This window comes from Phaseolus vulgaris, chromosome 10 (genome assembly GCF_000499845.2).
Source record: "Phaseolus vulgaris cultivar G19833 chromosome 10, P. vulgaris v2.0, whole genome shotgun sequence".
NCBI lineage: Eukaryota > Viridiplantae > Streptophyta > Magnoliopsida > Fabales > Fabaceae > Phaseolus > Phaseolus vulgaris.
This window is the reverse complement of record NC_023750.2, coordinates 10,707,086-10,779,174: the sequence shown is the minus strand read 5'-3', so window position 1 is coordinate 10,779,174 and position 72,089 is coordinate 10,707,086. Positions and strand designations below refer to the sequence as shown.

At 35.8% G+C, this 72,089-nt stretch overlaps 3 protein-coding genes and 2 pseudogenes across 12 annotated transcripts in view; 3 read left to right on the top strand and 2 right to left on the bottom strand.

Moving 5' to 3' along the window:
• Nucleotides 1–22,078: 22,078 nt before the first annotated feature.
• LOC137818208 (uncharacterized) lies at nucleotides 22,079–32,501 on the bottom strand. 10 transcript variants are annotated; one of them, XM_068621494.1, is made up of 5 exons: nucleotides 32,313–32,491; nucleotides 31,905–32,181; nucleotides 30,976–31,045; nucleotides 30,798–30,885; nucleotides 22,079–22,392 (listed from the first exon to the last, which is right to left on the bottom strand). In XM_068621494.1, exons 2-4 carry the CDS (start codon nucleotides 32,085–32,087, stop codon nucleotides 30,836–30,838), a joined length of 303 nt encoding a protein of 100 aa, XP_068477595.1. In that variant the 5' UTR covers nucleotides 32,088–32,181; nucleotides 32,313–32,491; the 3' UTR covers nucleotides 22,079–22,392; nucleotides 30,798–30,835. The 10 variants fall into 10 exon arrangements, with proteins under 10 accessions (XP_068477595.1, XP_068477590.1, XP_068477585.1 ...); XM_068621489.1 differs by having other exon boundaries at nucleotides 31,905–32,221; nucleotides 32,313–32,486; XM_068621484.1 differs by lacking the exon at nucleotides 22,079–22,392 and adding an exon at nucleotides 25,244–25,500 and having other exon boundaries at nucleotides 31,905–32,221; nucleotides 32,313–32,501.
• An 11,285-nt stretch (nucleotides 32,502–43,786) lies between these two features.
• LOC137814360 (uncharacterized mitochondrial protein AtMg00810-like) lies at nucleotides 43,787–45,043 on the top strand. The gene is made up of 2 exons (XM_068617059.1): nucleotides 43,787–43,963; nucleotides 44,513–45,043. The coding sequence occupies exons 1-2, from the start codon at nucleotides 43,787–43,789 to the stop codon at nucleotides 45,041–45,043; spliced, it is 708 nt and encodes a 235-aa protein (XP_068473160.1).
• Nucleotides 45,044–48,048: 3,005 nt separating this feature from the next.
• On the top strand, nucleotides 48,049–48,747 carry LOC137818207 (alpha-L-fucosidase 2-like; annotated as a pseudogene).
• A 733-nt stretch (nucleotides 48,748–49,480) lies between these two features.
• LOC137814351 (alpha-L-fucosidase 2-like) lies at nucleotides 49,481–58,134 on the top strand (annotated as a pseudogene).
• A 7,453-nt stretch (nucleotides 58,135–65,587) lies between these two features.
• Nucleotides 65,588–72,089, bottom strand: part of LOC137812779 (protein SCAR2-like) — a 7,868-nt gene continuing 1,366 nt past the window's right edge. The window contains exons 2-9 of the mRNA XM_068614979.1: nucleotides 71,864–72,027; nucleotides 71,581–71,704; nucleotides 71,371–71,500; nucleotides 71,004–71,065; nucleotides 66,660–70,914; nucleotides 66,486–66,572; nucleotides 66,292–66,396; nucleotides 65,588–66,184 (exon numbers count right to left, since the gene is read on the bottom strand). Coding sequence (XP_068471080.1) covers nucleotides 66,134–66,184; nucleotides 66,292–66,396; nucleotides 66,486–66,572; nucleotides 66,660–70,914; nucleotides 71,004–71,065; nucleotides 71,371–71,500; nucleotides 71,581–71,704; nucleotides 71,864–72,027 — 4,978 coding nt within the window. The 3' untranslated portion in view covers nucleotides 65,588–66,133. The remainder of the gene's footprint in view (nucleotides 66,185–66,291; nucleotides 66,397–66,485; nucleotides 66,573–66,659; nucleotides 70,915–71,003; nucleotides 71,066–71,370; nucleotides 71,501–71,580; nucleotides 71,705–71,863; nucleotides 72,028–72,089) is intronic.

Sequence of the window (72,089 nt, the reverse complement as noted above, 5' to 3'; positions counted from 1 at the left end):
GATAATATGAACTAATTATTATAAGAAGAAAGCTCAACATAGGCAAATCAATTATTATTATATATATATATGTGGAGCTTGTACGTATAAGATGATGGTACTCAATTCTTTCATAAGAAGAGTTTTAAAGTGACTAATTGTAAAAAACCACAAAAAGTTAATTATAATTTGCTACAAAAGTTTGTAAGTAGCCAAAGTACCCACAAATTATCTATGCAAAAAAAATAGTCATAGGTAAATTGGATGTAGGTAATTGTTTCCTACAACTTTTCAAAATTCATGGAAAAATTACGATGGTACGTATTCATACAAATTATTTGTATTTAAGATAATTACATATAATTAAATCCATAAATAAACGTATGTATGAATATATTTGTAGATAAATAAATACAAATAAATTCGTAATAAGCACACATAAATATATTTGTTGATAGTTTAATACAGATAAATCAGTAATTCCACACGGAAAAATCTATAAGTAATTATATGCAAATAAATTTAGAGTATAGATAATTCCATAAGTAATTTGCGAGATAGATTTGTATGTAATTTTATTGGGATAAATTTGTATATGAAACTATGTGTAATACTTAAAGACTTTTTAGTAATCTTTCTAGGATCCTTTTCACTACACCTAAATCCTTCATGAAAAAAAAACTTCATCAATCCTTCTATTAAGAGTCACTATTTTACTATATTTTTTTCAATATAATCTAAAGTAATTATATAGGAATAAATTTACATAACAAATAATTGCATAGGTAATTACGTACGAGATAAATTTGTATGTAAATTCATTGGGATAAATTTGTATGAAACTATGTGTAATACCTAAACAATTTTTAGTAATCTTTATTCCTAGGATCCTTTTCACTACACCTAAATCCTTCATGAAAAACCTAAATCCTTCATGAAAAAAAACTTGCTCAATCCTTCAATCCTTCTATTAAAAGCCACTATTTTACTATATTCTTTTCAATAATCAACACATCATTAACAATATAATATAAGAATTATCAACTCACCACTTTTATATCTTTTCACGAATACATAATGGTATGCAAAACTCTTCTTGAATTTTTGTTAGGTCATAAATAGATGTAACTTATCTTTGAGTTTTTTTTTAAGATGGTAAAGGTTTTTCTAAAAGCAACACACTAATTGTTCATTATCCAGTTCTTCAAAACCTTATAATTGTTCCATATATATTTCTTTCTCTTGTTATCCATGTATCAAAATAGTGCTAACATCAAGTTGCTCAATCTCCATATCTAGTTTAACAATTAGGCAAAGAATTGTTCTAATAGATGTCATCTTCGACTAATGAACAAATTTCTTCAAAATTCATGTTTTTCTTGTATTTTGAACATGATAATTCGTTTTTATATATGGGTTTATATTTAGTCTTTAACTTCACCCCACTATTTTTTTGCAATGCCTTTTTCCTTTTGGCAGTTCTACCAGATCATAGGTTAGTTCTCCTTGAAAGATTTAATTTCTTCATTCATGGCACGACATGCAATTATTCTTCTTTATCATTCATATTAATGGCTTTTTCAAAGCTTTGACATTCCTCCTTCTGAATTAGGTTAAACATATTCAATCGAGAAGTACCTTCTTAATGATTGTCAAAATCTTATGAATAGTCATACTTGAGATTCTTATTTAATTTGAACATTTTTTACCACTTGATCTTTGTCTATCCTGATCAAGAAGTTAATTGTTCTCTTTAGATTTCAACATTTGATCAAGTTATTTTGTTTTATCAAATTTTATCATTTTTATTTGTTGTGCAATTTAAAAAAAATTCATTGAATTAATAAAATTTGATCATCAAACCACTTTAAAATTGTTTCTTATACTTCTTGATAAGTTGAATTATTCTTTATCAAAAACATATTTTTACTTAAAAAAATTCTTTTACTTATCATATCCCATAATTTAGTAATTAGCTGGTTTTATCATACAATTAAAATTGAACTTAATTCACTAAAAATAAAACTCTTTTAGGGACCACCAAAATCGATCATTAAAACTATAAAACCGGTCGTTAAATGAATTTGCGATCAAAATAGCGATCGATTGTAAGTGACAACAAAACCCTTGTCACAAATTTGCGACCAATTTTTTTTGTCACTATTCAATCACGAAAAAGTTTGGTCATTAAAACCAAAGGTGACCAAACTAGTGACCAAAAACAAATGGAAAAATGGGTCTCTAATTCGGTCGCTGAAGTCATAGAAAATAACAATCAGCGTGTTTGGTCGCTAAAATGATTACGTAGGTAACAAAATTTCGGTGGCTAACTTCCCATGACAATTGTCATTGCAAAACATATTTTGGTCACTAATTTTGATTTTCGTGAAGAGTAGCAACTAAACCAATTTCGTTCGCCAATTTTTTGCTTTTGATATTTTAGCCACCAAGTTGATTTCAGTCACTAGGTTTGGTTTCAAAACTTTAAGGACCAATATTTCGGTCGTTAATTTTATTTGTATTATTATTACACTTTTTCTAAAAAATTATCTGTTTATAAACAATTTTGTAAATCTACTTTCAAATACTCAAAAACAATTTTGTAAATCTACTTACAAATACTCAAAAATCAATAAAACTAAATAAAATTATACTCTAATATGTAGAAGATCCTAGTACACAAAGTAAAGATAAATCATTTTACAAAATTCAAATTCAAATTCAAAGTATTCATAAAGAGTTTCAAATCTATTACAGAATTGAGCATACAAATAATATTCTCTTCTACATCATATATCATATGGTCTTCATAATAACCACTTATACTTGTGATAAGGACAAAATGGAAGAAAATATCAATGTGTCCTAACCTCACAAAAAAAGTTTGCACGGTACTGTGTAGCCCGAACTATATTTTCTGTGAGGGGCTTTCAAAGATGTTGCCCATTCAAAGACATTTTTCTGCAATAGTTTTTGGTAAAACATGCAATATAATTAAAATATAAAACTTGTTAAATTATGAAAGTGAGAATTACTAGTAAAAAAATATAAAATATAGTGTTTATCTTTTACAACAAATTTATAAATTACCTCTGGTTGCTATAGATTAACAGTCACAGATAGTTCTTACCATGTGCTTGTGGAAACAAAAACCTAAAATCATAATTAATGATAATGTTAGAAATTTTAACCAAAAGGTATGACAAGTTAGAATACGAAGAAAAATAGGTTTCATATGAAGAGGAGAAGACACAAAACAACGTACTAATATTACATCACTGAAGTTAAAAATATATAATAAAATCATAAGGAATTATTAAGAGTGTGTAGGAAACAAGAAAAAAAAAACTCACTATATATGATAATTGAAGCCTCAAACTATATAAGTAATTGACAACAGAAACTCACTTTATGATTATGTAGGACAAGACATTCTGTCCTTAGCAGTGCCAACAAATCTGGATAAAATCTATAAAAGAAAAAAAAATATGTTAAACTCAAAATGAAATATTAAATCAATGAATTTATTGAAAAAAATTATTTGTAATATATGAACTTAAATATTAAAAAGTTTATAGCAATTCATATACTGTTCTTTCAATGTTTTTTCAGATATTGAACTTTCTTTTTATAAAAAAAAATATTAATAAATAAAAAGGTATTTGAATATCCCAAATTATATATAAATAGTCAATTGTATATAAATAAGAGCATAAAAATGTCCATCCTAAATAATTACAAACTCATAAACTTCCCACTAACATTTTATAGGAAGTGGTCTCCAGCATCATTTTTCTCTAAAGCTTTCTAAATAAAATAAATTCCATAAAAAATTTAAATTATAAAAACACATAAATGAATATGAATTTCATTGATAAACAATTTTTTTTCTTCAAAATTCTATGGAACAAACACGTATTGTGAAGAGATAAATGTGTAGAATGAATTAGTAAATTCAGAATATAACAATTAATAAAATATTAATAAAGCACATACTAACATAAAGGCATTTTCTAATTAATCAATATTTAATAAGTATTATTAAAAAAAAAGTTATCACAATTCTAATTATTATGGTGTTCTCTACTCTAATCAAATTTATTAGAATTATAGGCTTTAAACAAGAGGGGTGAACGGTTTATAAAAGATTTTCGCGGTTTATAAAAGATTTTTGCAAATATTGAAGGTAGATTGAAAGACAATAAAGAAACAATCAATTAGAAATCAGTTTAGCTAATTAGAAAACTGTTTTTAATTTGATTGCAAAAAATCAACCGGTTGTTTTTGTTAAACAATCAGTTGTTTATATAGCAATGTTGAAAACCAAAGCAAAAGAAAATTTAAAGAGTGTAAGAATAGAGAGATTAACACAACATGTTTAAACTGGTTCACTCTTTACCAAGAGCTACATCCAGTCTCAGTAACCACTGAGAATTCACTAAGTAATAAAACCTTAATTAAAAACAACACACCAAAGTGGTGATCTTGAACCCTTCAAGAACACACACCACCTTTGGCAAATACCACACGGTTTTCAGAACAACCTCTGAAACTGCACAACACCAATTCATACAAAATTACAGTGATCAAGAAAGAAATGAATGGAATACACCTGGATACAATCAAAGATTAAAGCACAGTGAATACAAGAGAATCCTATTCCACACTTGAGAATGATCCAAAGCTCTTTGAAATATTGAAAAACTTATTTGAATGATTTCTCTTAGTTGATTTTCAACCAGGGGTGTAAATCAACTTATTTAAACTCCAATCAGTTGGTCAAAGCATTTAATACAAGAGTCCAAATCAGTTTAAATCATTTAAAATTGATTAAAGCAACTTAACAACATTTTGTTAAGGTGATAGAGATCAAATAAGAGAGGATTTTACTAATGGAGGAAGAGGCCATCCACCCAAACATTTAAAGTTCTTCCTTCTAGTCTTCTAAAAAATTAAGAAGAATTAAAACAAAGAGAGGACCAAGCCTAAAGCCAAAAGAAGACTACAAACTTTCAAGAATAGGCTTCAATTAATATCTCTCTTTGTAGTTTCTTTTGTATAAAATTTAAAAATACATAGAATAGTGTTTAGGAAGTTGCTAAGAGGGAAACCTAAAGATACCTCTTGTGTAAAGCATATTTAGATATTAGCTTTAGGAAAAGTCTAGAAGGTAGCCCTTCATTCTCCACTTTAGGCGCTAGAAGTGGAAGAGTTGCAAGGCAACCTTGGATAGCTTCCTTTGTAAGCTTCTTGTAAACTCATGACCGGTCTTTCTCCTATAAAAGGAGGGTTTGAGTCCTTCAAATACAGATTTGATATTTTGAGTACAGAAATTCTCCCAAATTGGTGAGTGATTGAGAGACTTGTGTCTTCTCTTATTCTAGTCTTATCTTGAGTGCACTCTTGGAACCTCAAGTGGCGGCATCTACACTCATCTTGAAGCTTTGCATCCTTCAAGTGGCTTGCTCCTCTCCAAGGACTCCAACCATATAAGTTCCCTTCTTCTTTCCATCTTATTCATCCATTTCCATTCCCAAATAAACTCTAAAACATGTCTTAGGTATTTCTAGTCATTTTAATCGGTTCATTTGCATCTTATCTTGTTTTTGTTCGATTCATTTGATTCCTAGGTTGTTTTAATCGGTTCATTTGCTTTCTTAGTCATTTTAATCGGTTCCTTTGTCATAAAATGAGTTTCTACATGAGTTTGGCTTGGTTGCTTGTGATTTGGTGAGTTCTTGAATGTTAAGAACATTGATCCAATTCTAGAAAAGTGCCTAATCATATTCCAACTCAAGTATAACATGTCCTTATAATATCTCTTTCATGTTATTGGAATCATATCATAAGATTTTCAGAAAATCAATCAATTGATAACACGAATCAACCGGTTGAATTGGTTTGACAACAAAGTCAAGATTTTTCAAATCCTTTTCAAAAAACAGTGTAAAACAATCGGTTAAACCACCATTTCAACAGGTTGAATTTTCACTTGTTTAGAAAACACATGTTTTCCAAAAGGATTGAAATCAAACAACCTTGGATCATTACAGAGAGTGGATTAACAAATCTAAATACACACACAACCAACAACAAGGATCTTCATGCATTTCATTTGGATTTGGAGACATCAAAGCAACTTGTTTAACAAATCCTCCTATTTGATGAAGACAATCCCTGGTTTGCTTGTGTTGTCATTTTTTAATTTGATAGATCCTGCAAAATAGAAATTGTGCACATACAAGGCATACACAACAACATGATAACCCAGGTTTGAAAAGCACCTAAGAACCATTTTTTTGCAAAAGCTTTCAAGCAAAAAACCATAAAACAATATGAAAACCAGTGTGAAAACAGTGGTGAAGTTAGGTGCATATCAGAGATATAACAACAACATAATAAACCATAGAGTTATAGCAGCAAGTACAATACCAAAAACCACATCATTCTCCCCCTATTTTTCTTCACAAATAGAATTAGAGAAGGAATAAAAACATAATTTAAGAAAGAATTTGAGAATCAAGAATACCCAACTCATTTCTTAAGAAGAAAAACATGTCTTTAGGAAGTGACTTTCTGAAGATATCTGCAAGTTGCTTTTCATTTTCAATCAACTGAATTTCACAATCCCCATTGCTCACATGGTCTCTCATAAAATGGTGGCGAATCTCAATATACTTTGTCCTTGAATGATGAATCTGAGTTTTAGTGATATTGATAGCACTTGTGTTATCACAAAGCAAAGGCACCTTGTTGACCTTCAAGCCAAAGTCTTTTAGTTGTTGTTTGATCTAGAGAATCTGAGTAAAACAACTACCAGCAACTATGTATTCAACATTTGCAGTTGAAAAGGGCCACACAAGCTTGCTTATTGCTATGCCAAGATATGAGAATTGAATCAATAAGATGACAAGTGCCATTTGTGCTTTTTCTATCTAGCTTACACCCTGTAAAATCAAAATCAAAATAACCAACCAAATGTATAGGAGAGTGAGAGGAATACCATAAACCAACAATGGTTGTTCCCTTAAGGTATTTCAAAATTCGTTTGACAGCCTTGAAGTAAGATTCTTTTGGATTTGATTGGAATCTAACATATAGGCAAACAACAAACATGATGTCTGGTCTGCTAGTAGTGAGATAGAGCAAAGAACCAATCAATTATCTAAATTTGGTTTGATCTACGGTTGTTCCAGGATAAAACGATTACACATTTTCATTTTATTGACAAAAACAAATTTGATTAAATTTCAAACAATAAAAACATAATTAAACCTACTTATTTTTATTCTAACTCTTCAAATTGTTTTAAATATTATATAACAATAACTATTTAAATCATCACCTGCGTAACACATAATTAATTTTCATTACTCTGATTTATTGTACTTTAAAAAGGGAAGCAAGAGCCAGTTGGATACTCATCCTAGCAATAAAGTGTGTATTTCAGAGATTGAAACTATTTTTCAGCACTAACAGATATGATTCAAAAGTTTAATGGGGAAATATTATAATGAATTTGAATCTCACACTTTTATCCCAAATCCACAACACATCAAGCAAGGTGTGGTAAAAAATTTCGGTCAAAAAGCCCAAGGAATGAGCTATAGTAAATTTTATACTGAGAGCAACACCATACTAAAACTATTTTTTCTGGGCCGAACAAGTCCTGACTTTTAATGTTTACAACTTTTTTCTATTTTTTTGGACATTCTGTTTTAAATGGATACGAAAAACATCTCAATAGGGTTCTGTAAAAATTTTCAATTTTTTTTACAAAAATACAAACCCATAATAAATTTTCACAACAAAGACAAAATTTTACAAACACTTAAAAAAGAAGAAACCTAAGGGATTTGAAAACCAGAATTGAAACTTAAGACATAATAGAAACCTAAATCAAATGAACTTGTTAATGATCTAATAACAAGATAAGAGACTCAAAAACATAAAAAGAATAACACAAAAAAGGCACAAAAAGACTCAAACCACATGGATATTCATTGTAAAAACAAGAAACAAAAATCAAACAAAGAACTACTTGATTTTATGACATATATGGAAACAACATGACTTTAGAAAAATAGAAATACATCATAAAAAAATGAAACCCACATAAAATGTCTTTACCAAAGGAAAAAGAAAGAAGACTGAACAAAATTCAAAAGCACACAAGATAAACTCAAAAAGAACTCTTAAACATCAATATAGATGGTTCAAGAAAGAACAAGCTATTTGAACCAATTAAACTAAAAAAAACATTTAAATGGTGGAAACATATTTAAAACTGATTCAATACATTCTAAAAAATGAGGAACAACACGAAAATGGATTAACAAAAGTTAGAACAACTTATCTCTTGAACACCAAAGCTCTTGATACCAAATGATGCAATCCTAGCTTGCATTGTTATGAGTCTTTTGTTTTTGTATTTTGGGTGCAATTTGGTGGGATTGGGTGGTTAAAATGGGTGAACGAAACTACGATGTTATGGTGTATGGAGAATGATAATGAAGCTTAAGGGAGGTTAAGCCAACTCCTAAGAAGATTCAAGCAAAACACTATTAGAAGTGCAAACTTGAGAGTGAGAATTGGAAGACAAATGAGCTAGCATCTTGGGAAGTCTTTCTTTATCAATTCTAATCTGATTTACAAGGGGGCTAACACTTGTATTTATAGTGCTATGGGCAGCCAAGGTGCAAGCTTTAACCCTAAAAACTCTTCATATGGTCTAGAGTTGTATTGGGTCCAAGGAGACCCAATTGTAACTCTAGCTGGACTCTTTCTTTTTTCTATTTACACCCTACTTTAATTGGCCCAATACATGACCCATGAAAATGGCTCAAATACAAGCCCAAAATAAAGCCTATACTACTTTTTATAATCTTTGTAAAACTAGATTAAAAAATGGAAGAGCAGACAACAATTAATTCTCTTTGATATGAGAGTCTTCTGAAATCCTTTTTCTGCTTGCAATCTTCTTAGCCAAATGTTTCGAGGCTCGGTGGGTTTTCACCAAAGTGTTAAGTGCTTTGACCTTTTTCACTTGAAGTGTTGGTACTAAGGGTAGACCTTTTTTTAGTGCAAATCTTTCTTGAGTGAACTAAAATTTTCCCTCGTTTCCTAAATAGTTGAGTGCTACAAGTGAGTGAGTGGATAAACTTGTTATTTTCACTAATTGTTTGTTTTCTTTTGTGCACAATCATGTCTCATTATTCTTCGGGGGAGTCTTCAAGGCCACAATCTCCTAAAAAAGAAAATCTTATGGGGGAGCTTGTGAATGCCAAAAGAAGCTTGGCCCACAAAGAAGAGAAAATAAGGCAACTAATGGAAAGAATGCAAAGATTAGAAGAGCCTCAAGAACGACTAGCTAGAGAAAGGAGGCGGGAACCTAGGCGCACAAGGTATCATATGCACTATGGGAGTCAAGAAGAAGAACAAGATTGAGTGCACAATTTTGAAGAAAGGTGTCATCAACACCAACCACCAAAGACATTTTTTCATTTTGTAAAGTTACCTAGTTTTAATGGGGATAGTGACCCAAATGTATATTTAGGATGGTAAGCTAAAGTAAAACAAATCTTTAATGTGTATGAGGTCAAAGAGGACCAAAAAGTTAAGTTACCTTCCCTAGAAGTTTTAGACTATGTCATGCAATGGTGACATCAAATTGTAATGGACATTGGGCTAAACAAGAGGTCATTCGTTGGTATGATTTAAAGGAATGCATCCGCGCGCAGTTTGTTCCTCCCCATTATAGGAAGAAACTCTTGTTGAAGCTCCAACGACTTCATCAAGGACCTAGGACGGTAGATGAATACTTTAAGGACTTATAAACCACTTTGTCTAAAATTAATATGCATGATAGTGAAGATTCAAAGATAGCTAGGTTTGTGAGTGGTTTGAGAAATTCAAGATATTGTAGAATTATATGAGTACTCTTCTTTAAAGAGGTTGGTTCACCTAGCCATCAAGGTGAAATCATAAATTTTGAAGAAAACAACTTGCTAAAATCTCATAATGATGGCTTCTACAAATTTTCATGGAAGGATAAAAACAAAATTTCTACAAAAACTTTTCCTTCCAATTTTCAAAAGAAACCACTTCGCACCAGAGTTTCTAAAGACAAACCTTCAATCTCAACCCCTAAGTCACCCACCAAAACCTCAAGCACAAAACGTTTTAAATGTTTAGGTTTTGGGCCCATAGCTGCCAATTGTCCAAACAAAAGAACCATAATGGTAAAAGAGGTAAATAAAGACCGAACAAAAATGAAACAAAAAACAAATATGAAAAAAATGACGAAAATAACAAAACGAGGCTCATCACCTCACCAGACGTGGTGAAAACCGTAATGTTGATCTGTCCAAAAATAAAAACTGCCAGCTCACTTCAGTACTTTCCTTCCTTCTCTTGTTTATCTATTGATAACACTAATTACATGTAACATTTGTTAGAGAAATGTGAGAATATTTTTCAAAATCCTTCTAAAGGTGTACACCTTATATGTTTTTCACACCAAATTCCTTTGATCCTACACATTCTCTACAAACATTACATGTAACTAGAACCATTCCACCCAAACTCCGAAAAATCAATGAACATAAGTTTGCTTCACAACTCACATATATAAATCAAGTGAACAAACTAACTATGTTATTTGCAGGAGTTCTAAATTCGAGGTCGAATTCTTTCCCACTTGGGGGCATGATACAAACCACAACAACTAGCAGATGACTAAAGATACATCAAAAGTTTATCCTTCTTGTCTTTCCACAAGAGAAGTTATGTAAATAAAATGGGCTCACTTTAGGGTCCAAATAGAAGAATAAGCTAGACTAGCTTCACATAGCATAAATGGAAGTGTACTTTGCAAAATGGGTTTGTGTCAAGCCCATCTTTTCAAGATAAGGCACCTAGGTTTAGGAAGGTTAACCTACCTTTTAGAAGTTGTGCCTAAGAGGCGGCTTTGACCCTAGTCAACACCCTAGGCTACTCCTCTCCCTTCCCATTCTTACACTTCACTCATCTTGCCCACCAAGGCACCCCTCCCTATAAATAGGGTGTCTTGCCTCATGTATTGACACATTGAAATTGAATGAAGTAAAGAAACTCTGCGTGAGTGTTTTGTGAGTCTTAGTACTCCTTTTATTTGGGTCTTATATTGAGTTCAGTGCACTTCAAGTGGTGGTTTTGCACCACTTATATTGGAGCCTACTACCCTCCAAGTGTCGTGACACCATCTCCATATCCATAAACTTTCTTTAATCTCTTCATCTTTTCCTTTCATTCATTTTGCTTCATTCCTTGCACCTTTTCCTTCTATCTTTATGTCTTGTTTATGTTTTTACCATTTGATCATCTTCATTCATTCATTGCTTAACTTGTTCTTTATTTCTGCATCATTGCATCATCCACACCATATATTTGTGTTTTTCTATTTGCCCTCTAGAAGTGAACCTTCACACTTACTTAACCACTTGGTTACGTTCGTGTCCAGTGGGAATCTTCTTTGGGTTCTCACCTTAAATTGTTAATCTCAAAAATCTTAAACAAAAGAGCAATCAATAAAATATGCAATCCTAAAATCAACTCACATCACATGTGGAGGGTATCTAGATAAAAATTAATTGATCACCTGAAGATTTCGAAGGAAGTCTAAAAGATGCCAGCCAAGAGAGTAGCAAGTAGAATTAGCTTTCTATAACCCACTAGATCAGAAGCATGATCTACAATTTCTCCATCATTGAGGATAACAACAAAGAAACCACTACCACAGGACCAATTTTTATCTCTTTAGAAGTTCCCATCACAACATATACAAGTGGTGGTACCACACTGGTATCTAAAATACATATTAGTAAGAAACCAAAATAAAATGTCGAACATATTAAAAAGTGGTAAAGAATAATAAGTAGGAAAATAGAAATTTACAAAAGCCCATATTGATGATCAAGAGGTGCCTGTTGAACCAAGTGGTGTTCAAGTTTTGAAGAATACAAATCCTTTGAAGGATGTTGAAGCCTTGACTGTGCTTGGTGTTGTTGTGCTGGTTTAGCTTAGTTCTGGGGTAGTTTGGATGTTGTAATCCACCCTTTGATTAAATCTAAAGCATAAGCATCTCAATCTTTGTGAAAGTAAAATGTTTTCAAACTAAGTTAAAACAACCGATTGTTTTATCGAAACAACCGATTGTTTATACTTAGGTGTTTTGAGAAAAAGATTGAAAACTGTTTTTAAAATGGTTGAACTGTTAAGAACCAAAACAACTGATTGATTCGAGGAAACAACCGATTGTTTGTTTTGGGACCATAACAAAATAACTGTTTTATCTTTGACTGAGCTTTAAATGATTTAACTGCTTACGCTCCAGTCATTCAATGCTTAGACCAATCTTTTAATGCAATTTAAGAGTTTGTTAAGATTTGATAACAAACTACATCTTTGAATATATTCAGAAAAACAGATTTGAAAATTAATCTTTGACAAGTTTTTGCTAAGAGTTTTTGAGTTTTTCAAAGAGCTGAGATTGCTAAGAGTTTGTGATTGATCAAAGTGTATGGAATAGGATTCTAATTGTATTGATTTCAGATTATCTTCTGTAACAAGTGTAATCCTTGTACTCTGTTAAATAAGTTTTGTTTCTGTGTTTGCTAAAGATTGGTTGTGTGTTCTTGAGGGGATCAAGATCAGCAATCTTAGTGTTTGTGTGTTGGCCAAGGAGAGTGTGTGTCTTGAGGTGTTCAAGGTCATTCTCTTGGTTGTTGTGTAAGTGATCAATGTGTGATTGCTTAGTGAATTTCCTCAAGGTGTCTGAGAAGACTGGATGTAGCTCTGGGTTTGGAGTGAACCAGTATAAACAACTGTGTACCATCTCTCTATCCCTATCTCTTTAAATTCAGTTTTGTTATTTGATAACTGGTATAAACAACCGATTGTTTCGGTAAAACAACCGATTGTTTTTCCAGTATTGTGCTTTTGCTTTATGTTTTGGAAAAACTGATTTCTTAATCAAAGTTTTCTTGAAGTATTTTCATTCTAAGCTTAAAAGTTTATGAAAATCTTTCTTAAACAATTCACCCCCCTCTCGTTTATGGCCATATATTCTAACAATTGGCATCAAGAGCTTGGTTCTTGAAAGTTGTTCAAGTTGATCTAAAAATCTTTTTTCTATGGCTGGAAAACTATCTTTTGAGGAGGGTGCTTCAATCTACAAACCACCTTTATTCTATGGATTGAATTATAAGTTTTGGGAAGCAAGAATGAAAATCTTTATTGAATCTATTGATCAAAGAATTTGGGATTCAATTGAGAATGGTCCTTACATTCCAAAGTTCAACAAGGATAATTCTTTCATTGCAAAAACTTTGTCTAAATGGACAAATGATGAATGTAAGATGGCTCAGCTTGATCGGTCTGCTCAAAACATTATAGCTTTTGCACTAGATACTAATGAATTTTTCAGGATATCAAAGTGCAAAACTGCTAAGGATATGTGGGATAAACTCAAGGCTGCTCATGAACCAAAGGAAGCAATGACAAGGAGTCAAGCAAGAAGGAAAAGAAGGCAAAATAAGAAAAGCCTCAATCTTTGCTTCATGGCCAGAAGGGAGGATGACTCAAGTAGTGTAAGTTCATCAAACTCTAAAAATTATGGTCAATTGCTTCAAGCCTTTCAAGAAACGCATGAAGAAGCCAACCAATTGGCTCTCTTGAACAATCGGTTAAAAGAAAAGAACAGCTGGCTTGAAAACAGAGTAAAGGCAGGCACTGGAAGAGGATTTAGAAAATTCAAAAACAGATTTTGAAAATCTGGAAATCATTTACAAAAACTCCTCTTGCAAGTGTGATACTCTAGTTTGTGAAAATTGCGAAAATCTTGAAAAGAAGGTCCACTATCTTGTTAAAACAATGGATAAGCTTTCTAAAGGCCAATCCAACTTTGAGAGTGTTCTAGCATCTCAAAACTGTGTTTTTGGAAAAGCTGGATTGGGTTTTAATCCACAAAACAAACAAGATAGATTTTCAAAATCATTTTCGAAAATGCCAGAAAAACAATCAATTGGACCATCGAAACAACCGATTGTTACATGCTTCTATTGCATGAAAAGAGGTCATTCTGTGAGGTTCTGTAAAATCATAAAAGATGCTGCTCCTAAAGGTCTTATGAAGTGGATTCCTAAGGGAAATAAAGCTTTAATTGATGAGTATAAACCAGATGGACCCACATTCATAAGGGGACCAAATCTTTGTACTTGAAAATCTCTTTTGTAGGAAATCTTGGAGGAGAGCAAGCAACTATGGTACTTGGATAGTGGATGCTCCAAGCATATGACAGGGGACAAATCAAAGTTCCTGAGTATCTCCTTCAAGCAAGAGGGACATGTCACCTATGGAGACAACAACAAAGGAAGAATTCTCGGGAGAGGATCCATAGGAGATGAGAACATCTTGGTAATCCATGATGTACTTTTTGTTGAAGGCCTAAAGCATAATCTCCTGAGCATTAGCCAAATTTGTGACAAGGAATATCAAGTGATGTTCAAGTCAAACACATGTGAAATCTGTCTACCCAACACCAAAGAGGTAATGTTGGTAGGTAAAAAAGTTAATAATGTGTATCTTCTAGATATCTCTTCACCATGTTCAATTGGATGTCTTCTATCCAAGCAAGATGAATCTTGGCTTTGGCATAGAAGAATTGCTCATATTCACATGAATCATTTGAACAAGCTAATCTCAAAGGATCTTGTGATTGGGCTGCCAAAACTCAAGTTTGAGAGGGATCACATTTGTGAAGTATGCCAAAAAGGGAAACAAGTGAAAAGTTCTTTCAAAATTAAAAATGTTGTTTCTTCTTTGAGACCTCTTGAACTTCTTCACATGGATCTCTTTGGACCCTCAAGAACTATGAGTCTTGGTGGAAATTATTATGCTCTTGTTATTGTTGATGATTTTTCTAGGTACACTTGGACTCTTTTCTTGGAATCAAAGAGTGATGCCTTTGCTGCATTCAAAAAGCTAGCAAGAAGACTACAAAACACAAAGAACAACAACATAGGTTCTATAAGGAGTGATCATGGAGGAGAATTTCAGAATGAGAAGTTTAGCAAATTCTGTGAGAAGTTGGGAATTCTGCACAATTTCTCTGCTCCAAGAACACCACAGCAAAATGGAGTGGTAGAGAGGAAGAACAGGTCTCTTGAAGAGCTAGCAAGGACAATGCTTAGTGAATCATCTCTTCCTAAGTACTTTTGGGCAGATGCAGTGAGCACCTCATGTTATGTGATGAATAGGGTACTTATAAGGCCCATTTTGAAGAAAACTCCATATGAACTCTTCAATGGAAGGAAGCCTAACATCAGTCATCTCAAAGTCTTTGGCTGCAGCTGTTTCGTTCTCAACAATAGAAAGGAAAACTTGGGAAAGTTTGATGAGAAAGCGAACCTTGGTATCTTCATAGGGTATTCACTCACAAGTCATGCATATAGAGTCTACAACAAGAGGTTGATAACTGTAGAAGAATCAGTTCACGTTGTCTTTGATGAGGTAGATCGCAGAGTCAATCAAATCCCAAAGACCAGTGCTGAGGAGGATGAAAAGAGCATCAGTTTGGAGAAGCTGGAAATCTGTGCAGAAAAACAACCGGTTGATTTGCAGAAACAACCGATTGAAATTCTGCAACAGAGTGAGCTGCCCAAGGAGTGGAAGATTCCTAGAGATCTGTCAGTGGATAACATCATAGGGCAGATAAAGGAAGGTGTCTCCACACGTAGCTCCATCTCAAACTTCTGCAGGCACACAACTTTTGTCTCTCAAATTGAACCAAAGTCAATTGAGGAAGCTCTCAAGGATGGGAAGTGGGTTGAAGCTATGCATGAAGAGCTGAATCAGTTTGCAAGGAATGAGGTATGGTTTCTTGTCCCTAAAACTAATGAAATGAATATTATTGGTTCGAAATAGGTTTTCAGGAACAAGCTAGATGAGGCTGGTGTGATCACAAGAAACAAAGCAAGGCTAGTTGCCAAAGGCTACAATCAAGAGGAGGGCATAGATTATGGTGAGACCTTTGCTCTTGTTGCTAGATTGGAGGCTGTGAGGCTGCTGCTGGCTTTTGCATGTATGAGTGGTTTTAAACTCTTCCAAATGGATGTCAAGAGTGCTTTCTTAAATGGCTACATCTATGAGGAAGTCTATGTAGATCAACCACCGGGCTTTGAAGATCATAAGTATCCCAACCATGTCTTCAAGTTGAAGAAAGCTTTGAATCAACTGAAACAAGCTCCAAGGCAGTGATATGAGAGGCTTAGCAACTTTCTTCTATCTCATGGATATGAAAGGGGAATGGTAGACAAGACTCTCTTCATCAAGAAGTCAAACACAAAAATTATTCTTGTGCAAATCTATGTTGATGATATCATCTTTGGTGCTACACAAGATAGTTTGTGTGAAGAATTTGTGGCTGCAATGAAAGGTGAGTTTGAAATGTCTATGATGGGAGAACTGTCTTTCTTTCTTGGTTTGCAGGTTAAGCAAACAAAGAATGGGATCTTCTTAAGTCAATCAAAGTATTGCAAGGAAATTCTCAAGAAATTTGAAATGGAGAGTTGCAAAGAAGCAAGCACTCCAATGCCATCAAGCTGTTACATGGATGCTGATGCTGCTGGAAAGAGTGTAGATCGAACAAAAATACAGAGGATTGATTGGATCTTTGCTTTATCTAACAGCTAGTAGGCCGGACATCATGTTTGCGGTGTGTTTATGTGCAAGATATCAAGCAAATCCTAAAGAGTCACACTTCAAAGCTGCAAAAAGAATTCTGAAATATCTCAAAGGAACATCATCTGTAGGATTATGGTATCCTTCTCACTCCCTAATTCATTTAATTGGTTATTCAGGTTCTGACTTTGCAAGTTGCAAGCTAGATAGAAAGAGCACAAGTGGCACTTGCCACCTTCTTGGCTCAAGCCTAATCTCATGGCATAGCAAGAAGCAAGCATGTGTTGCTCTCTCTACTGCTAAGGCTGAATATATAGCTGCTGGTAGCTGCTGTGCACAAATCTTGTGGCTCAAACAACAACTTACAGACTTTGGATTACAAATCAGCAAGGTTCCTTTGATGTGTGATAACACAAGTGCCATCAATCTTACCGAAATCCAGATTCAGCACTCAAGGACCAAACATATTGAGATAAGGCATCATTTCATCAGAGATCATGTACAAAATGGGAATTGTGAAGTGAAGTTTGTGGAGACCAAACTGCAGTTAGCTGACATCTTCACAAAGCCTTTACCAAAAGAGAGATTTTTCTTCTTAAGAAATGAGTTAGGTATCCTTGATCTTAATAATCTCTCCTAAATCAGTTTTTGATACATGCTAAAGTCTATTTGTGAAGACAAATAAGGGGAGAATTAATTGGTTCTTGTATATCTTTATCTGATATTGTATAAAATGTTAAAATCTCTTATATGAAAGTGTTTTCTGCTGCTGCTGATAGAAACAACCAATTGTTTCGTGTAAACAACCGATTGTTTATCATGTTTTATGCTTTGAATGAGTAATAAACTAACTTGTTGCTGTAAGAAGCTTTGGACAGTATAAATGCTATTTTTTAGCAGGAACTGCTTCAGATTCAATCAGAACGAACACAAGCACCAGGGATATGTCTTCATCAAATAGGGGGAGATTGTTGAACCAAGTGGTGTTCAAGTTTTGAAGAATCCAAATCCTTTGAAGGATGTTGAAGCCTTGGCTGTGCTTGGTGTTGTTGTGCTGGTTTAGCTTAGTTCTGGGGTAGTTTGGATGTTGTAATCCACCCTTTGATTAAATCTAAAGCATAAGCATCTCAATCTTTGTGAAAGTAAAATGTTTTCAAACTAAGTTAAAACAACTGATTGTTTTATCGAAATAACCGATTGTTTATACTTAGGTGTTTTGAGAAAAAGATTGAAAACTGTTTTTAAAATGGTTGAACTGTTAAGAACCAAAACAACCGATTGATTCGAGGAAACAACCGATTGTTTGTTTTGGGACCATAACAGAAAAACTGTTTTATCTTTGACTGAGCTTTAAATGATTTAACTGCTTACGCTCCAATCATTAAATGCTTTGACCAATCTTTTAATGCAATTTAAGAGTTTGTTAAGATTTGATAACAAACTACATCTTTGAATATATTCAGAAAAACAGATTTGAAAATTAATCTTTGACAAGTTTTTGCTAAGAGTTTTTGAGTTTTTCAAAGAGCTGAGATTGCTAAGAGTTTGTGATTGATCAAAGTGTATGGAATAGGATTCTGATTGTATTGATTTCAGATTATCTTCTGTAACAAGTGTAATCCTTGTACTCTGTTAAACAAGTTTCGTTTCTGTGTTGGTGTGTTGGCCAAGGAGAGTGTGTGTCTTGAGGTGTTCAAGGTCATTCTCTTGGTTGTTGTGTAAGTGATCAAGGTGTGATTACTTAGTGGATTTCCTCAGGGTTTCTGAAAAGACTGGATGTAGCTCTGGGTTTGGAGTGAACTAGTATAAACAACTGTGTACCATCTCTCTATCCCTATCTCTTTAAATTTAGTTTTGTTATTTGATAACTGGTATAAACAACCGATTGTTTCGGTAAAACAACCGATTGTTTTTCCAGTATTGTGCTTTTGCTTTATGTTTTGGAAAAACTGATTTCTTAATCAAGGTTTTCTTGAAGTATTTTCATTCTAAGCTTAAAAGTTTCTGAAAATCTTTCTTAAACAATTCAGCCCCCCTCTTGTTTAAGACCATATATTCTAACAGTGCCAAGGTTGCATATCCAATGCTAAATGTGGAAAATTGGAAATATCACACATGTACAAGTAGTGTTATTTGAAGCCAAGATATAAATCATTTGCAAGTTATAGTTTAGTTAGAATAACATGTGATATGTGTTCCTGGGGAATACAAAGACTAGCAATAGTGAGGATTGCAAGAAGATCTTTCCTAAACTTAGTAGCAGTGCAATTTCTTCCCCAAGCAAGAATAGCAAAAACAACCTGCATAACTGACAGACAGAGTGTGCGTTTATAGTGGGAAATGGTTTTCCTCAAAGAATTTGCAAGCACACGCCATAAACTTGGGGGCTCAGGAGCGTTAAGAACCCACTGAGACCTTACATTTTGTGCATTTTGCTCAATGTTCACTTGCATGTGTGAATCCTTTGATTTGTAGGTTTCCGAACCTTCAACAATGGAGAATACGAACCTTCAAACACATACTCACTATTCTAATTAAATCATAAAAAATAATAACAATACATCAAAATAATCTTATCGAAAACCCTCAAATTCTCGTCATGTCCCTTCACGCTTTTCCTAGAATCCAACATTACCACTCTCTTCTTCCCGATATTGATGTAGTAACACTTTTTGACAACAGAAGCTGAACCTGAAGGCTTACAACAGTGAAGCTCTTTGTGAATGCTTCTCCCCTTAACCATCTGAGTCTTCTCCTTCGATGACAGTTTCCCCCATTCTCTTGCTCCCCACACTCAGCTGAACCTGAAAAATAAAGGAAAGAAAAGTGAAAAACAAAAATTAAGAATAGGAGGAGGAGAAAGAGATGATTGCTAGATGATGATGGTGAAAATAGAAGACGGAATAGAGAGGGAAAGAAGAGAATAGGGTCGCTGGATTTTTATAGTTGGAAATGAAAACGAAAAATAATGCTACAGTTGGGAAATAACATAGGGTTAACGTTAGAGAGCACTGTTTCTCTAGGAGAAATGAAGAAAATTGAAATATTTTACTTTGCTTATTAAAAAACTGTTGATGTTTACCAGAGATTTGAAAAACCTCTACTAACGGTGTGTATTACCAGAGGTTTGGAAAACCTCTCCTATCTCTCGTCCTACTAGAGGTTATACTAACCTCCATTAATAAACCCCTATTAAAATAATTAAATTTGATAGTGCTAAAACTCCACAGTTTTGGCTTGTTTAAAGGAGAACAATCACTTTGAACCGATTAAAATTCTTAGAATTGAAACGGATAAAAGTGGATTAACTTAGTTGAACTGTGAGCTAGATTGTAATTGAGCTCGTGATACCACTTGATGGAGCTTTCTCTATACGTGATTAACTTGCACCGATTAAAATTGAAAATGATTGGCAATGGAAGGATTAATATGTAGAATGGAAGAGATGCACAGTGCAAAGCAAGGTTTTCTTCGGTTGAAGCTAGTGTGAAGAAGAGTTTCTTCTTCTAATTTCCCTAGACTAAAGCTTGAACCTTTGAGAGAGTTTAGACTAAAAAGAGGAAGTGGAATGTGTATGAGAAGCTACCCTAACCCTAGCTTGCATGGCAAGTTAGGATTAGGGTTTGAGCCTTGTCATCCAAGCTTCTACAAACCCTAGCTTTCCATGTAAGTTAGGGTTTCTATAAGTGCCCCTTATGCCTCTAACTTTCTAGGTTTAGGGTTTTCATTATATTCTAATTTGTGACCCAAAATACAAGGTCAAAGTAAATGGAAAACCCTAGTCTACTTTTTACACATTTTTGTACAAAGGTTTCAGAGCTGAAGATTTGTTACCTTGGAGCCTCTGCTCTAAACCTTCTTTTGTGGTGGTTGTCTTTATGTGTATGGTTCTCCGTCATATAAGGCCCAAAATAATTCTTAAACTACTTTGTACAATTTTTACAAAGCTAAGAAAAAGAAAAAGATTCTTCAATTGTGAATGCTCCTCCCCAAGAAGGCTTAATCTTCTTCTATCTTCTTAGTCAATGATTTTGAAGTTGAATGGTTTGCATCATACCCTCCCTCTTAAGAAGGATTTGTCCTCAAATAGGAATGATGTTTAATGATAACAACCTCTACTAGTTGATTTATTATTTTCCTTCATGGTAAATTTTATTTATTAAAATAAATTTAAGATAATGTATTTAAAGAAAAAAAAATGTAAGGAAATAAGGCCTATTATTATTTTTATACAAGTTTTGAAAAGAAAAAGTAAGGCCATTTTTAAAAATAATTTTGTTCACTTTATGTTGTTTTTTGCCCAAGCTTGGAAAAAACATCACAAAGTGTTATTTTTTAGAATTTTTAGAATAAGAGTTGACATCATGATGTAATAGGAAAAAAGATTTCAAAGTATCACAATCTTCTTTTAAGGATTCTTTCTCAGTTATGCCTGTAGGCTATGGGAAACTCCTCTTCCTTTTTGGATTTCTCTTCTTCCCCTCTCTCTTTTTCAACTACCCTTCATATTACTTTTTGTGGAAGAAATATTTATATCTATATTTGGTTTAGTCTCATGTACATATTTTTCTTTAAGAACTTCCTCACAAGGGTTATCTATAGAAGATAAAATTGTATAAATGTCTAATTCAATTCCAGACAAAGATTTTTCTTCTCTTCTCTTTCCTTTTCTATTTTTTCTTTCTCTTTGTTTCTCCTTTCTTCTTCTTGTCTTTCCTTTTCTATTTTTTCTCTCTTTTTTTCTCCTTTCTTCTTCTTCTATTTCTGTCTTTTATTTCTCTTCTTTCTTTGTTGTAAGAGTTTGTAGTTTTTCTCTAAATTTTTTTTTCTTCATCTATAAATTTTCTCCTTATTTTTACAAGGTCTTTCATTTCTTCTCTAATCTATTTGTTTATCTTATATGAAGGCGAAATAATTTCTTTATGAATCTCATGCACACCACAATGATAAAGAGAATGATCACTCATTTTTTAATAAAAGATGTAAATTTTTTTCACAAAAGTTTGAATTCAAGAAATAAGTGATAAAAGGGTTTTCATAAAAAGGTTTTCAAATTTTGGAAGTTTCTCATAAGGTCAAAAGGTCAAAGTTTTTATTAGTTTACTCCTAGGAGAGAGAGGTGACTCACTAGGACCATTTAAGAACTAAGTCTTTCCTAACCAAAGTTTCCTAGCTTTCACAAATCTTCCTTAAAGAAACTTGAAGATAATTTCCCCTAATTGTGTGTGCAAAAGTCCTAAAAACCAAACAAAATAGTCAACTAAATGTTTAGGCTCTTGAAAAGATTCAACCTAATTCTCATAGAGACCTAAAGAGAAATAACAAAGTAAAATTGCAAATGAAAGAAAGTAAAGGGAAGTGAATAAAACTAGACGAATCCTTTGTGAAAGATCAAGTGACACTTTGATCCCTTTGACACACTTCCACTACTAAACGATTTAGTTATTACAATGTTCAATTTGGGATTCCTCAAGCATTTTCCCAAAACAAAAACAAAATACACAAAATTCCATGATAAGTCTCAAAAAATATTATGCTTTTTGTTGTTCTTGGCTCTTGTAATTTGTAGTTTTTCCTCTCAAGTGTTTGGTACTCTTCTTTTGCGCTTTCAACTTGATGAATCTCTAAAGAGGAGTCTTCTTTAGCAAGCACTTGTTCTTCTCCAATAGGCTGGCTACCTAAGAAGTAGATAACCTTTCATCCAAGAATTACAAACCAATGAGTCATTCCATCTCAAGAGGTCAAGAAGTTCAAAGCAAGAAAATGCTAAAATTTAAAATGTTAAACTCAAGAGATTAGAATTGTGACAAACTACAAAGAGTGTTTTAGAAGATTCAAAATCAGGAAACTAAGGCTAAAAAACACTAGGCACACAAATGAATTCCTAGAGATGGTTCTAAAATAGAGTACAAAATAAAACAAATTCTAGAGTATTTCTAGCAACTATACTTCTCATATTTATTACAAATTTTTTACAATGAATTTGGCCACGAAATTTTTATCTTATCTTTCTAACTCAAAATAAAGATTGGTCATAATAAAATAGATTAAAAACACCACTAGACAAGTCAAAACAATTTTTAAATCGAGAGAAAACATAGACAAAGAACTTTGTTTTTCAACACATATCATCCTAGCTCTTTTATTTATCATTTTTTTCCTCTTTGAATTAGGATGCCCCTTTCATTAATATGTTGATATATTCAAATCCAAATCCGACTAAAAAATATGGCATATTTCGTATACAAAAAAATTTATAGGCCAATGCCATTAGTACTCAATTTTCAAGTGACTAGAAACCTAAAGGAGGCCACGGTTTTGAACAAAACAGGAAGACATAGTGGAAAACTAACTCTAAAAAAACTTGGTAATGATCTAATAACACGTTATAGAACTCAAATTCAGAATGTAGAAAGTACTTAAAGAACATTACAACTACAATTCTACTTAAGACATTTTATCAAACACTTGCTAGACTAGCATATGGCATTTTCACAAACACCTTCTAGACTAGCACATACTTGTGAATTTTGTGATAAATTTATGTAATACAGAAATTTTGACATAATATGTAAAGATTATAAAGTGAAAACTACTCAATTTTGAATTGATTTAACTAATAGAAATTGAAAAAAAAAATATACTATAAAAACACAACAACACACAAATAAGAACACCTAAGGCACACAAGTGATGGTTTAAGTATGAACAAATGATTTAAATCAAGGAACAAGACATATTATCAAATTTAAATAGTGAAAACAGTTCAAGACATAGATTTAAACCAAAGAACAACATGAAACAGTTTAAAAATAGTAGAAGAAGAAGAGTTACTTATCTTAACCATAGCTAAGAATACCACTTGATGCAATTCTACTTCCATTTCATGCGCCTATTTCTTCTTCATGATGTTTTAGATTTTTTTAATGCTTTTAATGGTGTTGGAGGCAGAGAAAATCATGTAGGAAATGTAGTTTATGTTATTGTGAGAGATGAAACTTTGAGTTAGAATCCCTAGAGTAAGGTTAGGACAACACTTAGGAGGAGTCTAGAATGTGTCTTAAAAAAGATTACTCTAGAAAGAACCTTGACAAGTAGAAATGCTTTAAGAATTTTGGCAGAATTCATTACTCAAATCAAGATTGAAACTACATGTACAAGAGACTCCTATTTATAGACTAAGAAACTTGCAAAAGAAGCCTCAAACCTTAATCCTAGTCCTCTCCACTAACAAGTTGACACGTGACAAAGGTAGCTTGCAATCCAAACTTCAAATCTTCTCCATTGTGATTGTGATAAGTGGCACATGGAAGGTGGCGTCACCTAGCCCTAAACAAGTAATAACTTGACACCCAAGCTAGGTTATTTAAGGTTATTTATCCTAGCTTAATGCCAACTATCTCTTCTAAAATTAGATTATTTAACCTAAACTAGTAATGATCCAAATAATATCTTACTCTATTTGACCCAAAATACAAGGTTTAAAATAACTACTAAATTATTTTCTACAATATTTACAAAGCTAAGAAGAAGAAAAAGACTCTTCAGTTATGAGTGTTCTTTTCCATAAGGCTCCATCTTCTTCTATCTTCTCACCTAATGATTTGAGGCCGGATAGTTTGTATTTCACTTGTAAAGATAAGGAAGTTTTCCGTGTATACTTTTTTTCACCATGTATAGTTTGGTCTACTTTAATAAAAATGTTTTGAACTTGATAAAAGTCAGATTATGGACACAATTCAAGTCAAAAGATGGAAAAAAAAAATGTTTAATGCTCTCTTTGTTACGTTTATTAATTTTACAGTTTACTTTATTTATATTTCCCCCTTTAGCCTTACAAAACTTCGGTATTCAACTCGTTTAATACTCGTTTCTTAATAAAATTTTAATAATACCTAATATATTGTTGCAGATGTTCATATGTAGGTTTTATATATTTCTTCAATAAAGTTTTTTAATATGAATCATACGCGGGAATAGTTACAATTGGTTAGCTAAGAAAATAATAATACATTTTGAAGGAAAGTTTCCTTGGTAATTTTAAATGACATGGTTGTTATTGCATTTACTATGCTTGTAATCTTTATATAACAATAATTGTTAACTTATTGAAGTGTCTTTGTAGATAACTCTATAATCACTTATTCTATTTGGAGTTGTGATTATCTAATCAAAGTGCTAAATAGTATTCTAATTGAATTTAGTTTTTATGTTATATATAGAAGCAAATGATATGGTTACCATTATGACTATGAAAGCTATATTTACTTTTGTTTTTATTTAATTTCAGTGTCATTGTCATGTTTTATGTCACCAAGACTAGATGAAATTATAAGACTAACAGTCCATGTATAATGAACTTTCAGACATTCAATTATAAATAAACATTTTAAACTATTATCATAATCATCTTAAAAATCAGACTCATCACATCTGATTAACTGACCATATACATAGTTATCCTAAAAAAATGCATAGAAAGCAAACTCAAATTATGAATGATTGAAACTTAACTTAAACTCAAACTCACCATAATGGAGACGTATTTTAACCTTTAAAAATAATATAATTAAGATAAACTAATTTAAGTAAATAACAAACTAATTAGGAAATTAACATGCTAGTCACGAGACCCTAAGTTTTCACATTTGTTCTTCAAACTAAGACTATGAACACCTTTTTCTTTCCCTCTAGAAAAACAAAATTAGAGTAGCAAATCATACAAAATCAAAAACTAGATGTGAAGCTGCAAGTTACATGAACATCCACCATGGCTATGCATAAGTATGGTGCCTAGCAGACCTACAAAACAAAAAAGTATAACATAATATACCAAATAGTGCAGTAACAGGTACAAGAAATAACATCATGCAGAATGGTTACGTGGCTTCATCAATTAAGTTGGTTTAGCATTTGACACTTTTGAAAGGGTGAGAATATAATAAGAACATGTTCAGTTTGAAAAAATGTTCTGTTCTTGTTTTCTTATTATACAAATAATTGCTACATTGTTTTCTCTCAGATACTTATTTTAACTAACCACCAAAAAGTTGTTTTCACCATTTCCTATGCAAACCTCAAAACAGTATCTTGAACATGTCAGGCCCAGGGAACTTTCACTTCTCATCTTTGTAAAAGCTTGGTAGTCCATGAGTAATGAAGAACATTTGCTGCAAGAGATCAACCCCTTAAATGAATTTTCGTATCTTAAAAGATATTAATCTTTGGCTTTTGATTGGAAGATATCTTGGCACTCAAAAATGATTGTGTAGCACAACGATGAAGTGGCCAACAACCACACCACTATCAGCTAATACCATTCACAGCATTATGAATCACTGTATCATGTTAAGACATACTTCCAGGTGGTAGAATTACTTTCTGCTGTTTTATTTTTCTTGCAATATGAGGGTTTAGATAAAGAAGATAAATGTTAGGTTCCGAAAAGGAAAACAAAGAATCCCTCACAAACACAGCAAAAAGAAAGAAAACTCTGTTATTCCAGTACTGTTCAGAACTCACAAAAGAATTACAAAGGAATATAGCTCCTTTCACACAGGTTTGATCCTGTCAAACTTTAACAAATGAGCTAACATCTCCCCATAGCAGGTTGGTCTTTATTTAAAGACCCCCCTAACAACTTACTAATCCCCTTATCCCTTATTTTTAAATTTCCTTCTATGATACACCCTCCAAGTACTGTCCTTATTTTCCTGCCTAACATTAAATCATTATGATTACTGTACTGGACCAGAGCGATCGGTGGTCGGACCTCGGCACCTGCCAAAGACAGGTCAGCTCGACTCTTGGGCCAAGTTGGCGAGCTATGTGATTGGGCCCTAGATTTATATTAGTCCCTTTTTTGTATAACCCTTTGTGCATAAGGCCTAGGCGGCTAGCAACGGGTAGTTTTGAACCTAGAGGTGTGCTTAGTGCGTAGGGGGTCTAGCTTAAGTAAACGTTTTCTTTTAAACCTAAGCCCATGTGTGCTAGGGCACATAGATGTTAGGTTGCATGTATTCAAAAGATAGTGTAACGTCACGCTGAGGGTGGCTACGTAAATAGATTTGACCCCTGATGTTGGTACATGAGTTGGTACCCTGGTGGTTATTTTGTTATTATTGTATGCACTCCAAGAAGGAAAGATTTTGTTCTGTTGCAACACCATGAGGGTGTGCCCTTGAGCAGAATATTTTCCTGTTGAGTATGCTTTCGGTTGAGATTATATTCTCTTGATAGAAAGTTGTTACAAGAGGTAAACTATAAAAGGGACTTGAGATCCTAGGTTAAGGGACATTGTTTCTAAGACTGAAACTTACTACTTCTTGTTTCTTATAAGCCTTGTTGATACAAACCAAGTAGCTATGAAGATGACCAAGGAAGAAAAAGACAAAACACATGGCGAGCAGTCATCTCAACAAACAATTCAAGACCCCACCAAGGATCTCATGGACCCGACCAGAGGAGATGGGCATAAATCAAAGCACCAATTGTTCTTCCTTTTGGTCTTCTTAAGAGATAGAATATGTTGTAAATAATTTTGAGCTCACTTTAAGAGTCCAAATAGCAAAGATAAGCTAGAATAAGGTGTTTATAGCATAATAGTGGGTGTAAGTATCATTTTAGCTTGTTCCTAACCATTTAGGAAGACAATTTGAACTAGTTTCTAGAAGGACAAACCTAGGATGCGGGTTTGACTTAGTCCAACCCTAAGGCTGCTCATTTTCTCCCTTTTCCCATCCTACCCCTCTTGCTTGTTTTCCAAGGCTCCTTCACCTATAAATAAGAGGCCTACCCATTGTATTTTACATGTTGAATTTGAATGAAGTAAAGAAACTCTGCACAAATTGTGTGAGCTCTTAGTGAGGCTTATGTCTTCTTAGGTTTGAGGTCTTATATCGAGTGATTGGAAAACTCTCAAGTGGCGGCCAACACACTCATCTTGGAGCACATCACCCTCCAAGTGGTGTGACATTTCTCACCCACAATCATAAGTTTTCTCATTCCATTTTATGTGTTTGTCTCCTACTTTCTCTTCTTTTTTGCTCTTGGGTTTCACTCATAATCATGAGTATGGTGCATCATTTGGGAGGTCAGGACCACCATTGATGTTACCTTGTGCCCATTTCAATTTCGCAATTGCATCTCATTTTCACCATATCTTGTTTTTTCCTTTGTGAAGTGAACCTTCACACTTAACCACTTGGTTAAGTTCATGTCCAATGGGAATCTTCCTTAGGTCCTCACCATTAATTGCTAAAATCACAATCTTAAGTAAAAGTGTCACCATAAATGAAAACATATAAAAATCAACTCACATCACTTGTACTGACTTGATCGCTTACATCACTTGTACTGACTTGATCGTCGGAGTGCAATCAACAGGTAGGGCCCCCTCTGTTTCAGCGAAGCTACGTTCCAGAGCAACAAGAGACAGATGGAGCTAGAGCTTGTGATTGAAGTCAACCGCCGAGCAGGCCAACCGGTAAGAACAATTACCTATCTATACTCTTGCTTTGCTACTTCGCCCTTTACCACCACGGATTTGTCTCAGCAAGTTAAGGTGTCAACTTATTTCGGAGTAATAAAAAATATTTTAATCACAAAGATACCATATTGTGATTCAATAGAATCCTTCCAATTTGACTAAATAAGGTTGTCTTATAACTTCAATTGGAATCTCAAATTGATAGCAAAATTCCAAACTATACTATAGACAGTTTCTATTCTTAACTTAATCTAGAATTTATTTAATGAACATAAAAAAGGCTATAACTATGCCTTTAGCAAGGTAAATGGAGCTAACTAGCAGGTTGGAAGCACATGTCTTAAAAGCAACAAGAAACAAACAAGATGTTAGGATCCCAGGAAAAAACTACCAAGAAACACACAAGACACAGGCAATTCACTAAATATTCCTCTGTTTATTGTTGTTTCATTGTTACAAAAAGAATGCCTTCAAAGGGAACAAACTCCCTTTCACACAGGATTACTCCTGTCTAGAATTCTAAAATCCAAAAAACTCCCTTTCCCAAAGCTTGTTGCCATACCTAACCCCCTAACTAACCGCTCCCTTCATGGATCCTATTTTTATTTCTCCAATGGTATACCTTCCATGTATTTTCCTTATTTTTATTCTCTGTCCTAACACAAGACACCAAAATTATATTTTCTCATCATCCCTAATTACCACAAATTAGGCAGCTAGCAATTGAAGAAAAGTTTGGGTAACAATTCAACCATTACAGTTTAGGGACATGTTCGAAACATTAAGATTTCAAGAACAAATTAAACAGAAAAAATGAAAATTTTGTTTTCCATAACCAAAATTAGATTATGCTCAAGTTAAAAAACAAAGAATTTAGAGAAACTATACGAGATAGATTCTACAAATTAGCTTATGCACAAGTTAATTTTAACTATATGAGAAACTCATTTTATTCTCTTCGTATTTTTCTCTCCTAGAAGTCTTTATGGAGAAATTTGTACACACAGACCCTAAATGAAGCATATCAAAGCAATAGATATCATGGTGAGAGGTGTATTGGAGAGTACACCCACCCACAATGCTGAGGTAGCAAATTTGTGCACATCTAATTAAAATGAATTAAAATAAGAGAAAATTGGATTTGATAACCTTTCTGTGGGTTATCTCACTTTTTAGGCTAACCTAATTGATTCAAATCAAATGGGATCACTTGCGGCAGACTATCCAAAAGTTATTATACTATCTATTTCAAAACCACAATGAAAACTATATAAAGAATATTGAGAACAGTACAATTGAATCAAAGGTTATTGAAAATTAGGTTAGCACCGTGCCTTATTAATTGCTACCATCTATCCTTTTTTCTAATTAGATCAATTTATTTAGCTCCCAATTTACAAGTATTTCACTAGATAAGGGGAAGAAAACAAGACAGAAGAGATCAAGAGAATATGTAAACCATGTTAAACTTTCATATTCAAGGATTATAGACAGTGGAGAATATAACAATACTGACATTTATAGTCCCAAAGGACTCTCTACTATATAGACAGGGATAATTTATTCAACATTGATTACATGTCAAATTACAGAAGAAACTAAATATAAAAGCGATTGCTTATGCTGCTCCACCTTTGTGTCTGAAAGCTCTATATTCTATAAATGCATACTGCTACAGATATTTAACCTTGTAGACAGTAAATATGTTTATTAGACATTTGGGGTCATATTAATTTACGAGCATTTTTTTGTGTAGCACAAATGATTGAAATTGTATCTCAAATTTTCAATATAGTAACCACACTAGTTTCTATCCGAATATAGCGGTTTTGGGTTTGGCCACTCCATGCCACTACTTGAGATAGATAACTATGAACTAATACTGACATCAAAAGTCCCAGAGGACTCTCTACCATCTAGACAAGGATAATTTATTCAACATTTATTACATTTACATGCCAAATTACAGATGAAACTAAAAATAAAAACCGTCAATTACTTTTGCTGCTCCACCTTTGCGTCTGAAAGCCCTATATTTCATAAATGTATACTGCTACAAATATTCAACCTTGTAAACAGTAAATATGTTTATTAGATATTTGAGGTAATATTTATTTACGAGCTTTTTTACCTGTAGCACAAATTATTTAAATTGTATCTAAAATTTTCAATATAGGAGCCACGCTAGTTTTCTATGTGACTAAAGTGGTTTTGGGGTTGGCCACTCCATGCCACTACTTTATATAGATATCTGTGAACTAAAGTATGACAACAAAAGAAAACTATTAAGAAAAGAGGGTGTCTTAATAGAGCCATGTTATTTACCGTATAATCACTTTAATTAGTGTATACTAGAATGATTAGTTCTGGTAAATTAAGTCTTATTCTTGGAAAGTATTTAATTAGCTGCATATATATTGAACTGTATAGCCTTGTAATTCATCTACTGTTTAGATTCTTAAGTGAAAAATTAATTTTGAATTCTTATCCAAGTAAACTCAAAATACATTGTTATCTAAGAAGGAAGAACAGGCTGATAACTTAATGAGCTCAAGCTTCAAGCTGTTATTAAAATAACCAATAAATCCATAAGAGACTGGGAGAAACTAACCTCTCACATATTTAACCACGAAGGCAAATTAAGTTTGCTTAAGAATCCTCCTTCAATTCATCGGAATCAGAGTCACTGGCATTATAACCTAGAAGGATGCATCAAAACAAGTATGCTCACACCATTATAATTTATATCACAGAAGAACAAAATGAAGCTGCAGGCAATAACAAAGTACCTGGGTGCTTATCACCTACTTTCCAAACCGAAGATCTAGTTCTTGATGCTTTGGTCAGCCAAACTCTTCCCTTAATTGCCAACAGAGGAAATCAATTAGAAACCAAAAGTCCACAGAAACCAAGTACATCCACACGTTGTTAATTAATCTATGATAAAAATTAGACCTTCCTCTTTATATTCAACTAATTGCCCATATACATTTCGTACTACAAAACGTTTACATGCTCTTTCTGTTATTTGCTAATGTTACAAAAAAAATCAAGTTGGAAATCTTTTTATAATGTCATTCTAGATGTATTTACAGAGGCATCTATCCATGTAATTACAGTTACAAACATGCATTTGGAAACAGATTCTTAATTCCTTATATAAACTATTAACAAATGTATTAAAACTAAACAAAATGACATCCTTTTTAAAGTAGTACACAACTTCCGGTTCTCTTAAGCACAATCACATAGGAGAAAAAAAAGGAATGCTTGCAACACACTCCTTCTAAAAAATATATATATTCTTAATTAAAATATATCCGGAATTACAATTTATGAACTTTCAAATTTTGTGATTTTCAATAAATTACAACCAATAACAAAGAGTGTGTTTAGAATAAGAGTTTAATTATCAGCCCACAATGTTGCCGTACATACCATAACTGAATGATAGTATATATAAAATACTTTATACTGTAAGTATATTTAAACTAAATTATTAAACAAAAAATCTGTTCAGAGATTTCGTTGCTAGAATTTCTCAAAACTAGCTAACAATAAACAGAGTTGAATTCTTTAATTACTCGTTAACTTTAGACCAACAAAATCTAACACCACCCTAAGTCCCAACAAACCCTAATCCAGTGAACCAAGGAAAGTAAACCAGTGAAACCAAGGAAAGTTCAAAGAAAAAACAGCAAGAAGAAAAACCACCCACCTTCTGAGCATCTCTGGGAACCCCATAGCCACTGTAGTACATCTGACCCACCAACACTTGCATGTTTATGTCCCCTGCCTTAGCCTCTTTCAGAGCATCTCTGAACCACCGCTTCACACAATCTGCCACCACCTCGGACAGGGGCACGCGACTACTCCTTTCCCCCCCAACGGAACTCTCCATAACCCCTTTCAACTTCAAGTACAAAACGTCGTCTCAGTGTTGAAGTTTTAGTTTTTGCTCTTCTTTTTGTGAGACCCTAAAAGAATTGGACTTTCTGGAATTAGAGTTGAAAAGCGTAAGTCTCTCGCCGTATACTGTTGGAGAAAAATCATGGGTGTATCTCAGATTGAACTAAAATACCCAAATTAACACCAGAATAGCAACATGGGGTTTCGAAGTGCATACCTTTTTTCCCCCGGGTGGTTTCGAGTTTTCTGCGATGCTACTTGATGATCATTTTTGGTTTCAATGATAAGGGTTTGTTTGAAACGAAAAAATTACAAATAAAAAAAGTACTAGAGAGAATGATCACCTATTGGAGCTCGGTGTACAGGTCTGGATAGGTGAGTTCGCTTGTTTAGCTTTTAAATTGGGTCATTTGACCTACTTATATTAGTGTTTAAGAATAATTAAAATAATACTTTTATATATTAATATAAAATTATTAGTAAAAGATATTTTTTAACCTAAGTATGTGTGTTTTAGGGCACGTAGCGGTTAAGTTACATGCACCGTAAAAATATAATGTTGCATCATGAGTAAGGGTGTCCACGTAAACAAATTTTTTTTCTGCAGTTAGTCCTTGAAAATAAGTGGTGGCCTGTTAGTTGGTGATTTTTTTGTTAGTATTTTATGCTCTGATTATAGATAAGATTATTTTCTGTGTAGAGTGAAGGTGTCCATAAACATAATGTTTTTTCTGTTACATATGCTTTCGGTTGAGATTAGATTCTAATAAGAGAAAGTTGTTACAAGAGATAAGCTATAAAAGGGGCTTGAGACTCCACGTAAAGGTACATTGTTTTTTAGACTGAAACTGGATACTTCTTTAATTTTAGTAAGTTTTTACTAACTTGATCGTCGGAGTGTGATCAACAGGTAGAGTGCCCTTTGTTTGAATGGAGCCACGTTTTGTTTCAATGGAGCCACGTTCCAATGCAAAAAGAAGATGTAGAACAAATTCCAGAGGAGACAGATCGAAGGTGGAGTTTCTCACCATAGTCAACCGGCGAGAAAGTCAACCGAGGATAACATTTGGTGCCCACCGTGGGGGCCCGATAAGACCTGATCACATCCACATTTGTGTTTGAATTTTCCAGCGATATTAGAAACACTAGGCAAGGACGCTAGGATCTGAAGGGGACGACGCCCCTACCTTGCAATAGCTCATGGACACCGTGAGAGCTTTCCAAGAAGCCAACGAGTAGTACAGGCGAGAGCAGGAGCAGATCCAACTAGAAGCTAAAGTTGAGCACGAAAGGTTAATGGCTGATGCTAAAGTTGAGCAGGAAAAGATTATTGCAGAAGATCGAGCTGAGCAAGTGCTTAGGCAAGATCAACTAATGGCAGAGATAGATGTTTCGCGAACAGTGAGGAATTGCGCAAGGCCAAAGAGGAATTGTGCAAGAGTCTACAACAACTTGATCAACGCCCCACAAGGGAGCGAGGTTTGAATGCGCCCCTGAGAGCTCGTCCCAAGCCATTCTTGCAGGCAATCATGGATGCGCTTGTGCCACCACACTACATCATGTCTAAGATCGTTTTCACGGGAGTAGAAGACCTTGAAAGCCATCTCACAGCGTTCAATGCCCAGATGATTCTTTCTAGGGGAACAGATGCTATCCATTGCAAGATGTTCATGGGTTCATTCACATGTACAACCCTACAGTAGTTTAGTGGGCTTCCTGATGCCCACATCACCTCCTTTGACCAGTTTTCTGAACGGTTTAGGGAACAATTCTCTGTCAACCAGGCCAAACCTCCGATTTTATATGACCTCTTCAGCATGAAACAAGGGCAAGGTGAGTCTTTAAAAAACTATTTAAGCAGGTTCTAGGTGTTTACAGTGAAGCTCCAGACCCACGATGAGGTCTTGATGGTCAACGCCTTTGAACAGGGAATCATGGTAGGACCATTTAGCGACTCATTGATCAAGAATCCGACAGAGACATTCTTTGAAATACAACGACAGGTTGTCGCCCATATCAACGTGGAGGAGGCAATGTCCGTGAAGCACAACATCTCCTATCAAGGGTAGACCAAGCCTAAGGAGGGTAGTCGTTCCCAACCTCAAAGGGTCAACGAAACCTCAACCGAGAAGAGAACGAACTTGAGGCGTGCGCCATACCCAACCAAGAAGAACGTGCCCAAGGCAAAGGCCCGAGAGGACTTGGCATTTCGACCCAAGTTCCGAATATCTTACAAGGAATTGCTAAGCGTACTAAGGGTCGTGGAAAAGCTAAAGTTCCCTCAAAAGTCTGACAGGAACTGGTGCCACGAAAGGAGGTCTGGTGCGAATTCGACAAGGGATTTGGGCATGATGTTGAGCGATGTATAACTCTAGGTTACCAATTGGCAGGCTTGGTGAAGGACAAATTCTTGAAGGAATACCTTGAGGAGTACTAGGAAGAGCCGAAGGGAGAGGTTGCTCCCAGGGACCAAGCACATGAGATACCGGTCCATGGGGAGTTGAACACCATCTCAGCGGGATTTTTTGGAGGAGGGAGCTCTGCTTCCAAGCATAAGCGATACGCAAGAGCAGTGATGACCGTGGACGCAAGGGGACCCAACCATCCACCAGAGCCCACCCTCTGTTTTGCGAGCTCTGACCTAGAGGACGTGGTTCCTCATGAGGATGATCCAATGGTGATATTTGTTCTCACAATTGGAAGGAAGGTACACTGAGTTCTCATTGACAAGGGGAGCTCGACTGATGTGATGTTTTGGTCAACATTCAACAATTTATAGTTATCCCCCGACCAGCTAAAGTCGTACGATGATTGCTTGTTTGGCTTTGCGGGAGATCAGGTGGAAGTGCGGGGATACATCAAGCTGAGGACGACTTTTTTTTATGGCATCTCAGCTTGGACGATTAATGTTAGGTACATTGTGGTTAATGTCTCTTAAGCTTATAATTTGCTTTTGAGGAGACCTTCCTTGAACAACTTGGGTGTGGTGTCCCTGACGAGGCACATGAAGATGAAGTTGCCTTCCCTTGAGGGAGGAGTGATCACCATCAATTCTGATCAGAAGACGGCAAGAAAATGCTACGAGAGTAGCTTGAAAATTAAAAGGAGAACGTACTTGATCACTGTTCAGGCGGGAGAGCCAGAGGAGATTGTGCAAGCTGAAGTCACCAGTGAGAGGCGACCTAGACCTGCTGGTGAGGTTCAAGAAAATGAAATAGGAGGGAATTCCAATACCCTGAGTGGTTGGCAAATGTGGTGTTAGTGCAGAAGGCTAATGGGAAGTGGAGGACGTGCATCGATTTTATCGACCTGAACAAGGCTTGGCCCAAGGATTCTTACTCGCTTCCAAGTATAGATTCCTTGGTGGACAATGCCTCAGGTTGTCGGTTGTTGAACTTCCTGGACGTGTTCTCGACATACAACCAAATTCGTATGCACATAAGAGACGAGAGCAAGATTGGCTTCATGGCCGAGTTCGCCAGCTATTGTTATAAGGTCATGCCCTTTGGCCTTAAGAATGCTGGCGCCACTTACCAGAGGTTGATGGACAGGATTCTCGCCCCAATGGTTGGGCAAACACATGCAAGCGTATGTAGACGACTTGGTCGTCACATCAAAAAAGAAAGATCAACACATTGCTGATTTGGAGGAGTTATTCACAATAATAGTTGTTCTTGTCAGTTGACCTGGTTGTCGGTTGACTTCTAAGGCAAGCGGTGGCTCTTCCTATTTCTGGTGGATTATGTGCTTCCCCTTTGATGTTGGAAGGTGGCTCCATTGAAACAGAGGGGGCCTTACCTGTTGATTGCACTCTAACGATCAAGTCAGTTCATGGCTTATAGAAACAATAAGTAAGTAAGCAGTTTCAGTCTTAGAAACGGTGTACCTTTACTAGGGATCTCAACTCCCTTTTATAGGCTGCTTTTAGGTTACCTCATTGTAACAACCCTTCCCTCACGAGAACCCTATCTCGAGTGAAAGTAGGTTTGATGGGAAGACACTCTGTTACGTTGTTACACAATCTTAGTGTAACAACTGCACATAATCTTTCTCCTTGGAGTGCACAATCTTAACAGCATGGCCGCCAGGGTACCAACTCGTGTACCAGCATCAGGGGGCCCATCTGTCACAGTAGGCATTCTAGCCTTTATGTATCATGCATGCAGCTTACCCCTGGAAACTCTAGCGCTCTTGGGCCTAGGCGTTTGTAATGAGTACTTACTTGTGCTAGACCCAAATGTACTATACGCACCACACACACTTTTGCTAATCAGGTCTTTCATATATACGAGTTTCAACACATGCATCTTTGGGGGCCAACTTACGTGGCCCACTATCTCGACCAAACCACCGAGCTGACCTTCTCCATACAGGTGCCGATGTCTGATGCCGATACAGATGTTCGATGTCTGGTCCAGTACAATAGCTAAGTACAATTTGAAGTTGAACCTAGAGAAGTGTGTGTTCGGGGTCTAAGCAGGGAAGTTCCTTAGGTTTTTGCTCACTGAAAGGGGTATAGAGGCGAACCCCGAAAAATGTGCTGCAATCATAGGGATGAGGAGCCCTGTCAGCGTGAAGGAGGTCCAACAGTTAACTGGACGTATGGTTGCCCTGTCTCGATTTTTGTCAGCTAGTAAGGATAAGGGGTATCCATATTTAAAGTGCTTGAAGAAGAATAACTAGTTCGTGTTGACTCGTGAGTGTGAAGAGGCCTTCACCAGGTTGAATGAGTACTTTCCATCCCACCTGTCATTTGTAACCCGCTGCTAGGTACTCCCATTCATTTGTATTTTGTGGTCACATATCGGGCAATCTGCTCGGTCATTGTGCAAGAACAAGATAGGGTCCAGAAGTTGGTCTACCTTGTGAGCAAGGTGTTGCAGGGGTTAGAAACGTGGTACCAAGCCATTGAGAATGCCGCTTTGGCGGTGGTATTCACAACTCGATGGCTCCGCTACTACTTCCAGAGCTTTACTGTGATAATGATGACTGATCTGCCCATTTGTAAGGTCTTTCAGAAGCCCGACAAAGCAGGTCGGATGGTCTGTTGGGAAGTTGAGTTGTCCTAGTTTGATGTGAAGTACGAATCCCAAGGGCCTATCAAGGGCCAGGTGTATGCTGACTTCATGGTAAAGCTATTATCTGAAGGTCCCCAGCCTAATCCTAATGACTTCAAGTGGGTTCTTTCAGTGGACGGATCCTCTAACCAACAAGGGAGTGAAGTTGGGGTCATTCTAGAAGTGTCGAGTGGGTTGTTAATCAAGCAAGCTTTGAGGTTCGCCTTTAAAGCCAACAACAACCAAGTTAAGTAAGAAGCCTTGATAGTTGGGATGTTGATGGCCAAGGAGTTGCGTGCTCGAAGTTTGTTGGTGAAGAGTGACTCGTTGCTGGTTATTGGGCAGGTCACGGGTGAGTACCAGGCTAAGGATCTGCAGCTAGCCTCGTACCTAAGGTATGTTATGCTTTTGAAAGCAGCTTTCTCCATGTTCGAGCTAGTGCATGTCCCAAGAGAACATAACTCCCGAGCAGACTTGCTATCCAAACTGGCAAGCTGAAGGAAGGGATGTCGGCAGAGGTCAGCCATTTAGGAGACCTTGAAGTCGCCTAGGACCACTACAGGGGGCTAACCGAGGTCAGTCGTGTGGAGATCTTAGGTGTGAGCTTTTAGCAAGGGAGGAGGCACCGATCGTTGACACATGAGACCTTGAAAGTGCCCAAGATAACCACCTATGACTTGTTGGGAAATGATTCTTTGGAGGTCCTGCAGGTCGACATTGTGGAGACCTAGAGAACTCCATACCAACGCTGCCTAGGTGATGGTTTGCTCCCTGCAGAGCCTACAGAGGCAAAGACGATTAAGAGGAATGCGGGAAAGTATATCCTTGTAGATGGCAAGTTGTTCCGTCATGGTTATACCCACCCATTCCTCACTTGTGTAAGTGGGATCAGTGTACCCGCATCATGTGGGAGCTCCACGAAGGAATTTGCGAGAGTCATGTCAGAGGAAGGGCTCTCTCGTTGAAAGTCGTTCGAGATGGGTATTATTGGCCGACTATGAAGGAGTATTGCGTGAGACATGCACAACGATGCAAGCAGTGTCAGAAACATGCTGTTTGGCATCATGCACTAGCTGAGGAGTTACGGTCAATCTATAGCCCATACCCTTTCCATACCTGGGAATAGACATCTTGGGTCCTTTCCCTTTGGCGATTCGGCAGATGAACTATCTCATAATAGCCATTGAATACTTAACGAAGTGGATCAAAGCCGAGCCAGTTGCGCAAATAACTGCTCACAAGGTGCATCATTTTGTGTGGAAGAACATTGTATGTCGTTTTGGGATTCTTATGTTAACCTTGAAGTTTTGATGTCTCCAAATCCATGAAAATTGTTGGAAGACTAGGTTGTTGCTTGTGGGCATGGGTTCTAGGTAGATTAGAATTTGTCAATCCACTCTAAGCTTAATCCAAAACTGAATCAATCAAGTTCTTGTAAAGAAATCTGTTTTTCAAAGTTAGTGAAAAACAACTTGTTGATTTGTCGTTTCGATCGGTTGTTTTACAATTGGTGGTTTTGGAAAAGATTTGAAAAAGATGAAATTGGCTGACCTCACAGTCAAAGTCAATTCAATCGATTGATTCGTACTTTCAATCAATTGTTTTTTGAAAAAAACTTAACATAATTGGTTAAATCTGTTAAATCTGTTTTTGCTTGATTCAAATCTGTTTTGGTCCTTGATTGAAAGACTAAAACGACTATTTTTTAGGCTATATAACTAGTTTTTGAATCTCTGATTAAAGAGAGAGATCATATTACAAAAGATGAAAGATTTTTCAAAGATTGCAAGATTGCTTAAAGCTTTGCATTGGTTAAGAGTGGAATAGGATCTGTTGTATTCATTGTGTATTAGGTGTAATCCTTCCTATTATTTCTTGTATTTCAATTCATATTTGTAAACTTGAAAGGTACTGGTGTCTACATTCAGAGGGTGTTCTGACTTGTAGTGTTTGTGTTTCAAATAGGGTGAGTGTTCTTGAAGGGTTCAAGATCACCTCTTTGGTGTTTGTGTTTGTGTAATTTGTGATTTATTGCCTAGTGAAATACACAAGGGTTTCTGGGGACTGGATGTAGCTCAGGTTAAGAGTGAACCAGTACAAACCTTGTGTGTTGAATCTCTCTATCCCTCACTACTATTAAAACTGTTTGATCTGTGTTTTTGCAAAGTGTTGATCAAAACAATCGGTTGATTCGTATAAACAACTGATCCGGTCGGTCATCGGTAGTCGGTGACGTCAGCAACAGATAGCCACGTGGACCGTTCCTAGTGGGACATGTGGGCCAGGGAAGCAGATGTGTCTTTGAGAAAGTCACCCAGGGGGTGATCGGTGATCAGTGGGTGGTCGGTGGCCCTAGAGGATGCGCGATCAGCGCCTAGATAAGCGCCATGAGGCATAAGGCGTGGCGCTATGATGAATCGATCGGTCGTCTGGGGTGAGCGATGGTCATCGGGTCTTCGTGTTACGCGCGGTTAAGCTGGGACTGAGGGGTGATTCCCAGCGAGAGCGCTGCGTTACGAGCCTTGTGTGGCAGAGTATCAGAGTAAGGAGAAGTTATGTGTTTTGCAGTGTTGTGCATTAGGGTGGTCTAAGAGAGCTAGTAGCCAGTCAGTGATTGGTGCTCTCCTAGCCCATGACGTGCATGGTGCAAAGCAGAGGTGATCGGTCACACAGTAGGTGATGCCTAGTGCGTGCGCTTAGCCAAGCCACACTTGGTATTCACGCTGAGGTTGCACGAGACACCTAGTGAAAGAAACGCGCTAAGTTACTTCATACACGAATAACTTAGGCGCGCAACAGAGTATATAAAGGCATTCCGCGCTCATGCAGAGGAAGGTAAGTTTCATTCTTGCGAGTTACTAGTTTACACAGAGAGAGAGTCACAGAGTGCACACGAGTCTTGCTGAGATTCTTAGTTCTTAGTTCTTTGGTTGTTTTGCAAGGCTGACTTGAGCGTCGGAGTGCAATCGGCCACTAGAGGCGCCGTTTGTTGTGTTTCGCAGGTTTTGCTTGGAGTTCTTGTGGAGTGCTTGGAGCGTTCTTGCGGAAGACAGAGTTTGACGTGGCGAATCCTTCGACGTTCGAATCACTTGCGAGATCAACAACCGATTGATTTTTTGAATCAAATTAAAAAGTTTTGAAAACCTATGTGTGAAAAAGATAAAGTTACTCAAGTTTTGATTCAATTATTTTTTACATGGCTAATAAACTATCCTTTGGGGAAGGTGCCTCAATAAATAGACCACCTCTGTTATGTGGTGAAAACTATCAACTCTAGAAGATTATAATGAAAATTGTTTTTGAATCTATAGATAGAAAAATTTGGGATGCTATCACAATGGTCCTTTTATTCCTATGTGTGGAAAAGATAAAGTTTTTTCTGAAAACCTTGGTCCAAATGGACTAAGAGTGAAAGTAAAAAGGTTCAATGTGATTGCATTGCTAAAAATGTTATTATATATGCTATTGATTCTAATGAGTTCTTAAGAGTTTCAAAGTGTATTTCAGCAAAGGACATGTGGGATACTCTTGAAAGCACTCATGAAGGTTCAAGTGGAATTGTTTGGCAAGACAATGACATGTCTTCTTCTAATTCATCTTTAAAAGTTACAAAAACCAATCTGTGTCTGATGGCAAAGGCAGAATCTACATCAAGCAGTGTAAGTACAAACTCTAATATTAATGATGAAAATTACTATAAACTTCTTCAAGCTTTTAAAGAGACTCATGAAGAAGCTTATAGATTGACCCTTTTGAACAATCAATTGAAAAGTAAAACCAATTGGTTGGAAAATAGAGTCAAAATCTTGGAAGAAGAATTAAACAATTCAAAAACAGATTTTGAAAACTTGGAAATGGTTTATCAAAATTCTTCTTGCAAGTGTGATTCTACTTCTTGTGAAAACTATAAATCTTTTCAAAAGAAAATTTTTTATCTTGTGAAAACTGTGGATAAACTTTCTAAAGGAAAATGCAACTTTGACATTGTACTTGCATCTTAAAACTGTGTCTTTGGAAAATCTGGACTTGGTTTTAATCCACAAAGGAAAAACAGTGGCTTTTCAAAACCTTTTACAACCATCACAGAAAAATAACCAATTCAAAAGTCGAAACAACCGATTGTTTCTTGTCTTTAACAATCAACTCAAATAAGCAATTCAGAAAGCAAATCAAATAGTCAAACAGAAACTGATATCAGAATTTCAATCGGTTAAAAGCACGATTTAACCGGTTGTTTATGATAGTGGAAAATATCAAACAGTTATGAAGAGAAGAGATAGAGAGATTTACACACAAGGTTTATACTAGTTCACTCAATCCCTGAGCTACATCCATTCCTCAGTCAAACCACTGAGTATTCCACTATGTAACCAATCACAAATTACAAACACAAACACCACAAAGAGGTGACTTTGAATCCCACAAAGCCACTTACCCTTTTTGCACACAGCAAACAGCTCAAGCCAGAATCACACTGACTTTACAGGATTTTACAAACAGTTTTACAGAGTTTAATATGAACAATTATAAGAAACTAAGCAAGGGTAGAAAACACTTGGAACTATAGTACACCAGAAACCCTATTGATCAGTTCTTGAATCACAGCAAAGCCCAAAGGCAATCTTGCTAAACTTGGAAAAACAACTTTTCACAAACAGTTCATAATCTCTCTTTTTGATCTCAAATATGAGTGTAAAACTTCTCTCTTTCGTTAATTTCTAAACATTTGAAAGAAGACTATTTTTATATCCCCTTGAAAAGCTACCGTTTAAGGCAAATTTAAACAAATGAAATAGTTAAAACAGATTTTCAAAAAACTGTTATGAAAACTCACATTTAATCAGTTGAAGCTGCGATTTAACTGGTTGAATGGTTTCAGCAGTTATACAACTAATTCAAAAAACACTTTCAAAACCCCTTTGCCAGCTAAGTGACAAACAACAGATTGTCTTGAAACTTTAATTGGTTGTTTTTCCCTTTGCATGGAAAACACTTAGTTCTTTAAAACAGATTTTAACAAGCTTTGTGTGAGAATCAAGACTGATCTTACAAAGATTCTAAACCCATTAACTAAACCCAAACCTAAAACACAACACAGCTTCAGGCTCCATGAGGATTTGAAACATCAAAGCTTCCCATCTTCAACAAAACAAACTAAACATTCCTTTAAACCGAAAAATATGGTTGTGGTTGATAATTTTTCCAGGTTCATATGGACACTATTTTTGGAATAAAAAAGTGATGCCTTCTCTACATTCAATAAGCTAGCTAAGAGGTTGTAGAATACATGCTGCAACAACATATTTGTTATCCGTAGTGATCATGGAGGAGAATTCCATAATGAAAAGTTTAGCTCCTTTTGTGAAAAGCTTGGTATCTTCCACAATTTCTCTGCTCCAAGAACACCTCAGCAGAATGGTGTGGTGGAAAGAAAGAATAGATCGCTTGAAGAACTGGCCAGGACAATATTGAGTGAATCATCCTTGCCAAAATACTTTTGGGCAGATGTTGTAAGTACTGCATGCTATGTGATGAACCGGGTTCTCGTTAGGCCTATCTTGAAGAAGACTCCATATGAACTTCTCAATGGAAGGAAACCCAATATAGGTCATCTAAAGGTATTTGGATCTAAGTGTTATATTCTGAATAATGGTAAAGAACATCTTAGAAAATTTGATGAAAAAGCAGACAATGGTATTTTTCTTGGTTACTCTTTATCTAGTCATGCTTATAGGGTTTATAATAAAAGACTCATGATTGTAGAGGAATCTATACATGTTGTATTTGATGAGACTAACCCTGCAGAATAATGTTCTTTGAGGAATTGTGCAGAAGAAGATGAGCAAAACATCTTTTCAAAGAATCTGGAAACCTGTCTAGAAAAACAACCAATTGATTATGCGAATCAACCGATTGATATTCTGCAACAGGAGGAGCTCCCAAAGAATGGAGGAGCTCCCAAAGAATGGAGGATTCCAAGAGACCTCTATGTGGAAAACATAATTGGGCATAGGGATGGCAAAGCAGGTCAACCCATCCCGCATAGGCCTGCCCCGCACTTGGCCCGCCCTGCGTAATGGATGTGGGTTGGATTTCCTGTCCCGCCCCGCACAAGGGCGTGGCGATGCGAAGTTGCAGCGACGACGTGGGGCAGTAGTGAAGCGACAGTAGTGGCGATGCGGAGCAGCAGAGACGCAGAGCGACAACGGCGTGGAGTGGAAGGCAGAACGGCGACGCGGAGTTGCAAATTCGATATAAATGAAGTATGGAATGACTGAGTGAAATTGCAGAAAACCTAGCGTTTTTGGTTTGGAAGGAATGAAACCCTATATTTTTGGAATAAAATTTTTGGTAATGCACTCCTCTCTCCTCCTCCATTGCCAACTCCGCACACCTTTTTTTTTTGTGGGCTAGCGAGCCAGCCTGCCCCGTCCCGCTGTTGGCCCGCACGGGCTATGGGTTATGCAGGGCGGGCTAAAGTGGGTTGGCAGGTTGAAAAGATGAGCCCGCCCCGCGTTTTTTACTAGCGGGCTACAGGTCGGCCCGCATGGCCCGCCCTGCTTTGCCATCCCTAATTGGGCAGATTCATAAAGGAGTTTCTACATGAAGAATCATAGCAAACTACTGCAGGCACATGACCTTCTTCTCTCAAGTTGAACCCAAATCAATTGATGAAGCTCTCAATGATGAGAATTGGACTGTTGTTATACATGAAGAGCTAAATCAATTCGTCAGGAATGATGTGTGGCTCCTGGTTCCAAAAACTGATCAAATGAACATCATTGGAACCAAATGGGTGTTCAGAAACAAGGTAGATGAATCAGGGGTGATAACAAGGAACAAAGCAAGACTTATTGCAAAAGGGTACAATTAGGAAGAAGGGATAGACTATGACAAGACCTTTGCACGAGTGGCCAGATTGGAAGCTGTAAGGTTGCTACTAGCTTTTGCTTGCATGAGCCGGTTCAAATTGTTCCAAATGGATGTGAAGAGTTCCTTTCTTAATGGAGTGATTAATGAAGAGGCCTTTGTCTCACAACCACCCAGGTTTGTAGATCGTCAACATCCCAAGAATGTATACAAGCTCAAAAAGGCCTTGTATGGTCTCAAGCAAGCTCCAAGGCAGTGGTATTAGAGGTTAAGTAATTTCCTCTTGTCTCATGACTATGAAAGAAGGAAGGTTGACAAAACTCTTTTTATCAAAAAATCAATTTCTGCCATTATTTTAGTCCAAATATATGTTGATGACATTATTTTTGGTGCTACTAATGATAGCTTGTGTAAAGAATTTGTGGCAGCTATGCAGAGAGAATTTGAAATGTCAATGATGGGAGAGTTGTCCTTCTTCTTGGGTCTGTAGGTCAAGCAATCAAAGGATGACATCTTTCTAAGTCAATCCAAGTATTGCAAGGAGATCCTAAAAAAGTTTGAAATGGAGCAGTGTAAAGAGGCAACTACACCAATGTCTACAAGCTGCTACATGGATGTTGATGCAGTTGGAATAGCAGTGGATCAAACCAAATATAGGGGTTTGATTGGCTCTTTGCTCTACCTTACAGCCAGTAGACCAAATATTATGTTTGTAGTGTGCCTCTGTGCTAGATTCCAGTCCAATCTGAAAGAATCATACCTTAAAGTTGCCAAAAGAATTATGAAGTATCTAAAGGGCACATCTACTGTTGGGTTATGGTATCCCTCTCATTCTCTTGTACATTTAGTTGGATACTCTGATTCGGATTTTGCAGGATGCAAACTGGACAGAAAAATCACAAGTGGAACTTGTCATCTACTTGGCTCCAACCTTATCTCTTGGCATAGCAAGAAGCAAGCATTTGTGGCACTTTCCACTGGTGAAGCAAAATACATTGCTGTAAGAAGCTGTTGTGCTTAGATTTTGTGGATTAAATAACAGCTTGAAGACTTTGGATTAAAAGTCAACAAAGTACCCTTAATCTGTAACAACATAAGTGCCATTAATCTCACAAAAAATCATGTTCAAAACTCTAGGACAAAACATATTGAGATCCGACACCATTTCATAAGAGATCATGTGAGTAATGGAGACTGTGAGGTGAAATTCATTGCAACCAAAAGGCAACTCGTAGACTTTTTCACTAAACCTTTGTCAAAGGACAAGTTCTTCTTTTCCTAAATGAGTTAGGAATTCTTGACTCACAAACTCTATTTTAATGATTTTTTTTTACCTCTTCTTTAAGTCTATTTGTGAAGACAAATAGGGGGTGAAGTTTATGGTTTGTATGGTTTGTATTGTGTGCTTAAATTCTGATTTAATTTTGTTTATATGTTGCTCACTTTGATTAAACTGCTGCATATAACTCTATTGCATAAAACTCTGATTTGCACTTTGCTTTAACTATCTTTTCACACTGATTTTGCTTATTTTCCTTATGGAAATCACTAACTGAAAAATGGTTTTGTGGTGCTAATGAAATATGGAAAGGATTACCTCTGGTACATGCAAATTTTGTGTTTTGCAAGTATTGTCAAATTCAAACAGAATATCCCAAGCTAACCAGGGATTTGTCTCAATCAAATAGGGGGAGATTGTTGAACTTGAAGCTTTGATGTCTCCAAATCCATGAAGATTTCTTAAAGACTAGGTTGTTTCTCGTGGGCATGGGTTTTAGGTAGATTAGAATATTCATTTACTTTTCTTGAGGACAAACAAGATTCCAAGTTGGGGAGAGTGATAAGTGCCTAATTTCAGTCATATTTCATATTAAAAGATAGGCACTTATGAGGATTTATTGCTAATTTACATAAAAATTAATCCCTAATTTACGAATTTATAGCTTTTTACATTTTTGTTGATCTTTATTTGAATAAGAGAATTTTATTCCCAAATTTGGTGTTGATTGCAAGTTTTTAGGGAGGATTGAATATTTGGAGTAAAGGAGAATGATTTGAGCTAAAAAGAGAAAGTTGGAAGGTCCCATAATAGAGAAAAGCGTCGAAAAAGCAAATTTCGCAACAAGAGTATCTCGCTCAAGCAAGATATTATCACTTGAGTGAGAATGCTCCAGGGGTGTTTTCGAAAATTGACGCCTTTCTCGCTTAAGCGAGATATTCTCGCTTGAGTGAGAATGCGTCAGACAGATTGGGCTTGCTTTTATGTTTTTATCACTTAGCCCATCAGTGCGACACAGGAAGTGACCTAACCCTAGAAAATTAGGTTAAATAGGGGGCTAGAGGCTCAACCCTAGTGTGCAAGATTGAGAGAAAAATACCATTAAGTGAATTGTAACCCAATTGGGAGGATGAAAGGTGCTAGAAGTATAAGTGACTAATTCTACCCTTTGGAATTGGGAGTAATCTGCTCGAACTCTTATGTATTGAGGTGATATTTAATATGATATAATATTTTGTTCTTGATTGATTATTGGTATTGTTGTTTTACTTCTAAATTTGTGTGACAAATTGAGAATCTTAAATCTGACTGGAAAGTATTTTTAGGGTTCTGACCTAAACAACAATACTAAACATATTTTGAGTGTTAGGAATAGACTTGAAATGTTAATTGTTATTAGCGTCTGAGCTTCATTCTAAGTTGTTCTTATAATTATGCGAGAGATCGATATTTAGTGAACATTATTAAGGATTTTATATGCAAGGAATCAATATAAATGACTTTTATACGGGTATAAATTTCAATCAAAGACCTTAATATTAACATGCCAATCAAAATACATGAGAGTGTGAGAGATGAAACATAATCCTATTTCACTACAAAAAAATCATGTAAAAAGTGATGGTTTTAATATGGCGGTTATTAATAACCGCCACACATTTCAGTATAATATGTCATTTGACTAACCGCCACAATTATCTTTCAAAATATGTCATTTTCAACCGTCACAATTATCCTTCAGAATAAAAACAAGTTTTTCTTCCCTCATTATTCCCAATTATTTTTTAAAATATCTTTGGTAACCAAAATTAGTTTATTTCCAATTAATTTTGAAAATCTGGTTTGACTAAACAGTCAAACCTCTCTCTCTGCCTAAACACGAATCCCTAAATGCTCCTCACGAACCCTCATAGTCAAACCCTAAACGCTCAAACGCTCCTCACGAAGCTGTCGCAAACATGTCGCCAAGCTGTACGAAACCATTTCACGATTATCCGAAATCGCCACCATCGGGGCCTCTGCGGAAGAATTTGTTCAGGTTTGTTCACATTCTTTTTGAGTTCGATTTATCCAGTGTTTTTATATTTGATTGGATTGGATTTGTATGGTTTTCTTCTATTGATTTTTTTATCTTAGAGATTTCAGTTGTGGTGAATTTCATTCTGATTTGCTGTCTTAATGGTTTGATAAATTAACTCTAGCAATTTGTAATTTGTGAATCACGACTCTTCATTGAAGAATATTATGTAGGTAGAGTTGAATCTCTTCATTTCATTTGTTTCTATTCATGAAAACAGATGCAAATTAAGCTAAAGCTAAAATATAGATGTTCACCTGTATAGCCATGGCGAAGACACCATGCATAGGAACACCTTGCCAAACATGACCGAAACAGAACCTTTTCTGAACATGACTGAAACATGACTGAGGTGGCACATTTCTGTTGAGCATTTGGAGGGTGTTGAAAGTTCATCTATTGTGGTATGTAGTATGTACTGATTCTTCCTGGGCTGAGATGTAGTTGGTCCATATTTCAGGTTATGATGTTCTCTCCACTTGCGTTGTATATATTTGAATTTGTGTTTATCCTTGAAAAAATCCTGTTACTGACTCCATGGAAAGATTGTTGGTTCTTGTAATTGAGGACAAGAATATGTAAAATGTTCCACTTAGGCACAGATACCACAACTCTTCTGCACCACATTTGATTGTTGAGATAATATTACTTTCTTCATTATTTTAATTAATTCAGTAATTCAATTGTTTTGTCTTTTTGCCCCTGTTCCTTGAGTTGGTCCAGAAGTTATTCGAAGGAGTCATATCACAGGGAGCTGGATTTGGATACTGCAAGGGCTAAAATGAAATACTCTGTGGGTGATGTAGAATTTACGAGAGAACATTTTGTTTTTAATCCAGAGCAAGTAATAATGACAAGGTTGTGTGCAAGCAAACCCGGCTCATTATCATTTACAGTGTATTTTGATAGCAAAATGCATCACGATTCAAGGGTAAATGGCCAAAATCAGATAATAATAGAAGGGAGATGTCCGGGTAGTAGGATTCGACCAAGAGTGAATTCAATTGACAATCCAAAGGGAGTTCAGTTTTCTGCAGTTTTTGATATGGAGATTGGTAACGAGGTTATACAAGTTTTGGATGATAGGAAGCTAAGAGTTGAAGGTTTAGATTGGGTTGTTTTGCTTTTGACAGCTTCTTCTTCCTTTGATGGCCCATTTACTATGCCTGAAGACTCTAAGAAGGAACCTACTTCTGAGTCCCTCAGTAAAATGAAGTCTGAAAAAAATTTCATATGCTGATCTTTATGCATGACACTTGGATGACTATCAAAATCTATTTCATCGCGTCTCATTGTAACTCTCTAAAAGCTCCAAGACTTTAGGAAAATCTGTTTTTTACAAAAGGCAATCGGTTTCCTCCCAAACAATCGTCTCATTGCAACAAGTTGGGAATGATAGATATACATTCACCAACTTGAGGGGGAGTGTTGCATAATCAGGAGAATTATGTTATAATTAAGTGCAGATTCTATTTTATATTTATTAGGACAGATTTGTTAGTGATTTGATTTTATTTGATTTGTACAGCTTTAAACACTCATTATTTCTGACTTTCATTGCCTATTATTTCTTTCTTTAATTAGGTTGTAAAACAGTCTATAAATAGAGACTGTAATCACATTTGTAAGAGATCTCAGAAATATATTTCACTTATTTCTTTCCACTTGGTATCAGAGCTCCTGATCTAGGAGACTCTGCTTCCGCAATTTATTTTTTTTTAGCCTTCATTGCTGTAATCATTTTCCTTGACAGCCTTCATTGCTGCAATTATTATTTTTTTGGACAGCCTTCATTGTTGCAACTTTCTATTTTTCCTTATCCTTTCTCCATTGACCACCACCACCACCTTGCACCACATTGACCGTTACTGCCACCGCCATTGACCACCACCGACCACCACTGCCGTTGCTCGCCGAAAACTGCACCGGTCGCCGTAACTGCCACTGCTCGCCGAAAAACGCCGCCGGAAACCGCCACCGGAAAAATTTTCCGGCGGATTTTTTTTTTATGTGTAAACAGGATCAAATTTTGCCAATCTGAAAAACTCAGTTGGTTTTGAATGGACTCCCTTAGTAAGCCATCTAGCTATTGTTCCTTTACTATGAGTGGTAAGAGTTCTAGTTTTTTATCCTTTAATGCTTCTAGTACTGAAAATATCTGGATTATAGACTCTGGTGCTACTGATCATATGACACCTCATTCCTCTTCTTTTTCATCCTACACTACTTTATCCGGTAAGCCATATATTACTGTTGCTAATGGTTCCACTACCCCCATTAATGGTCGTGGTAACATTCACCTTCAACCTTCATTTCCTTTAAAAAATGTGCTTCATGTTCCCACACTATCCAATAACCTCTTGTCTATTCAAAAGATTACCCAAGATTTAAATTGTGCAGTGGTATTTTTCCCTTCCCATTGTGTTTTTCAGGATCTTGTCACGGGAAAGACTATTGGAATTGCTAAAGAGCAGGGCGGGTTATATTATTTACAGCATGAAGAAAGTAAAAAGGGTGCTAGACTACAGGCACACACTTCTAATCTTCAACAAGGTCATGAATCTTGGTCATCCTCTCAGATATGGCTTCAACACAGACGTCTTGGTCATCCTCCATTTAGTACCCTAAAGTCCTTATTTCCTGTTTTATTTACAAAAGTGTCTGCTGAGTCATTTCATTGTGATGTTTGTCAGTTTGCTAAACACCATCGGACAACTTTTCCTCCCAATGGTAATAAAAGTTCTAAACCTTTTGATCTTATTCATTCAGATGTATGGGGACCTTCACCTATTCCTAATATCTCGGGTGCAAAATGGTTTGTTTCATTTATTGATGATTGTACTCGGGTTACTTGGTTATTCCTCATGAAAGATAAGTCTGAAGTTTTTCACTTGTTTGTAAAGTTTTACAGAATGATTCAAACACAATTTGAAAGTTCAATTAAGAGATTGCGTTCTGATAATGGAAGAGAATATGTGAACCAAAACCTTTCCAAGTTCCTTGAGGAAAATGGAGTTGTTCATGAATTAACCTGTGTGGACACTCCTCAACAAAATGGGGTTGCTGAAAGGAAAAATCGTCATCTCCTTGAGGTTACTCGAGCTTTACTTTTCCAAACATCTGTTCCTAGATCTTATTGGGGGGAAGCAGTCCTGACTGCCACTTATTTGATTAATAGATTACCCTCTCGGGTTCTAGAGGGTGTTACTCCTATTCAGGTTATGACCACATTCTATCCTTCTATTCCCATGTTGAATAGTCTTCAGAATCGTGTCTTTGGTTGTCCTGCTTTTGTCCATGTTCATAGTCCTAATCGGGGTAAGTTAGATCCTCGTGCCATCAAATGTGTCTTCATCGGTTATGCCCCCAACAAAAAGGGGTACAAATGTTATCATCCTCAAAGTCGTAAAGTTTATATTTCCAAAGATGTCACATTCCATGAAACAGAGTCTTTCTTTCCTAGTTCTCAGCTTCAGGGGGAGAGTATTCAAGAAGCTGAGGACCTTGAGTTGCCACCTTTTCCTTTGTTGCAGGATTTCGTTCTTAGGGAGGATGACAAAGACCCTGCACCAACATCATTACCAGAGAAGAATAATGAAGACAAATATTTTGGAAAACAATATCAACGAAGGCAACAAGAACCCGTCCTGGTCGAACAGCAACTTCAATTGTCTGAACCGGAGGTAAGAACTCATACCAGTGAGACTCTTGAGGACACCTTAAATACTGCTTTTGAACCTAACCTAAATGATTTACCTATTGCCTTGAGAAAAGAAAAAAGATCTTGTGCCAAATATCCTATATCCCAATTTGTGTCTACAGAAAAACTTTCTATGCAGCACCAGAGTTTTCTTTCAGCTATTGATTCTATCAAAATCCCTACATCGGTACAAGAAGCCTTAAAAGATGAGAACTGGATTCGAGCCATGAATGAAGAAATGAGCGCGTTAGAAAGGAATGAGACTTGGGAGATTGTAGAGAGACCAAAAGATAAGAAAGCAGTGGGTTGTAGGTGGATATACACAGTTAAGTATAAGTCTGATGGCACACTGGATCGGTATAAAGCAAGGTTGGTTGCAAAAGGGTACACTCAAACCTATGGGATCGATTATGAGGAGACTTTTGCTCCAGTGGCAAAAATGAATACCGTTAGAATTATTCTCTCCCTGGCAGCACACTTTGGTTGGGCAATGCATCAATTTGATGTTAAAAATGCCTTCTTGCATGGAAGCTTGGAGGAAGAAGTATACATGGAGATTCCACCTGGGTATGGTATTGTTAATGAAGGGAATAAGGCGTGCAGACTTAAGAAGGCCCTATATGGTCTTAAACAATCACCTCGTGCTTGGTTTGGAAGGTTTACTCAAGCTATGGTATCTTTGGGGTACCGACAAAGCCAAGGTGACCATACTCTGTTTATAAAACATTCTCAGAATGGTAAACTCACTCTACTTTTGGTCTATGTAGATGATATGATTATTACAGGTGATGATGAGATTGAAAAACAAAATTTGAGGGAGAGACTAGCTGCTCAATTTGAAATGAAGGATCTTGGGAAGCTGAAGTACTTCCTTGGGATAGAGGTTGCTTACTCGAGACAGGGCATCTTTATTTCTCAAAGGAAATACATCCTTGATCTTCTCAAAGAGATTGGTAAGTTGGGTTGTAAGCCCACTGGAGTGCCAATAGAGCAAAATCATAGGATTGGGAATGATGAGGAAAACCCAAAAGTGGAGAAGACACAATATCAAAGACTTGTGGAAAAACTCATTTATCTCTCACACACTAGGCCAGATATAGCCTATGCAGTTAGTGTGGTTAGTCAATTTATGCATGATCCAAGAGAAAGACACTTGCAGGCAGTAGATAAAATTATTCAGTACTTAAAAGCCTCTCCAGGAAAAGGATTGCTATTCAAAAAGGGGGAAAACTTATCCATGAAAGTATATACTGATGCTGACTATGCAGGATCGATTGTTGATAGGAGATCCACCACAGGCTACTGCATGTTCTTGGGTGGAAATCTGGTGACATGGAGGAGCAAGAAGCAAAATGTAGTTGCAAGATCAAGTGCAGAGGCAGAATTTAGAGCCATGGCTCAAGGGGTGTGTGAACTCTTATGGATGAAGATCATACTTGATGACCTAAAAATAAAATATGAAGCTCCTATGGGTTTGGCATGTGATAATAAGTCCGCTATCAGTATTGCACACAATCCGGTTCAACATGATCGAACAAAGCACGTAGAGATAGACCGACACTTTATTAAAGAGAAGTTGGATGATGGTCTTATAGCCACTGAGTACATCCCTTCAAGACTCCAATTGGCAGATATGTTTACTAAGGGACTTCCCGCAAAACAATTCGAAGATCTTACTTGCAAGTTGGGAATGATAGATATACATTCACCAACTTGAGGGGGAGTGTTGCATAATCAGGAGAATTATGTTATAATTAAGTGCAGATTCTATTTTATATTTATTAGGACAGATTTGTTAGTGATTTTATTTTATTTGATTTGTACAGCTTTAAACACTCATTATTTCTGACTTTCATTGCCTATTATTTCTTTCTTTAATTAGGTTGTAAAACAGTCTATAAATAGAGACTGTAATCACATTTGTAAGAGATCTCAGAAATATATTTCACTTATTTCTTTCCACTATCTCTCAAAAGGAAACTGACACAATTCCAACTTCAGCAAGAGTCAAATCTTTTCAAACTGACGAGGATCCTTCCTTTGTTGAGCTTTTATTTCAATATGGTCGATATCTGCTGATCTCTTGTTCACGTCCTGGAACTCAGGTGGCAAATGAGTGTCAAGAGCCCTTTCTAGCAACCTACATGAGTGTCAAGAGCCCTTATTTGATTTCATTTCGTCTTTGTCAGCCAATGGTAAAAAAACTGCAAAGGTATTTTGTTCTTTTCCCTCTTTCTTTCATATTATTCTTGGCATTATACTTAAGAAAGAGATCCATCCTTTCTGCTATCAGTAACATTTTATCCTGTATAACAAAGCAAAAAGACAAGAACATATAGTCTACCGTATTACCATTTCCACACTATGTCATGAATTTTATATGCTCTAACCTTATTGTGCTCTGATCTTTTGCATACAGGTGAACTATGAAACAAATGGTAGGGTTGCACATCAAGTTTCTGACATATGGGGTAAAACATCACCAGATAGAGGTGAGGCTGTTTGGGCTTTATGGCCTATGGGTGGAGCTTGGCTTTCTGTCCATTTATGGGAGCATTATACTTATACAATGGACAAAGTAAGTTCTGATTTTTCAGAAAATTATCTAATCCTTGATTTAAAGTATTGACTAAAAACTGATCTTGTGAAAAGAGTTGTTTAGGGGGATTAATTTTAGATAGTTATTGAAATTATTGATGATGAACTGATATACTAGTATAGCTGCATGTTTCATGCATGCAATTATCTGTGTCTATTTTCATGGCTTAAGGATGTGTTGGACCTGAAATATTGAAAGATGTTATTCATCTTCATGTTACGATATATGACCAGTTGATCTATTTTTGGTTATTATGTTTTATGAACTCAATACAGTTTCAAAATTGATATCAATCCAAATATTGCCTTGTTCATCTATGATATTTAATAATTCTAGGGAGCAACATACTCTTTTCAAATGGATTTTCAAACCACAACCAAAAACTTTAATTATAGATTTCAAGTTTCATTTAAGGATGGCACTTGTTTACAGCCATTGTTACCAAAATACCTTTGAGGTTATAAATATAGACTAGTATTAGAGTATTAGACACGCATACCAAAGGGATGGGGAATCTAATATTTTATCATGGGACATATAGTTATATTTTTATTTGTAAATGCTATATTCATACATTGTATATCTGTTTTGTGAGTATCTTGTGAGTGTATCGATTACTAGGTAAGTGATGGCTGAATTTTCTTTTTTTTTTATTAGGATTTTCTTAAAAATAAAGCATACCCTTTGTTTGGAAGAATGTACATCATTTTTGTTGGATTGGTTGATTGAAGGTCGTGGTGGATTATTACAAACTAACCCATCAACTTCACCAGAGCACATGTTCACTGTCCCAGACCGAAAGCCTGCTAGTGTGAGCTACTCATCAACCATGGACATTTCAATCATAAAATAAGTTTTCTCTATAATGATTGCTGCTTCTGAGGTGAGCATGATCTTAATATTCAAACCAATGCTAGTTTCATATTGTCCTATTTTTGTCTTGGTCACTAAATATCTGAAAAACAGGTTCTGGGAAGACAATGATGCAATCATCACCGAGTATCAGTCTAAGCTTCCTCCGACAAAAGTTTCTAGAGATGGTACGATTATGGAATGGGTAAGCAATTATATTTATGATCTGTATTCCTTCCCTCCATCCATTTAATGTCCATTTGGCCAGTTCTTGTCATCGGATATTTTATTCTGATTTGCAACGAACAAGTTTGACTGTTTGCCAGCAATTCCATGTTGACTATAGCACCTTACTTATTTTGCAGGCAGAAGATTTTGAGGACCCAGATGTACATCATCGACATGTTACACGATTAGTCTTGAGAAAACTCCAGGCCTCTGTAAAGCTGTGGAATTTAGTCTAATTAAAAGAGGTATTTTATGAGAACTTTAAGAGCTAAAATCTTTCAAGGGATCATATTTTTTTCCATGCAATATGTATGGAACTTATTTATTTTGTTGAAATTTCATATTCTTAGGTAAGTTAGAACAGCCATACATAACTATTAATAGGTTTAATTACTCAATTTTTCCATGTAGTTACAACTTTTAGTCTCTATACTTAACAATGTTTCCATTTAGTTACTATAGATATCCTTTTTAATCCAATTTAGTCTCTACAAGTATCATTTTAATTCTTTTTAGTCTCCTTACGAATTAGAAATAGCTGTACAGAAATTAAAAAAAGGTTTTGTACTTGTAAAGTTCAAATGAGTAATTTTAACCTTATTAATATCCCATTTGAAGAAACTTGTATAAGATACTCTAGTGTTGTGTGGTTTTTCTCTGATATCTAGCGAACTTATTCATGTTTGAAACAATTTCATTTGTCAATTGTTTAATTTTATTTTTATTTATGAATATTTTTTCATTTTTTTTTATTTTCTTCCTCATATAATTATGAATAATCTATATGTTTTTTTTTATGCTTTGATTCTTGAAGTATAACATGTGTAATAGAAATAGAGATATAAGGAAGAGACAAATTACTCCGCACACTGGTGGTGCTATGTCTTTGTCAAGAAGAAGAAATAATTTGGTATTTGTTTACTTATATTGTGCTCTCTATTTTAATATATTACAATTTCTGCCACATTATACTTATTTTATTATTGTTGAACATATAGAAAATTGAGACTGGTAAAAATATTGAGGTTATGCAAAGGTATGAATGTATTTCATTATGCATTTCTCATCACTTTGAAAGATGATTAGCTTTGAAAAATAACATTTTCTTGTTGTCTCAGAAAAACAACCGATTGTTTTCACGAAACAACCGATTGTTTTACCTCTAGCACATTTGAATAAAACTGTTATGAATTCTTATGCATGATTACAACTGTTTCTTTTCTTTTAAAACCCATTGTGGGTCAAAAATTCATTTACTATGCCTCTAAATCAGATAATAAAAAGATGTATTCTTTGTTTTCCTTTAAATTCAAAGCTTTTTATGAATGGCAACCACATTGGTGGTCATGGGGTTGATGAATATTTGTGAATGTATCTTTCGAACGTCTGGAAGGTTTGCTCTTAACAGAAGAGAGAATATTTCTACCAAATCCACCTCTTGAGCAATCATTTGACCAACTTGAAGATTAACCTTTTGAAGTACTCCATTAATGGGTATTGTTGGATGAAGAAAAGATAGGGGGAGAAATTGTTGTCTCCTTACTGAAATTTCTGGGGTCTATGGTACTTTGATTCTGTTGCTGTCATAACTCTGATACACCATAGATTTTTGTTGTAATTTTGATATGGTATCACAGGTTTGTTGTTGCAATGGTGTTGCTACACACACTGGTATTCTGGTTTTACCCCTTCTTCTATTCTATTTGAGAAGACAAATAGGGAGAGAATTATATGGTTTGTATGCTGCTATATCTCTGTTACATATCTGTTTTAAAACTGGGTTTATATTATTTAGTTAGCTGCTGCATAACTCTAATTTTGCACCATGTTTTCACACTAATTTTGCTAGTTTTCCTTATAAGAATCACCTAGTGAAAACTGGTTATGTGGTGCTAATGATATATGGATATGATTACTTCTGGTACATGCACAAATTATGTTTTGCAGGTACTAACAAATTCAAACAGAACATCACAAGCACATCACAAGCAAACCAAGGATTTGTCTTCATCAAATAGGGGGAGATTGTTGAACAAGATGTTTTGATGTCTCCAAATCCAAGTGGAAAGCTTGAAGACCTTGTTGTTGTTGTGTGTGCGTGTAGTTGTTTGAAACTTGTTAACTCACTCCTTAAGTTGATCCAAGCTCAATTGAATCTTTAACATTTTGAAAAGATGGATTTTCTAAAAGGAAGTGAAATTTCAACAAGTTGAAATTTCAAATCAACAGGTTGTTTTGACACTTACTAGATTTTAAAATGATTTGAAAAATCTTTGTCTTTACCTTTGCTGTCAAAAAAATTTTAACAGGTTGAAATTTCGAAACAACAAGTTCTTTGACACTTAGTGGTTTTTAAAATGATTTGGAAAAACTTTGTCTTTTGCCTTTGCTGTTAAACAAATTTTAACAGGTTGAAATTTCGAAACAACAGGTTGTTTGACACTTAGTGGTTTTTAAAATGATTTGGAAAAGCTTTGTCTTTGCCTTTGCTGTGAAACAAATTTTAACAGATTGAAATTTCGAAACAAAAGGTTGTTTGACACTTAGAGGTTTTTAAATGATTTGGGAAAGCTTTGTCTTTGCCTTTGCTGTGAAACAAATTTCAACAGGTTGAAATTTCGAAACAACAGGTTATTTGACACTTAGTGGATTTTAATGCTGTCAAATAAAAATCAATCGCTTATTTTGAAAAATCAACTGATTGTTTTGCTAAAAACCTTAACAAAATTTTGTTAAGTAGTTGTTCTGTTTTAAATTATTCCAACTGCTTTTGGGCTTTTGTTGTAACTGTTTTAATCATTTGATTGAAAGATAAAAAGGTGGTTTTACGCTCTTGTGCATTAACTAAGTGAGAGAGATCAATCAAAGAGAGTTTTCAAGTTTTCAAAGAGCTTTTGGATCATCTCAAATGTGTGGAATATGATTGAGTCTTGTATTCTGATCTTTGATATTGTGATTTACCAAGGTGTATTCTATTCCTTTCCTTCTTAATAATTGTATTTTTGTACTGGTGTTGCCAAGAAGTGTTGTGTATTCTTGAGGGAATCAAGATCAACATTCTTGGAGTGGTGTGGTGTTTGCCAATGAGTGGTGTGTGTTCTTGAGTGGTTCAAGATCATCACTCTTGGTGTGTGTGTTCTTGAGTGGTTCAAGATCATCACTCTTGGTGTGTGTGAAATCCTATAAAGTCAGAGGGTGTTCTGACTAGAGGTCTGTGGTTGGAAAGAGGGTGAGTGGGTCTTGTGGTTTTCAAGGTCACCTCTTTGTGGATGTGTTGTTTGTAATCTATGATTGATTACATAGTGAATTCTCAATGGTTTCTGAGGACTGGATGTAGCTCAAGTGTTGAGTGAAGCAGTATAAATATTATGTGTGAATCTCTCTATCCTTACACTCTTTAAATTGCTTTAAATCTATTTCGATAAAACTACTGATAAAAACAACCGACTGTTTCGTAAACAGAACTGATTGATTTTCTACATCAAGCTTAAAATCAGTTTTATATTTGGCTGGACAAATTTTCCATTGATTAATTCTTCATTGTCTTTCACTCTACCTTTTGTACTTGCGAAAATTTTTCAAAAACAATTCACCCCTATTGTTTTAGCCCATTAATTCTAACATAATTGTACATGCCAGACCTCGGTCATCGGCCTGAGAGAAAGACATCGGACATCGGTGGTCTGATAGTAAAGGTGGGCCATGTAAGCTGGGTCCCACAAACAGTATGAGTTAACATAAAGTTAACACCCAGATACCAGAAAAAGACCTAAGTCACAAGAGGATCATGCATGGGGGTGTGTGTGGTACATTCGGGTACGGCACAAGCAAGTGTTCCTTGGAGGCGCTAAGGCCCGTTAGGATTAGGGTTTCCAGGGAAAGACTGCATGCATGGCACGTGGATACTTAGGGCACCCACAGAACAGATGATGCCGTACCGCTGGTACGTGAGTAGGTACCTTGGCGGCTACGCTGTTAGGTTTATGCACTCTAGAAAAGGGAAGTCCTATGCGCCAAATTACGCTAAGATTGTGTGATAGCGGCGCAAGGACATTCTCGTAGGAACCCTAAGCCCACTAAGAGACGTGGGAGCATCACAGAAGTAACCCTAGATACAACCTATAAAGAGGGTGATAAGAACACTAGCAAGGTATGCCGTTTCTAAGACTGAAACTGCTTTACACACATTATTGTTTCTTTAGCCCTTACTGACTTGAGCGTTGGAGTGCAAACGAACGTAAGGGCGCCATTTTGTCTTTACAAGTGAAGTGTTCTTCTACCAAGGAAGTTCGACTGCAGGAGGAGACAGGCGGGCCTGAGGCTGCCGTTCCAGTCAACCGGCAACCAAGTCAACTGGCGAGAACAATAATCGTCTTCCTCAAAGCTTCGTTCTCCTTCAGTATTTCTTTGTGGGTTTTAACTACATCCTCCATCAATTTTTAGGTCATTTATACATCGTCCATGAGCTTCATTTGTTCCTCATGGGCTTCCTTTTGTCGGTGCTCATGCTTTTCTTGTAATTCTAGGTGCATGTGTTCTTGGGCAACGCTAGCTTCTTCTTGTATATGATCTTGCACCACTCGAAATCCTTCATCTGGTCTCGGCCTCTATAGTATCTCGTTGAAGCTCCTGCATGGTCTCTGTTCCATATGGTTGATCTGGTCGCCGGTTGACTTCAAAGGCAAGCGCTGGCTCCTCCTATTTCTAGTGGATTATGTGCTTCCCTTGGATGTTGGAAGGCGGCTCCGTTGAAACAGAGGGGACCCTACCTGTTGATTGCACTTCAACAATCAAGTCAGTTCAGGGCTTATAGAAACAATGAGTAAATAAGATACTAGTTTCAGTCTTAGAAACGGTATACCTTTACCAGGGATCTCAACTCCCTTTTATAGACTACTTTTAGGTTACCTCATTGTAACAACCCCTCTCTCACCAAAGCTTATCTCTAGTGAAATTAGGTTTGCAGGGAGGACATTTTGTTACATTGTTACATAATCTTAGCACAACAACCGCACAAAATCTTCCTCTTCGGAGTGCACAATCTTAACAGCATGGCCGTCAGGGTACCAACTCATGTACCAGCTTTCCCTGAAGACCCTAGCACATGCACTCTCTCGCTGATTAGGCCTTATATATATATATATACGGGTTTCAACACAGGCATCTCTAGGCCCACTTACGTGACCCACTATCTCAACCAGACCACCGAGCCGACCTGTGCCGATGTCTGAAGTCTAGTCCAGTACAGTCTCCATAAGTTGCTGAACTGATGCAACTTCATTCTTCATTTTTGTTGCCGCATTTGGTTTAAGGTTCGACATAGTGTCATCATTTTTTCTTTAAATCCTATTTTCAGTGTAATGTTGGTGTAGGAACAGTTTTTACCTGCCCCACACCCACAGTGGCCACCAGTTTGTTTTGGCTCAAAAGGCTTTTTTAGGTTTTAGATTTGTTGAAGAGTTAAAGTTTTCCCTTGAGCCAACACAAAATAATTTTTTTATCCTTTTTTCTTCTTCAGTTCTCTCATTTGTAGATAGTTCCCTTGAGTTCGAAAAAACCTTCATTTTTCTTCGTTAACTAATCAAGATGTTGGTTAAAAACTACTTTCCCCCTTCTTCTTTTTTGTTGTTGTTGATTTAGTCATTTTTCTTTGTTATTATTATGTTAAATAGAAAAAAAAATCACGTTTTTGTATTTCCACTTTTTTAGGCGAGATCCGGGTAGATATATTTTTTCTATTTTGGAAATATTTTGGCCGCTCAACTTCCGTGCCCCCATGCCATTCGTCATTGTTTCTCGATCCACACCTTTAATCGTAATCAATAAGTCATAGGTCTCCTTAATATCGAACAGTCCTAAATATCGAACAGTCCTAGAATATCACAAATATCAATTTAAAAGCTAGTTTATAAATTTTGAAATTAATTTAGATATCGATAAATTTTTAGTCTATAAAATACTATCTAATTTTAATTTCGTCAATATAATAAATGTATATTTTTTATTTTAAAATTAATTTTCATTTAATAATTTTCTAGTAATATATTTTTTGAGGATAAAAAATTATTTTAACAATCAATTTTCAAAACTATTTTTACGATAGTAGGGTTAGAGAAGATGTGACAATAAAGAAAAAATATAGTTTTAAAACTGAAACTAGAAAACTAAAATAATTTAAAAACTATTTTAATTTTAATAAATAAAAAGAGATTTTTCTTAAGATAAAGGGTTAACAACCCAAAGTCCGAGAGAATAATAACTTCATGATGCGGTGCTTGGAATTTGAAAAAATTGTTAGTATAATTATTTTATTGGTTTTTATATTTAGGTTCAACTTACCTTCACTTCCAACCATGTAGCAGATTGGGCTTAATTTATTGTTATCAGTGCCTCCCTTACAAAATTGTATTTCCACCCATCATTTCAATTAGATTTGAGATTTTATCTGCAATTTATGTAATAAACAAATCTATTAAATATCAATATATTATCAAATCAATTTTTTTAATTTGATTAGAAATAGAGGAAGCATTTCTGCAGCTAAATTTTAATAACTATAAAGAAAACATCAATAAATTTTTTACACGTGACCGTTTCGTTCTCAAAAACTAAATTAATAATCTCTCAAATCCGAAACATCTGGACGCCAAAAACGGTACTCTCTTCTATCCTTTTTTTTATCTTTCATCAAAACTTTTCACGATAAATTTTCTATTTGAAGGTTCTTATTTTGCTCGTTTCCATTATTAAATCACTACATATACTAACTATATACATACATAAATATACATACACATATATATATATACATATATATACATATATATATATATATATACATATATATATACATATATATATACCTATATATATATATATATATATATATATAAAAGATATAATTAGTAAAAAATAATTAATGTTATATTAAATTTTTTTTAAAAAGTATTCAACGAGTCTAAGTGATGTGATTCCAATAGCCACATAGAACAAGATTTTTGACATTTTTAGGAATCACCTTGAGCTGGAAAATATAGAGGCACTTTTCTTAGAGTTGGATCATTGTTCTAAGACAAGAACTCACCAATAACTAGTACCAAATCCCAAACTCATTTGGATGAACCAAATATTGTCAAATTGAATCAACAAAGAGATTAAAACTGGAATTGACCGAACAGAATTGAACAAATGATCAAATGAACCGAACCAAAACAGAAATTAAAAACAGAAACAGAACATAGTGCTGGAAAAAATAGAAAAACCGAAACTGAAAAATTCAAGAACACAAAGCAACATGAACAATTGAAGAAGAAGAAAGGAAGGAGAAGAGAATGCTCATGAAGATGGAAGGACGATGGATGATCTCGCCACTAGAAGTGTGGAATGCTCCTAGATGAGAGTGATGCCGCCACTTGAGGACTCCATTGATCCATCAAGATAAGACTAGAGAAGAAGGCTCCAAAAGCTCTCCAAAGGTCACTCAAAATTTGAGTAGAGTTTTCTTAGATTAATTCCAATCTGAAAAATACAAAGAGAGCACCTCTATTTATAGCCTAAGGTGCTGAAATATAAGCTACACAAATTCAAAAAAACTCCCTCCCAAAAAGCTTCTAGAATTTGCGCCTAAAACAAAGCATGAGGAAGGTGTGACCTCTTCCTTCACTTTGGCACCTCCTTTTCTACTCCTACACCTATCTACTAACACACACCCCCTAAGACTCCTAACTAAAGACTAAAAGATGCTAAAACAAAAGAGGTTTCTAATGTTTCCCTCTAAGCACCTTCAACTAAAGAAATTATAAAAAGAGAAAATAAATGTCCTCTAGCTCCCAAAGCTTTGAACATGCTTCTTGTAATCCTTTGAGGTGGACTTTGACCTCCATGGGCGTCTTCTATTTGTGCCTCCACCTCCTCTTGATCTTGTTGATTGGCCTCCATGTCCTCTTGGGCTTGATCTCCATCACTAAGAAACTCTACACAGAATGTCTTCATGAATACTCCAAATCATTTGCTAGCTTAGCACTACTTACAGATGCGATGTTCATCAACTTCGCAAAGTGCAAATTGAAAAGCAAATTCTTCCTAATATTTTTGTGTTTTGGAAATAAAAATCCAAAAACAAAAATCAAAAGTCATTCTGAATAAGAAAATCCAGAGGCACATTCTTCTTGCACCTGATCAATTCAAACTAGCATCCGATCTTAGATTTGAAAAGACAAAAGTGTCCTTAATGAATTTTAGATTAGGTCAAGTGATGAATGTGAATTAGAGACCTGCACCCAACCCTCACATCTGCACCCAACACACAGTCGCAACTCATGTACTGGTTTTAACTATTAACACTTATATGTTCCAGATATTGATATCCATAGGCACCTGATTGACTTCCGGATTTTTTCATCCATAGACATGTTAATGAGTTACGGATTTTTCCATCTATAAATAGTTGTATGACTTACGGATTTTTCCATCCATAAACAGTTGTATGACTTACGGATTTTTTTATCCATAGGCACAAATATTGGGTTACGGATAAATCCATCCATAGGCACAAATATTGGGTTACGGATAAATCCATCCATAGGCACAAGTATTGGGTTACGGATGACCTACCATTGTCTCTGTCAAATCATGATTGTGAGATCCACAAATTAATTCAACCATCCACCCTTGACCACCTTTGACTGGTTTGCCTCGCAATCTGAAAGGACACTCACACTTCCTACTTCTCGTTCTACTTATATTTACGTCTTTTTTATACCGCCTGTATTTACCTCCTCTCTCACAACCTAATAATACGAATGTCATCCTTTCTCATTGACCCGTCCATGTATCCGACTTTAATATAACAATAACAAACCCATAACTATAACCAACACTTCTCGCCCACTCTAACAGCTCATCTCGGTCACGAAATACCTACAATAACATATGCCAAATTTTAAAATCATTCATAAACAATAACATTCAAAACCCCAACATTTACCTTACCTCATTTGTAGTAAATGCCTCACTACACTTATGTGTCATATCTTCATTATCTAACACATTGTAAGTTATTGACTGCTCCATATCAACATCATCTAATCCATCTCACACATCAATTTCTCCTGAAATTCCCATGTATGAGTCTTGTGTATCCATTCACAATGCTGGAATTTTTTTTTTACTTAGCTTGCGAAAAATAGTCAACTATTCCGGATATGGATATCCATAATCCAAAAAACAACTACGGATATGGATACCCATAATTCAAAATACAACTACGGATATTTAAATCCATAATACAAAACGAAATTTCGGATAATTATATCCGTAAGGCAGTGATATGGTGCAAAACATGTTACTGACTTACGGACGCTTACATCCGTAAGGTTAAAAGAAGACTTCCGGATATCGGTATCCGTCACTACCTAAGCTCGAACAAAATGCGATAAAAAAGCTTAAATCGATTCTTACCTCACAACAATGTTAAAGTGCAAACGACCCCGTCCACCACCACTGTAAATCCACCTCCTACGCAACTCAAAGCACTACCAAAGAAGAAAACCAACTCAAAGCACCACCGTCACAGCTTTTTCAAAGAAACCTTCACAGTTTTTCCACAATACAGTCGATAGTTTTATGGAATAGGAAATCTATATTATTTTTTTCATTCCGAATTATGAAATCTAGTAAAATTTCGAATTGACACTTCTTGTAAAATTTCGTATTGGCGTGTCCAGGACCTTTCCATACTGGTGCTTTCGGTAGTAACTAGTTAATTAATAAAACAAGTGAAAGCATGTTGAGAGAATCATGAATAAAAGAGAAAAACTTCAAATAAGAGAAAACCAACCCTCTGCTCCAACATTTCCTAGGTTCCGAACAAGTTTTCTGCTCCTCATTTCACTTTTATTTAATTCTAGCTTTATGTTTTTTTTCTTTTTTTTTTTAGTTGGTTTTTGGTGTTCTTTTCCTTTTTTTTTTTTATGCTAAAAAAATGTTCAAATAGCAGAATTTAATTAGATCTAAAGCTGCGTATTGAATGAAGCAATATGGAAAGAGCTAGCAGCAGCAACAGTGGTGAGAGAGTAAAAAGGGCTGCAGAAGAGGACATTGGAGACCCTCCCAAGATGAGACACTTAATAAACTTGTGAAGGAATATGGTTCCCAAAACTGGAACTTTGTTTCAGAACATCTAGAACGAACATCAGGTCAATTATAACTATCATGAGTCATGACAATATTTGTATTTATGCGTTTCCCTTTTCTCTTACTTTGCATAACTTTAATGAATGATGAGTAAATAAAATGCAAAATACAGAAATCCATTATTGAATAAAGCATTTCATATCCATCAATCCGTAATAAAAATTAGGCTTCTAAATTCAACGAAAATCAACAATTTATGCAAATTTTGTTTCTAGAACATCCCCTCATCTAGAAAGCAACACAATTCACTTTCGAATTGATGAATCCGTAGCACACTGCCGGATCCCAATTTCCGATCCAGTTTTTTCAAATAAAAAGGTGAAGGCCAGTTTTGGGATTTACAAAATTGTGGGGGTGCAGGAAGAAAAATATAGGGGTACAGGAAGAAGAAGCCATTCCAAAAAAGGGGATCCAGAATGTATTTTTATATGTAACCCATTTTTTAAGGGCATTTTTGTCTTTTCCAATGAAATTGGGTGCAGTGATATGGTGCAGGAAGAAATTGCCAATTGAAGATACCGAAAGCAATCTGATGACATATTTTAGTATCACTTTAATTTATCTCTTCCATTTTTTCCAATTTACTTGCTAATATATAACAAGAACAGTAATCATAAAGAGGGATTGAACAATGAATAATGGTAATAGTGGACTGTACACTGAAATGATTTTACTCACGTATATATGTTACTATACTGGACACAGATGAACTACATGATAAATGGGCAATTATCACAAAACACAACTACATCACAGAATTACAAAATTGGATACTCGTGACTAAATATAAAAAAAATTATGACACGACACAAATATACATGTGCTTATATGTGAACGGGAGGCATGGGGATATTTCTTGATAGCATGGATCTAGACTTGTACAGCGCTTGCACGCTGAACTTGAGTCGTCTTCAGTGAAGTGAGTTCCACCTCTGAGACATCGAAGCTAATCTACATGCTAGTACAATTTTTCATGCATATATATGTGAAGAAAGAAGACTAAGAAAGCTATATCCTATATGGAGTTCAGAGTATCATATATGAACAGAGTAGGATAAAGAATCTTGCATTTCAGGGAGATTTCCTATTCATTAAAAGGGAGCGTGACTATATAAATCAAGCTCAAGAAAGAACCAGAGTGTCAAAAACATCCACCAGCTGAGAACACTTCTAATAGTAAATTCAAGAATCGCTCCAATCCGCATCGTCATCTTCATCACTTCCAGCCAAAGCCTATTTATTTAAACAACTATCAAATTAGTGAACTCTGAAAAGTGAGTAAAACCATCGAGACAGAAGCACACGCCTATTACAGTTAAATAAACAGATGAAAAAGAGACCTGGCGAATTGCGTTTGCTTTCTCCAAGATGGCTGCAAGCTTCAAATTTGTTTTTGGACCTTGAATGCTAGGTCGCGTAGTCACAGCAGGCTTCAAGTTGAAGGACTGAGAGAACCAAAATGTTTTTTTTTCAAATAAAAATAATGCTTTCAATACAAAAGGGTACACTAAGCATAAATGAAGTAAGTTCTAACCTTTGTTCTTATCTGTTCTAGTAGAGAATCTCTTTCATCTACCTTCGGTGCAATTTGAGGCATGACCCGTTCGGTAACCCTCCTAAGCTGCAGTAGTCAAAGGCAAAGTTTTATGAGAGAATGAAGACCTCAAAAGGATATTCAGTGTCGTATAAAAACTTGATAATATCTCACCTTGCTTTTGTCATGAGCAGCAACAGCATCTATTAGAGGATTTCGAGGACGAAGAAGCTTACTCTTTGGTTTTCCATTAGTTCTTTCACTCTCCACGTCTGAAGTATGATCAGATGTATCCAAGGACATTGTCATTCCCCCTTCATTGGTTGCGAAACTCTGATTAGGCTCCATACTTTCCATGTTTGCAGACATGAATGAGATAGGCAAACATTCTTGTTCCCCTTCCAAATTATGCATAGACTGCTGCAGGGTTTGAACTTCAGAACTAGTCCCTGACATTAATTGACTTGGAGGTAGAGTCAGTTTTCCTTCAGAAATGATAGAATCATGTCCAGGCCCGGGAACAGCACATTCAACAGGTGGAATTGGAGGCTCTGGGTTAGAACTTTGTTCCATTTCTCCATCGGAAGCAACAATGTGAATGTCAGGACTGTCCATTGGTACCCCATCAGTAACAGACTGCTTAAGTGTTTTATCATCTGAACTAGGCTCCATCATTAATTGACTTGGAGGCTGAGGCAGTTTTTCTTCAGCTGAAACGAAATCCTGTCCAGAAAGAGCACATTCAGCAGGTGGAATTGTAGGGCAAGGGTTTGAATTCAGTACAATTTCTCCCCCAGAATCAATTGCGTGACCATTTGGAGGCCCGTCCATAGATACCATATTAGTCATACTCTGTTGAAGTGATTTATCATCGGATCTAGTCTCCAACATTAACTTATGTGGAGGTTGAGTTGAACTTTCTTCTGTAGGGATGGAATCATGCACTGAAACAGCATATGCAGCTGCTGGTACAGGCACAAATGGGTTTGAATTCTGCATCACTTTTCCCTCAGGAGCAACAATGAGACCATGAGGAGACATGCCTGTAGATGCCACAGGTAAGGATAAGAAGGGATTCGGAATTTGGTTTCTCTCCAGAAATAGGTAATTATATTGACCTTTTGATTCATTAACCATGATAGGAAATTGAAAAGGAATAGCAACAGGATGCCCTGAAACACCAACAGGAAACCCAGAAGAATGTTCGAGCTTATCACTTTCCACAGCCATGACAGGCAAAAATGGATGCTGATACAACGAGGTCTCTCTCTCAGAAATTGGCACACCAAATAGAGATGTTTTATCCAGCCTAATTGGCTGGACTGAAGCCTGACTTACTTCTAATTCTTCTCTATGTGAAGGTAGGGAAGCATTTTGAACCTTTCCCATTCTCCATTGCATAGGCGGTAGAGGAGGCAAAGGTGGCATCTCATCAAGATTATTTTGAGTTGCCTTGGGAAAGTGGCTAGGAAGAAGAGGCATCAATGGATCCATGACAAGTTTTGCAGCATTCTGACTAGATGAATGTGGCAAGGAATAAAATGGTGATGGCTCATCTGCGTGTATTTCTGACACATATTCAGAAGTAGCATGATTGCTTTCTTGCTCCAATAGATATTGCATCTTCTGATATTGAGATTTCTCAGAGGCAAAGTTTCTTTCATCTCTGAGTGGATATTCTTCAACCAGTTCACCAATTTGGGATTTTGAGAACAGATCTAAATCAGCTTCAGGTCCCCACTGATTCCCCGAAGGTGATGAAAAACTATCTCTGCCATTTTGTAGTGGATCATGCTGACCATTAAATATTGATTCTGACTGCTGGGCATCCAACCCTGAAAATTCAGGCACTGTTTCAGCATCATCAACAAAAGCACTATGTTGGAACTTCTGAATATTACATGTTCCAGAATCAGAAAGATCACAAGGAACAATTTTGTTCAGGTTCAATTTTGCATCCATAGAAGCAATTTCTGGTTGATCCACTATCTTCTGGTCCTCTAGTTCTGTAGATTCTCTGGAAACTGCCTCGTCAACTTCCCTCTCCTGTGAATCTGCAAAAATAGGAAGAGATTCTTCTAACTTCGCAATATTACCGGTTGCAGAATTTATTACATCAGATGATGTTAAATCTAGCAAAGGTGCCAATTGATTCTCATTCGCCTCTGCATTTGTGTCCATGGCACTTTGCATCAATTCTACTTCATTGGATTTCAAGTCCATTTTATAAGAATGCGTATTCAACAGAGGCTCTTCTGAATCTGAAGAACCCCTTGAAGGAGAAGTCTGATTGGAAACTAGACTAGTAATGACACCCACACCATTTTCAGCACTATAAACACATGGGACAGAATATACACGTTGATCTTCTGACTGAACATTTTCAGTGACCAGATCATTTACCATCACATGATTATCAGAAGATGGATGTTTAAAACGACTATCAACTTCAACTGGATCAACACTGCAGGTGGATCCGTTTGTTTCATCATCATGCACCATCTTCGGTACCTCGTCAACTTCTGATGCCAGATCAGGATTTGAAACTTCAATTTCTTCTGAGCCTGGTTCCTCCTGTGTTTTGTTTTGAATTGAGTCAGAGGAAAGAACCCCAGTAAAGCAACTCATTGAAGGAACCTTCACAACAGTCTCTGTATTAAGCTGGGTTGCTGTAGTAGAACCTTGATCTTTTGTGTCATGAAATTCAGGAGCCAGCACAGCACCTGAATTCACTTTTAATTCTTTGGTGGACAGGCAAACAGGATCCTCACCTGGTGAATCAATATCTCTATTAGCCAAAATTTCAGAAATGTTTTCATCTGTAGGTCCTGCTTGGAACATTTTGATTTCAGAATGAGAATTGGATTCATCTCCATGAGCAAATCCCAAATCATTAGAAACTTGTAACAAATCATCAGAGTGAATACATGGATTATCATCATCCAAGTTGTCTATTGATGTTTTATCAGAAGAATTCATAGGACAAGCATTATCTTTTATGAGGGAGAGAGAGACAGGTTTGGAAGTAATAGATTCTGCAAGCCCTTTTCTGTCTGCATCATCATCTCCTGTTCTACCTGCATCATCATCATCATCATCTCCTGTTCTGCCTGCATCATCTTCTTGAGTTTTGTCTGCATCATCACCATCTAACCTTAACTTAAGTTCAACAGGATCAGATGAGGTTTCACCTGATTCAGTCCCTGCAGGTATGACCACTTGTGAGGTGTATCCAGTATCTGAACACAACCACTGTCCTGAAGTCGTCCTATCTGAACAGGCTTGCCTGGAATCAGAAATCTCTTCTTCATGAACAGCAGCATCATCATGCATGACAGACCTCCTACAATCTGTGTGTTGGAACTCAACATTTTGGGGAAGCTGGTTGGATGGCACATCTGCAACCACCGGTCCATAATACTTAGCATTTGTGAATAATGAAGGTTCTGGTGTGTTTTCAATGACGGTGCTTGATGAATCAGACTGAGGTAAATAGGATCTATTTTTCATGAAAGAAACATGTTTGTCTGATGTAGAGGAGTTTCCAACAGATCGATAATCTGAGAGGTGAGCTTGTAGTTCTATATGCTGCCCATTTATATCTCTTCTGAGTGAACTATTATCATCTAATGAAGAGGAGGTTCCAGTTGATTGAGAATCTGAAGACTTAGCTTGCACTTTAATAAGTTCTTCATTTCTATCTTGTTTGAAAGAACTACTGTCATCAGACATTGAAGACTCCCCAAATGATTGAGAATCTGAAAAATGAGCTTGTAGTTGTCGTTCTTCTTTATCCTTAGTATTTGTTTCCTTTTGAACATTCAAGAATCTATTCTTAGGTTTGTACTCGTTGTCTGTATCCAATTCTGATTCCATGGTAGTTAAAGCATCCATGTAATTGTCAACCTCACTAGTCACGTCATCTGAATGGTACCCATCTAAGTTGCCTTCTATTTTCCTTCGTTCATCAATAGCCAATTGTGCTACATCAAGCAACTTCCGATTATTAGAAGATATATGAAGTGTCACACCAGATGAGATTTCTTCTTTCACCTTCACAGGATCTCCATCAGTCCCACCATTCATTTCTGAAAATGATTTTAGTTCTAAGTCCTGCTCATCAAGGGATGAATAGGTGTTTTTATTTCCTTTTGACCTTTTCACAGGACTGATGCTACTAATTTCAAGAATTTTAATCCCAGTCTCACTAGTATCATCTGATGTCAATTTCACAGGCAGTGGAAAGATTGAAGTTTCACAAACCATTTTTTGATCAGGTGAACGAGTTTCCAGAAATTTCTCCATGTAACTCTTACCAACATCTGCTTCAACTGCCGGTCCATTCAGTTGTCTTTTTTTCAACTTCACTAGACGTGCAGGATTACTATAACCATTTTCAATACGCTCTTCAAGAAGCAGCTGGTGTAATCTGCAATGATGGAAATTAAATTGAACCACCAATCATTAAAAAACATAATAATAAAAATGATTCATCACAATAAAATTATTGGGGCTTACTTTGAATGTGATGGTACAACATTAGGAGCTTCACCATCCCTCAGCCTTGCTCCTTTCTTCAGCTGGAAGTGAAGAAAATAAATTATTTCTACAAAATTGTAGCATTTAATTTTATATTGCATAAAATTATTTGCTATGGTAATTACAGAGAAATGCAACCCAGGTATATACAACAAAAGGCAGAGCTAAAAGTTGTCCACCTGCTTGTATCATATGCAGTCTCATACGTGTATGAATGACGATAATGCACAGAAATAATTTAAAAAATTTCAGCAAAACAATAATACACAACATATCAAGATCAAACATTTAAGACAATTATTCAGTAAAAAAACTGTATATAAATGGTAGAATTGAAATTTTGTACCTTGATTTTACGAATTCTCTTCTCTCTCTGAACTTCTATGGTAGCATTTACAGGAGAAGTTGATTCTATTTTAAAGAATGATGGATCAGTATAACGCTTAAGGCATGCCCCAGCCCCAGCTACATCGAACCTTTAAAGAAGCCAGAAGAAAAAAAATCAAAAATCTATAGCATTACTTTCTAATCATATAATTGATGAATCAACTCATACTTATCCAGAAGGAACAGTCTTGGAGGGCCCCGACATTCTTCATATGAATCCATTATAAATCGAGGTAAGTCTCCACGAGTCACAAGATTTTGTTCAGACTGTAGATTAGGATGCCAATCAATCCCTGTAATGCAATATGCAAGTATGTTTAAATTAGCAAAGGGACCATAGCAGCAAAAGGTTACAACTTAACAAAAATTCCTGCATTTTACAAGATTAACAGTATTTAAATTACGATCATGAGAAGTTAAACTTAATAGGACTCTGTAAAGAGAAATCTAACCTCCGTTAGTATAGAATGATGAGTGATGAGTTTGAGAGAAGAAAGCCTTCTCAAGTGAAGGAACTTCAGCCTCAAGTTGTTTAACACGAGCCATAAGACCATGGCCTCTTGCAGCAGTAACCATTACTTCTTCATGTAAATCATGGAAAATCTCAGCAGCAAACCTAACCAAAATGAAATAGTTTAATAGTGAGAATTTAATGGCACCTAGGGGCAGTCAAAATTT

Coding starts and splice junctions, on each gene's coding strand:
- LOC137818208 (XM_068621484.1), bottom strand. CDS start 32,087: ATGGAGAGTTCCGTTGGGGGGGAAAGGAGTAGTCGCGTGCCCCTGTCC. Junction 31,046..31,904: donor TTCCCAGAGATGCTCAGAAG/GTGGGTGGTTTT, acceptor TTGGCAATTAAG/GGAAGAGTTTGGCTGACCAA. Junction 30,886..30,975: donor AGTAGGTGATAAGCACCCAG/GTACTTTGTTAT, acceptor GCATCCTTCTAG/GTTATAATGCCAGTGACTCT.
- LOC137814360 (XM_068617059.1), top strand. CDS start 43,787: ATGACCTTCTTCTCTCAAGTTGAACCCAAATCAATTGATGAAGCTCTC. Junction 43,964..44,512: donor AATGGGTGTTCAGAAACAAG/GTAGATGAATCA, acceptor TTGGGTCTGTAG/GTCAAGCAATCAAAGGATGA.